This window comes from Phyllobates terribilis, unplaced genomic scaffold (assembly GCF_046119375.1).
Source record: "Phyllobates terribilis strain yellow unplaced genomic scaffold, ASM4611937v1 Scaffold_1__5_contigs__length_1240528914, whole genome shotgun sequence".
NCBI classification, from domain to species: domain Eukaryota; kingdom Metazoa; phylum Chordata; class Amphibia; order Anura; family Dendrobatidae; genus Phyllobates; species Phyllobates terribilis.
The window spans coordinates 759,975,372-760,047,460 of NW_027362761.1; the positions used below are offsets into that span (position 1 = coordinate 759,975,372).

The following is a 72,089-nucleotide window of genomic DNA, read 5'->3' on the forward strand; positions in this document are numbered from 1 at the left end:
ATGTGTTCCCGTCTTCATGTGTAGGAGAATTAGCAAGCTGTGAAAGGCCGAAGGAGGAGGTTAGGGATAAAAGATGAGCGGCAGATGGGGAAAGAGAATCGCCAATTGGGATGTTAAAATCTCCCATGATTAGAGTGGGGATGTCACAGGATAGAAAATTAGGAAGCCAGGCAGCAAAGTGATCCAGGAACTGATGGGAGGGACCTGGAGGGCGATAGACAACCGCCACTCGCAGGGAGAAGGGCTGGTAGAGTCTGACTGTGTGGGCCTCAAAAGAAGGGAAGATAAGGGAGGGTACTGGTGGGATAACCTGAAAAGTACATTTTGTTGAAAGAAGCAGACCAACACCTCCACCTGATCTGTTGTCAGGTCTCGGGGTATGAGAGAAGTGTAAGCCACCATAGGAGAGAGCTGCAGCGGCGGTGGTGTCTGACTGCTAGATCCAGGTTTCGGTGAGAGCCAGAAGGTTGAGGGAATTAGAGAGGAAAAAGTCATGGATGTAAGAGAGTTTATTACATGCTGAGCGCGCATTCCAAAGGGCACAGTTGAATGAGACAGAAGATATGCAGGGAATATTAATGAGATTAGCAGGGTTTCTGAATGTAAAAGGGAAAGAGTTAGTGTTACTATTACTGGAGGGTCCTGGATTAGGGGAAATATCACCTGCGACTAAGAGAAGGAAGATACAGAGAGTGAGTAGATGGTTGAGTGATTTGTGAGAGCGTTTCCTGTATTGTATGGTGGGAATGAATGGATCTGTGTGGTATAACATTGTGAAGAGAGCATGACAGCTGTACATCGGAGAAGAGAGGAGAGAGGGATTAATATGGATGAATTGTGCCGAGTTTGTGGGAGAACAGTGAATGTGGATGATTGCAGCAGCCAGAACGTAAATGGCACAAATACAAATGGGGAATACTGTTTGCAAAACAGATGACCTGGAAGCAAGTTTGTTTAATTGTCTTGCATGTCTTACCTGTCTCCTGCCCTGTCCAACTGCCACATCTAACTGCTGTGGCACTTTGATAAACTATGGCACTTCGATAAAGTATGCATAAATGCTATATGCATAAATGCCCCCGCATAAATATATTGCCAGTTTATTCATCCAAAAGAGCCAGTTGGTGTACAATAAATTCAAGGAAATACCGATCCACCCTTGAGACTCTAAACTTGTTAGGAATTGCGAATTGCACTTTCCTATACAGATGTCACTGCCTTGTTTTTCTTTTTCCATTAGGACCCTATGGGGAACGTATGACACTGTTTGCTGCTAAGATATTGACTTAACATTACATCACATCTGCTGGATGCTGACCACAATAGGGAACCAGCAGACAATGTGACTGCTTCATCTACGCAGCTAAAGCAAGGGCAATGCCCTGTAGTTGTGTGGGCAGCAAAATTCTGCAATTCTAAAGAACTCTGAAATAGTATTATGTGACTTACATTTTTCAACACTCTAGCTACGTGTGTCACAGGGCATAGGAAGCCATACAGCCCAAGTCAACAATTGGACTGTGTGCTCCATAACAGAGGGGCTCAGAGTAGCCTTCAGTGGACCAGGTGTCGCCGGCCGAACCTACAGTATATTTCATCAGCTCCTGCTGCTAAACATATCGCTGGGGTCCAGTGTATCCTATGTGGACCCTAGCATAATCACCACGATATTCTTTCAGGTGCAGTTATCACAGTGATTATGGAAATGTTTACCACCAGCACTAATGTCCTGTGAGTTGCCATAATTCCCGGTGTTCCCAGTTTCAATACGGTCATGGCCAAAATCAGAGGTGTAGCTAGGGTATTGGTTCAGGGCGGAGGGGTCGGGGGGTAGGGGGCGGGCAAAACTTCTGAGTGGGCCCCTAACCAGGTAACCCTGATTACAACTATGGTGGCGCACCCAGATAGTGGATGTAGGAGAATCTCAGCAGATGACCGCTCTGTTACTAAAAATAATCTCTATACAAAGACCAGCACTGATATTACCGCCATATGGTGACATATATTAGATGCCAGTCCTGCAGAACATATAAGAGATCACAGCACAGTTATATATAGTAACTTACAGCTGACGTTCTTTCTGATTAAATTGTTCACTTTTGCCGTCTTTTCCATCTGACCCAGACCGACACGACAACTCCTCCATCCAGGACTCAGAGTCTCAGGTCTGCAGAGATCACAGCAAAGGCATATTTGACTCCTTACATTTCAGGCCCCGTCCACATCTAGTCCCAACCTGCACAAACACCTCATCCTGCTGATACCCCAATACTGAGCCTCTGTTGCCGTATGTGTCCCTATTACTTCACCTGCTGTGTGGTACTGTGCGCCCTCTAGATGGTAAAACAAACCTCATAGTAATGCCCTCTCTGCAAGTGCCCTAGAAAACAGTGCCCACATTTTGCCCCCTAGAAAGTAATCGTGCCCTCTGTGTGCCCCTTTGACAGTCATAATAACCTGAGTTCCCCTATAACGATAAGTGCCCACTTAACATTTAATAATGTCCTGAGTCTCCCCCCCATGTACAGCTCCCCTCTACAGAGTATGATGCTCTCCTATACACAGTATAAAGCCACCTCACTGTATAGTACCCCCGACACAGTATACTGACCCCTTAGTAGCCTCCAAACTGATGGCTCCAACACTGTATGATGGCCCCCACACTGCACAAAGACCCCACATTGCATGATGGCCCCCACACTGCACAAAGACCCCACATTGTATGATGGCCCCCACACTGCACAAAGACCCCACATTGTATGATGGCCCCCACACTGCACAAAGACCCCACATTTTATGATGGCCCCCACACTATCTCCCACACTGTATGACCCTAAATGTAATCCCCCACACTGTATAAATAGCCTACATATAGTATAATGCACCATAATCCTCAATATAGTATAATGCTCCCTCCCCATAGGCAGAGTCTGTAGTATAATGCCCCCCCCCCCATAGGCAGAGTCTGTAGTATAATGCCCCCCCCCCATAGGCAGAGTCTGTAGTATAAAGCCCCCCCCCCCCCCCCCCCCCAGCAAAAAATAAACACAATACTCACCTCTCCTCCTCGTTCCCTCCCTGCTCCGAGCACCTGCACATCTTCAGAACAGCGGGCCGGGCGCCAAGTAATGATGTCAGCTGAAGAGGGGACTGATAGGGGAGGGAGCGTCGTACACCCTCTCTCATCAGTTAACTTGCTGTGACGGGCAGGGGGACCCGGTGCTGGAACCGGGGGCCCCCCCTCTTGCTCAAGGGCCCCATAGCGGTCGCCAGGCAGTGCAGGGGCATAAAGTCTCCCTGCTCTGCCCAGGAGTGTAACTGTATCGGCCACTGCCCCCTCTGCCCCTCCCCGGTAGCTACGCTACTGGCCAAAATGAATGATCCACAACACTGGTGGACATACCATTGGTGCAACCTGTGCAGGTGGCCAGCGGCCCAAGAGGTAAGGGGACTGACTGCCGCATCCAAAACAAGTGGAATTGTGCATTATGATGAGCTATTGGACTGCAAAGTGCCCATATATTGTTCTTGCACAGGGACCATCTTCTGTCTGTGTCCCCTCTTGATCTACAAGACAATGTCATGCCCCCATGCTGATCATAGAATGGTCAGCAGTTCCTGAGGTACCCCCAAGTCCTTATCCCAAGTGTACTACATTATGAACCATCACTTGACCAGTACCTATACATCACTACCAGTTGTTACAATTCTCAGTCTTTGCCCCCACCTTGCAAGGCTTTCACATAATGCCCAGCACCTAGACCTCATAGATGCTGGTAGCACATTGCATAAAGTACATGTAGTGCATGATGACTGCTACAAACAGTTCTTGGTGATACTGCAAAAGACTGGACAGCTAAGCTTTGCATGTCCCTCCAGTGGTGGATACAGGGAAGCATGTAGGTTTGGTGGAAACAAGGGAGTAGTGCTGCCAATCAATTATCACGTTTAGGTTTTTTTTTTTTTTTTTTTTTTTAATACAAGCAGATAAACAGCTTGCAAGTTACAAAACTATGTTTAATTTACAGATTTTTAATTTTATTTCTCAAAGTATAACAGACTGTGGTGAATTTTTTTAGCCATTTAACTGGCCACATCATAGAGGAGTCTTTTTTTTTTAGTTATTTTTCTCCATTATTTCTGAGAAAATAACTTTGCAAGAAGTATAAGGATTAGGCCACGGCCCCACTAGTCAAGTGAAGCCCAAATACTCGTAGATGCCAGATTGGACCTTTAATGACTAGATCTGGGATCTCTTTTAAGCGCCGTAGTATTGCTGGAATCAGCATTAGGCCATGGCCCCACTATCAGTATTTGGTCAGTATTTTTTTTCATGAGTGGGAGCCAAAACCAGGAGTGGGTGATAAATGCGGAATTGGTGACTTGTTTCTATTATACCTTTTCTCTGATTGTTCCTCACCTGGTTTTGGCTCCCACTCCTGAGAAAAAATACTGACTGAATACTGATAGTGGGGCTGTGGCCTTAGACTGTAGAAGACTGGGGTAAAGTTAATTTTTGACCACATATGGGATACAGCCATGATCGGGAAAAGTAACAAATTTGTGAAAATGACAAATTTGGGGCTTAATCAATATTTTAGTGCAAAAAAATTAAAATCTTCATTCCACTTTGCATTAATTTCTGTGAAGCCCAGGAAGGGTTAACAAACTTCGTGAAAGCCGTTTTACATAACTTGGAGGTTTTTTTTTTAATGGTACCACTTTTGTTTTGTTTTATTTCACTTTATAGACTCCTCAAAGTCACTTCAACACTGAATAGGTCTGTAAAAAAAATGATTTGTCAATTTCGGTAAAAAAGAAATGTGTTAAACTTTAACCCTTCTAAACATCCTAACAAAATAAAAAATTTGACAAATGACGCTGACAAAGTAGAAATATGAGAAATGTCTATTAACTAGTTTGTGTGGTATGACTATCTGGTTTATGGGTGTAAACATTCAACAATCTAAAATTAATATCTGAACTTTTATGAAAATTTTTTATATTAAAAAAAAAAAAAAAAAAAAAAAAAAAAAAAAAAAAGCAAGACAATCAAAAATGACTTCTAAAACCTGCTACGGTACAATCTCAGAATCACTTGGACATGTTGAATCATTCTAGCATTATCACCACATAAAGGGTCACATCGGATTTAAAAAAATGGGGCTCTGTAATTAAGGTTTGGTTCCATCACTAAGGGGTTAAGTGAAGAGGCAATAAGATAAGTTTGTGAAATTTGTTTACAGAGCTGAAGAGTTAGGTAGTAGTTGATCTCATGTGAATTGTCATCTCTAGACTAATAATACAACTCTGCTATATTCATCATTAGGGACTATGCTGGAAGAACAATAAAAGAGCAATAGGGTCTTATCCGGTGGTGGAGGATAACGGCGCGAGGTGGTGCTCACCTGATGAGGTTGTGTGATCAGGGCTGCCACTAGGAATTTCGGGGCCCCATACTGCTAAAATTTTGGGGTCTCCCTTGAGACTCCGCCCAGCCTCCACCCCTCGAACCTTCCACAGTCAAAATAAGCCCTCACCCAACCCCAGATCACAAAAAATGGAGACGCTACAGGCCTCGGAAAATGGCGTTGTTTTTTTTGTTGTTTTTTTTTTAAACCAAACTTTGGATTTTTTTTCACCACTTAAATAAAAAAAAAAAAAAAAAAAAAGAGAACCTATACATGTTTGGTATCTCCGAACTCATAATGACCTGGAGAATAATAATTGCAGGTCAGCTTTAGCATTTAGTGAAAAAAAAAAAAAGATACAACTGTGAAATTGCACATTTTTTCCAGTACACGATATGGTAAAACCAATGGTGTCGTTCAAAAGTACAACTTGTCCTGCAAAAAGTAAGCCCTCACATGGCCATATTGACAGAAAAATAAAAAAGTTACGGCGCTGGGAAGAAGGAGAGCAAAAAACGAAAATGCAAAATGCTCCGGTCATGAAGGGGTTAAAAAAAAATCTATAAGTTCTAGAATATACGTACACCCCATAACATAACTCTGTGATAATGTAACAAAAAATATAGTAGTCAAGAGTAAAAATAGAAGGGGGGGCACCCTATTTGTCAACCATTCATGTTCCTACCTTCTGGTTGGCACCTTCTTGACACGCAATCGTCGGCTGTTCTTGGTTGTCCTTGTCCACAGGGCGTGGCACCCCCTCACAGGGTTTCACACCCCTCTCACAGGGCCAGCCAGGCACGCACCCCCCCTCAGGCCTCCCCGGGCCAGCCAGGCACGCACCCCCCCAGGCCTCACAGGGTCAGCCAGGCACGCACCCCCCCCCAGGCCTCACAGGGCCAGCCAGGCACGCACCCCTTCAGACCAAGCCAGGCACGCACCCCCTCTCTCAGACCTCACAGACCAAGCCAGGCACCCCCTCACCACACACTCTGCCTGCTGCCGCAGCTGCTGATGCGACCCGCCCGCCGTCCCTACTCCCGATCCCCAGTCCACTTGATGGATGCACCGCGGTCTGTGGTGGATGTGTTGTGTGCGCGTCACGTGACCGGCGGCATCCCTGCGTCAGGACCATGATGCACCCCGCGGCGGTTTAAAGGTATAGCGCATATTTCCGGCCGCCGGGTTGCATGTATTTATGATTTGAACTGTGCGCCCCTGAGGCCCGGTGAGCAGAAGCAGAGAGGGAGGGCCGGGGCCCTCTCTTTTTTGTTCTGGTCACCGGGCCCCATACAGTAGTATGGGCAGTAAGGGCGGCCCTGTGTGTGATACACAACGACTGTAGTAGCTCAAAAAGGTCAGCTGCTGCAAACCCAAGAGTGGAATCTGATGAAAATCAATATTGGAAATTAGTGGGTTAACTGCGCCACTGATACACGTTGTATGCAGGTTATCATCAATGTGTTTCGAAGTCATCCATATAGCTGTATCCATGAAACACTGGAGCGATCCGGCAGGACACAAACTGCTGGAGACCAATGGCAGCAGTGGTGATAGAAGAAGACAGCGGCAGGAAGGTATGAGAGTAGGGAACGTAGATTAGAAGCACGACTGTTTAAAGCAGCATCAATTTTTCTAGGTACACTTGCACAAAGTTTTGAAGGAACTGAGCAGAAAGGTTGTTTTAAACATATTTGAAGACTAACGATAGGTCTATGGATGTGGGCTTGTGCAAATCGTTAAGTCACTTCATGCAATCTCAGGCAGACTTGAAATGGATATCAGGGTTCTGTAGAATTCATATTATCACTTTCAAGTATTTGTTTTCATGTCACTTGTTATACATCATGGCAAAATTGCTCACATCAATGAGACAAAATTACTTATAAAGGCAAGATACCCCTCAGGTAAAGATTTCAAACCACATTAAGATTTCAATATGGGCTGTTCAAGCTTTTTTGAAGAAGCACAAAAAATGGGCAATGTGTTTGACAGTAGATGCAGTGGTCAGCCAAGGAAACTTAGTGCAGGCTGTGAAAGACATATCATGCTTACATCCCTTCGAAATCGAAAGAGATCCAGCAGTGCGATCAGCACAAAACTGGCAGCAACAAGTGGCATCCAACTACACCAGAAGTAGTCTTCCTGAAAGAAATTGCAGCCAAAAACCAAACTTTTGAAATGGAAACAAGTACCAGCGAATTAACTATGTATGAAAAAAACATTGGAACTGGGATGCAGAAAATGGCACAACTGCTCTGAACTGAGGAATTAAAATATGAAACATTTGACTGTAACAGAAGGCAGTTTGGTTGCTGAATGGCTGGAGAGCAGTACAATAATGAGTGTATGCAGCCAATAGTGAAGCATGGTGGAGATTCCTTGCAAGTTTGGGGCTCCATTTAAACAAACTGAGTTGGGAATTTGGTCAAAATGAATGGTGTCCTCAATGCTGAAAAATACAGGCAGATACTCATCCATCTTGCAATACCACCGGGGAGGATTCTGATTAACTCCCAAAAGACAAAACCCCCAAACAAAGCAATGTCATTAAGAATTCGTGTAAAGAACGACAAGGAGTCCTGGAATTGAAATGACCCCCCCCCTACACCATCAGACAGCCCTGATCTCATCATCAAGTCCATGTGTGATTATATGAAAAGATGGAAGATCTGTGGTTATTTTTCAAGATGTTTTGAACAGCATTCCTGCCGAGTTCCTTTAAAAACTGCGTGCAAGTGAACCTAGAAGAATTTATGCGGTTTTGAAGTCAACGGAAGTTGTTAAAGGGAACCTGTCACCAGAAAAAACACTATTAACTCGCAGATATGGAGTTAATCTGCAGGTTAATAGTGTTTTCTAACCAGCCCGGCGCCTACACTCAGCCGAACACTGCGGGGAGAAAATGTACTTCATTACCTACAGCAGCGTTCAGGTTTCAGTCACGTCTCAGAGTATACAGAGCGCCAGCTGTAGTCGTGCCACTGGTCCTGACCGGCAGCCAGCCCCAATGCAGAGCCAGTGTCAGTCAGTTTCGATGGTGCAGTTACAGCCGTTGCTCTGTATACTCAGAGCGGTGATTGAACCCCGAACACTGCTGGGGCGATAAAAGTTCATCTTCTCGCCACTGCGTTTGGCTAAGTGCAGGCGCTGGGTAGATTATTAATGCTATTAACCCCATATATGCAGGTTAATAGTGTTTTTTTTTTCTGGTGACAGATTCCCTTTAAGAAATGATTTTTTTTTATTCCACTGTGATAAACAATACTACTTTTCCCTCTGTATAAAAGGTGCCAATGTCACCAGGGAATCTTGAACAATAATAATGGTAGTCTGGAAGAACACTTATGGATCAGTACATTGAATCTGAAGTGGAATATCAAAATTGGTTCTGATTTTATGAACATAGAGGGAAAATAAAGTTTCAAATGCAGAAGGAAAATAGGAACCCATTTTAATAAACCAGACTCCTGCATGTTCATTGAGGTTTAAATTACTTTTACGGTCTTCGGTCCTGGTTATGATCATTATTATTATTTGAGGATTCTGTCATCTATATACAGATATGTCTGAGGTAACTGGTCTGGGCAGTGGCTTTAATTCAACTAAAGGGTATCAGAAAGAAGATTAAAGAAAAAAAAAAAGAAAGCTGTACAGAGTTACATACACATTAGACTTTAGTCGGCTGAACCCGCAGATATAAAAGGGTTCGGCCGGCTGACTGGTCGTCGGCAAAGATGTCAAAAGCGCATGTCTGATTTCTGAATGCTGATCCCAGCGTTCTCCCTGATAAGTCGCTGGCCGACGTGTCACTCAGTGGATTTCTCATACATACACAGGAGCACTAGACCGAACGAGCGCTCCTGTATAGGTTTAGTGTAGGCTACAATGGCTGTCAGCCAAACGATCGTCTGACAGCTATCTAGTGGGTATGGCCTGGAATAACCATGCATTTACCCAAGGGGACTATACACAAACAAAAAGCTTTCTTTCACCCTTTATAACAGTGCAGTAAAGCCCCCGTCTCACGTAGCGAGATCGCTGCTGTGTCACGGTTTTGGTGACTCACCAGCGACCTCACCAGCGATGTCGCTCTGTGTGACACTTTGCAGCGATCAGGCCCCTGCTGTGAGGTCGCTGATCGCTGCAAAGTGTCCTGGACCATTTTTTGGTCGTTGCCCTCCCGCTGGTCAGCACACATCGCTGTGTGTGACCAGTGGGAGCAGCGATCAGGCTGGTAACCATGATAAACATCGGGTTACTAGGGGCACACGCGCACCTAGTAACCCGCTGTTTATCATGGTTACGAGCCTGCTAAAGTGAGCGGCAACCTCCCGCTTACCATAGCAGAGTGGTAACCATGATAAACAGCGGGTTACTAGGAGCGCGTGTGCCCCTAGTAACCCGATGTTTACCATAGTTACCAGCCTGCTCCTGCTTCAGCAGGCTCGTAACCAGGAGCAGGACATCATGGAAAGATTCTTTCCACGATGTCGCTGCTCCCCTGATCGTTGGTGAGCCTGCCTGTTTGACAGCTCACCAGCGACCACATAGCGACGCAGCAACGATCCCTGACAGGTCGTATCGTTGTCGGGATCGTTGCAGCGTCGCCAAGTGTGACGGGGCCTTAAGTCACTACCACTCACATGTAAATAACACAAACAATTGTTTTTAGGAATCTTTTATTGACTATGTAAATGCACACAATCATTTATACAGTTGTGCTACAAGAAACCCAAATGACTTCAATCTCTGCTAATGCCAATAGTGTTTACCCTAACATGATTACATGGACAGCATTACAGACTGCACCAAAAATTTGCTTAGCACACAAGGCTACAAAGTATAATTACCTTTGGTTTGTTAAGAAAAAAAAAAAAAAGTATATATATTGCACTCAGTATAATTTACAAAGCAAAAAGAAGAGAAACATGCACAACTAAAAAAAAAATATACAATGGAACATCTGCATGCACAGAAATAAATATACTTACAAAAGTAGCTGCATAATGGATTCTACAACTAGAAAAATGAAATTTTGAGACAAAATGAAAGCACTGGCACAACAACACTTGAAAAAAAAAAAAAAAGAATGACAAAGGCAAAACCCCTGTCACCTCCCCACAACTATCGGAAGACATTCTGTGCACCAAGTTTTATGAATAACCGGATCCAAACTAGATGTAGACAGGATTCATACAAAGTTTTTACCAAGTGGATACTTTTTAAAATACAGTGGAATTCATTTATCAATAGAAAATGTAACCACCAAAAAAACAGATACAAATATCAAAAGAAATCTACGTACGATCACCAAAGATGGTACTTGAAAAGTTAGAATGGAACATTTAAGCCGCAAATGAGGCAAAATCTTCCTTGAAATTATTTTTTTAGTCCACCATCTGTAATTTAACCACACACCCCCCCTCACTTACAGAAAATACATATGCGGAAAAACACAAAAACAACTACACAAAAATAGCCGCCTCTAAATTGTAATACATATGATGCGCAGATTTGACTTCTGTACTTCTCATTGGATAAAGTCTGAACCAACAGAAAGCGGAGAATAGCCACAAACTATGATGGCAGCTGGCATCATTACAAACTAATCTATACCCAACACATTCATTTGTGCATGAAGCATATTTTATTACATTTGCGCTGTGGGAAGCACTTCCGAAACTTAAAAGTGCCGGTTTGAAGGAGTCATTGTCCTATACACAATTTCAGGTAGTACAGTGAAATATACAAAGAAAAAGCTTTTTACCTGAAATGGAAGAAGTGCCTGAAACATTATTAAGCAAAAGTGCGCAAACAGCTATCTACTGGGAAAAATTTTGTGACAAACAAAAAGCTATGCTAATGAGTGCTGTGTTCAGAAGTTTCGCTTAGATTGCCACCTCAGGAGTCTGCGTACCTTACCATATATACATTGTCTATGTGTTAAAGAGAAGCTGCCACATAATGCATGCTGCTCAAACCCACTGGCAAAATGAATCAGAAACGGCTTCTTCATTACCAACATATAGGACTTACTACAAAATGCTACGGCATTTCAGAGAAAAACAGTTGGAAGTTCAGCCAAGGACAAGGCGACTAGTCCAAGAGGCAGGCTCTTGTCAGCTTTTTCCCACCCGCTCAGCTAGACTTACACGTCACTACCTATACATTTAGGGAGAGACCCATCATTCTAGCAGAGTGGAAGGGAAAATAAACTGGTGGGGCACTAGCGTTTTGGACTAATCATCTCAACCCTGGCCACAATTTCGACCAACTTTTTCAGAGCAAAACATACAGGTTTGTAAAGCAGGAGCAGGTTTATGATTCATGCTGCCAGTGGTTGGCACAGCAAGAATTATTTGACAAGTTTCCTTTAACTTAGCTTTACAAATCTAGTCTTTTTTTATATATGTATTTATTTTTTCAATCTGCACCAGCTAAAACACTGAAATTGTTAAGGTTCCCAAAGTTTACACATGCAATGATTGTCTGAGCAAAAGAGTATTTAAAACCCCCCCACAAAGAATGTAAAAATACATAGCTGAAAAGTACTGTCTGCAGTGACTGCCCCCACTTGTAAATGTTAATGTCCAGGCATAATTTGCTAAAATGTGAAGGATGATGGGTAAACATTATAGACAAAAATTAAGGAGTTCGAAATAGTCTGAAATGAGGAGCTGCTCACCGCTTATCTACAAAAAACTACATTTATTGCTACACTGAAATATTAAAAATGTAATATTTCTCCAGTTCCTACAAGTAACATGAATTATTGGAGATGAAGATATACTATGAAGGATTTTAGACAGGAAGATCAGTATGAAGACTGACTTGCATTAATAAACTGTACAGAAAAGATGTAACAGAATATAACAAACAAATATACAGGTTATTTCAGGCAAAAAAAATTAGTATGTCTGTTTATGGCCTACATTATTTCTTAAAATGGTAACTGTACTTTCAACACTTTGCATAAATCGAATATAAGAAACTTTGTAATATATCTTAAAGGGAACCTGTCACGTCCTAGCTGCCCTCTACACTGCCCTCATAGCATTGCAATGTGCATCACTAACAAGCTGTTTTCATGGAAATAGGTGCAGCTATAATGATTTTATAACATTTAATATACTTAGATCCTACCTGCCTTTTCAGTCATAGGGCGTGCTTTTCATATTCAGTCATGGACGGGCGCAGCATTTACTCACAGCTGGTGCCGCCCATGTATTTGAATACTGCTCCCGGCAAGGGCTGATATTGTGAGGCGCATGCACACTTGTATATGCCCGGCCGCCTGCGCAGTGAGGTTATGCGATTACCAGCTTCACTGCGCATGCACGGGGAACATAGCACATCATCAGTCATAGCGCATGCGCAGTGAAGCTGTGTAGTTGCACTCTATTCCCTGCACATGCGCAGTGAGGTTGTGTGATTACCAGCTTCACTGCGCATGCACGGGGAACATAGCACATCATCAATCATAGCGCATGCACAGTGAAGCTGGTAATCACACAACCTCACTGCGCATGCGCAGGGAATAAAGTGCAACTACACAGCTTCACTGCGCATGCGCTATGACGCGCTATGTTCCCCACGCATGCACAGTGAAGCTGGTAATCACACAGCCTCACTGCGCAGGCGGCCGGACATATACAAGTGCGCCTGAAACCCACAATATCAGCGCTTGCCGGGAGCAATATTCAAATACATGGGCGGCACCAGCAGTGAGTAAATGCTGCGCTTGCCGGGTGCAGAATACAAATACATGGGCGGCACCAGCAGTGAGTAAATGCTGCGCTTGCCGGGTGCAGAATACAAATACATGGGCGGCGCCAGCAGTGAGTAAATGCTGCGCCCGGCCATGACTGAATAAGACAAGCACGCCCCTATGACTGAAAAGGCAGGTAGGATCTAAGTATATTAAATGTTATAAAATCATTATAGCGGCACCAATTTCCATGAAAACAGCTTGTTAGTGATGCACATTGCATCACTAACAAGGCTATGGGGGCAGTCTAGGACATGACAGGTTCCCTTTAAATAAGAGAAATCAACTTCCTTCACCCACTTATCGGCTATTACTTCCCCATCCCCCTGAAAAAATAGCTCAACTCTTATCTCGCTCAGACAAGAATGACTGCAGGCTCACTGTGGTGAAATGTCACAATACCGATTATACTCTATGGAGAGGGGAGCAGAGTGAGGAAACAGGCAGAAGATACAGAGTCTTTTACCTAACATCACTGCTGTACATTGTCCTCCATTCTGCTGCTCTCTATGTGCTAAAATAAATGGAACGATGAGCTGGCACTCATCCCTGAGAGCTGAGCTGTGTATGGGAGATATAGCAGCTAGTCTTGTACCATCAGTTCAGAATGGACTGCAAATTAAAAGAAGGAGCTTGCAGAGGGGAAAACTGGTGAAATGCAGAATACCAGTCATATGATAGCCAGATATAGTGTTATTCATCATGTACTCATACTACATTACAGCTGATTCTGAAAAGTTACTTGAAAGTACAGCAACCTTTTAAATACTATATATGTATGCTACACATTCAAAAAGAAAAGCAGCCAATGCAAATCACTATTTGGGGTTTTATATTTATGGTGTGCAGATGTAAACTGGGTCTATTACTGTAATACACATGAACAAGTCAGATTGCTCAGTCAATATTTACAAAAACTATTTAAAAAATTAGCTTCTGCAGTGCCCCCTGTGGTTAAAGTGGAGAATGTTTTATATATAAAATGTAGGCACACAAAACACACACATATACATACAGCAGGACAGAGTAAACTCAACAATAAAAGGACTTTGGCCTCACTGAGCTAAACATGCAAGGACTAGTATATCTGTACAAACTGCATAGGTAAAATTAAACAGTAATGTGCAACATTATATACCCTTAAAGCATTGTAAAGAATATTTCTAAATTAAACTATGACAAATGCATTAACTTAAAGGGGGCTGTCTGGTTAAAACAAGTTATCATCTACCCACAGGATAACTTGATAGGTAGAGGCCTGACCACTGGGACCTGCACCGATTGGCAAAACGAGGAGCTTTTATCCCCACTGGAATGGTGCGGCAGTGAGCATGCTCGGACACTGCTCCATTCATTCTTTATGGGGCTTATTAGTGCTGTCCTCGGCATTTTCCAACAGCCCCATAGAGAATGAATAAAGCAGCGGTTGGGTGTCCACCCAGGAGAGCCATTTTGGACAAATGATAAAAATTCCCCAAACTGCCAATCGGTGAGGCTCCCAACGGTTGGATCAGGAAATTATCACCCATCTTTTAGATAACTTGTTTTACGTGGACAACTCCTTAAGTAAAGGTGAACCCTCAACAAGTTTATATAAAATTGACTGTTACAAACCCTTATATTCGATATTAGTAAATGCTAACAAATGCAGATTTTATGATGGATATGTAATAAATGTAGAAAAGTGCAAAAGGGGAAAAAACTAAAGCAATTTATATCTCCAGGCTGTTATGCCAAGTAGCCATAAAATGGCATGTTTATAGACTCCTGAACATCTGCTTTACATCTATCTAGAAGGAGTCCGTGCACATGGAAAATTCCTGCAATCATATTCTACATCAGTGCAGCATCATCTTAGTAGATCCTGACAATCAGCTCTAGCCAGCTAGGCCCAAGCCTGACTATTCAATGTGTCTATCCAAATACATTACCGCTAGTCCATGATTAGAATGCACTAGATTTAGCCATCTTTTTGGGAAATAATTACCCCAACAGGTTTGGGTGTTTTTCACATACAACATATCTTAAATTTAGCATAATTAGCATTAAATCTAATAATGAAAAAAGTAACATTTACTAAACATAAAACATTATTCTGAAATCATATACTACATTTATTCTACGTGCAATCAGCTGAAAAGTGACTGGGCTAGTGAAGAAATGTATGCGACAGCCATGTCAAGACACTGTCAGCAATCCACTCATTCAATACAGGCTTCAGACCTAAAACACATCAGCCCTGCAGAGGATATTAGTCAAGATGTAGCTTTAGGGTATGTTCACAGGGGACAGATTTGGAGAGGATTTTGTCATGGATTCTGTGCCAAAATATCACATGGTGAATAGAGTATATGCAACTCTGTTGACACACAACAGAACAACCTCTGCTGATTAGCTTAAAGAGATTATCCGGGAGTTTTTATTTTTCCACCATGTGCCTAATATATAACAGGGTTAATCATCATGAGAACCCCCAGCAATTCAAGCTATACGTCTGTGGCAGAAACCCAATGATCACCCTTAGATTTCCGCTGCAGACCTTTGTAGTAAAATAAGCATTCGCTTTGCAATATGTAAATCTGACCAGAGTAAACATAGCCTGGGAGTACGACTTGAAAAGGACTGCCTTTACCAGCTAGTGACTTACGCTGCATTTACACTGAAAAATTATTGTAAATGAGAGTTCTTAAAGGGAATCAGCAGCAAGTTTTTTTTCTATCTAATCTAACAGCAGCATGAGGTAGGGACAGAGACCCTGATTCCAGCGATATATCACTTAGTTTCCTGGGTGCAGCAGTTATGAGAGAGTCACAGTCAGTTTTCTCTGCTGCAGATCTAGCAGAGCTCAGTTGCTGAGCGGTGTATAACCCCATCTACATCACAGCTTTTGGTGTACATTGTATAGTAACAGAGCTGCTAAATCAGTGCTGGGGGTGTGGTTGGACTAGGAAGAGGCCAGCTGTCCTGCAGTGATCATCTCCTGCTAATAAAACACTGAATGTACTGAAACATCAAAACATAGTCCAGTAAGTGAAACATTGCTGGAATCAGGGTATCTGCTCCTACATTATGATAATCTCAGATTACATAGCAAAAACCTGCTGACAGATTCCCTTTAAGAACGTTGGTGTCATGATAAACTTTTAGTGTAAAAAGGCTGCTGATCACCCGATGAACAAGTAAAATGCTCTTTCATCGGTTGAAATGATCTTTTGTGCAGAGCAAAACATCGTGGCAGCCTATGCGGACTAATCGATGTAATACAGATATTTCAGTGCGCATCAAAACTCTACTAAACGATCTCCAATCGGTTTAGATCTGCGGTGTTTAGTTCCACTGGTCGGTCCGTATAACGTACCCTTACACAGCTGTCTAGCTCACAGTACTGCCAACTATCTCTTCAGCGTACAATCCAAGAAGTACCAAGACTCAGAGGGAAACTCCAGCACTGCTGGCATGCGCACTTCAGTAAGCACTTGCTCATGGATAAGAGAGTGGAAAGCAGATTCATTACCATATAAAAAAAGAACTATCCAAACATATGTGCTATCTATTCAACCTATGCAGCAGGACATTGGCCTTCTAGTCTCCAATTGAGGAATGTCATATAAAGCTACTTCAGGGTGACTGATGTTAACTTAGGATTCCTTGTCATGAAAAAGGCACAACTCATCTCAATGAAAATGGGACCAGTTATCTTATTAGTTTCCTTCTAACTTTTATGTAAAAAAAAAAAGAAAAAAAAAAAAAAGAAAATGCACCTAAAGGCCTGCACATAAAACATACGCTGGAATACGATATATAAAATGGTATATACCCTTACAAGCTTTTGTTTATAGCCCAGACGTATTTTCAGAAAGGCTGAAAAACACCCCCCACCCCTCCAAAAAAAGCAACATTATATCTTTCATTTTATGTAGCGAACAAAACTAGGAACTGAGCAAAACAATATTGTCCCTTCTTTCAATCTCAACTGCATGATTTAGGTTAGGAAAGTCCCACCCTCCATGATTCCAATGTATTTCTAGGAGTTTTATACTTGTAATAATATAGATATATACTGTACGTAGTGAAAAGCTAAGTTTGTAGTAACAGGTGTTATGCTGAACAGGACTGTTACATGGAATACTGACAAAAAATGAAAAATTAACTGGTACACGTCTTTTGCCACAATGGAATACCATGTCATTTTCAAGCTATCCAGCAGTACTCCGTTACGTTCAGGAAGAACCCCATCATTAAATATATAGTTTTATGCAACTTTCCATCTGGATTCTTTTTTTTCTACTTATTTTATAATCTATTTTGTGCTGCTTTCTCAAGGTAATAAACATTGACCAAATGACGTTTCAGATGCTTTGTATATTCTTCTGCTTTCTTGAATACGCGATCACAAAAAATACACACAAAACTTTCATTAGAGACACTGGTCGAGACAGAAGGCACTTCAAGAAGAGGCTGCGATTCTAGGGTCTCTTGAGGGGACTGTAAACCGTTTAGGCCAGAGTCATCACTCCTTTCTGAAATATTATCACTGATCTCACTGCCTTCATGGCTATGGATTCCCTCGTCCTCATCAGTGTCCAGAGGTTCATGACTAGTAGCCTCACATTGTGTATGCACAGTTTCTTTTGGATCACAATGGTTTATATCTTGTGTAATTTTTGGAGAGAGAACTTGTTCTGTGTCTCTTGGGGTTGTCTGCTCCAGTTCTTTGTGCTTTTCTAAACTACTAATTGATTCAGATTCATTGACATTTTCCGATTCCTCACTTACAGTTCCACTACAATGCAAGGCACTCATCTCATGGTTGCAGTCCACTTCAGGAATGGATTCAGAGTTTTGTGCAGCAGAAGCAATGTTTGAAGGCTGTAAATCAGGAGCACGTTGTGTCTCCACAGTGGATATATCAGTAACTGGGCATATTACAGGGTTGGGTTCAGGCTCAATTTTGTCAGCAACTTGGCTTATTATAGAGCTGGGTTCAAGCTCATTATCTTTGTCAGCAACTGGGCTTTTTGCAGAGTTTGGTACTAGCTCATTAGCTTTATCGGTAGCTGGGCTAATTACAGAGTTGGGGTCAAGCTCATGCTCAGTAGCTGGGCTAAATACAGAGTTGGGGTCAAGCTCATGCTCAGTAGCTGGGCTAAATACAGAGTTGGGGTCAAGCTCATGCTCAGTAGCTGGGCTAAATACAGAGTTGGGGTCAAGCTCATGCTCAGTAGCTGGGCTAATTACAGAGTTGGGGTCAAGCTCATGCTCAGTAGCTGGGCTAATTACAGAGTTGGGAACAAGCTCAATCTCAGTAACTGGGCTTATTACAGAGTTAGGAACAAGCTCATTCTCAGTAACTGGGCTTATTACAGAGTTGGGAACAAGCTCATTCTCAGTAGCTGGGCTAATTACAGAGTTGGGGTCAAGCTCATGCTCAGTAGCTGGGCTAATTACAGAGTTGGGGTCAAGCTCATGCTCAGTAACTGGGCTTATTACAGAGTTGGGATCAAGCTCATGCTCAATAACTGGGCTTATTACAGAGTTGGGATCAAGCTCATTCTCAGTAACTGGGCTTATTACAGAGCTGGCTTCAAGCTCATTCTCAGTAGCTGAGCTTATTACAGAGCTGGCTTCAAGCTCATTATCTTTATCAGTAACTGGGCTTATTACAGAGCTGGATTCAAGCTCATTCTCAGTAGCTGAGCTTATTACAGAGCTGGGTTCAAGCTCATTATCTTTATCAGTAACTGGGCTTATTACAGAGCTGGGTTCAAGCTCATTCTCAGTAGCTGAGCTTATTACAGAGCTGGGTTCAAGCTCATTAACATTCTCTAAGAGCAACTTATCGGACTCAGGTGTCCTTTCCAATGTAGATGAAGTAGATTCCATGTTGGGATCAGAAACAGCTCCTTCGCTAACTGTGCTTATTTTGGCTTTACTTTGTGTACCCAAGAAAGTCCCCTCTGATGCTTTTGTAATGGCTTTGGCTTCCACCTGTGTAGGCTCTGTAGAAGATTTAAGACCATTTTCAGCCAGTGGTACACTGTTGGTTTCATCAATAGTGTTCCTGATCTCAACAGGTTCAAAACCCTTTTGAGTTGTTGACTTACTAGATTTATTTTTTGAAGTAGCAGTTTTGTTTGATACAGTCATCTTCTTGTGTTTATTTTTTAATGGTTTCTTGTCGGAAGTTTTCTTCAAAGGCACTTTCTGTTTCTCAGATTTTCCACCTCGGATTGTTTTTTTGGAAACTTTGTGGGTATGCTTATTTTTCTGTACCAACCTCCTCTTCTTTACATTGCTGTTTTGTGCTTCGTTCATCTTAAGTGGCTTCTCAGATACCACACTTGACTTCCTTTTTGCACCTTTACCTTTATCGGGGTTTTTATCTTCTTCAGTCTTAGAAGTGGACTTGTGGCTTCGAGTGGTGATCTGCCCAACAGGAGGACTGGCAGCTCGCTTCACCTTTACACCTTTCTCCTTATCCACTTTAGGTTTCACATCAGATTTCTTTTCTGGAGGCTCACTTTTAACATCAGAGTTTTCCTTTTCTTCTTGTTTACTTGAATCAACATCTGAACCTGTGGCATCTCCTTTTTTTGTTCTCAGTTTGACTTTGGAAACATCCATGGTTATGTCAGCGCAGCCAGAGTGTCTGGATTTTATGTGATACTGCAAATTACACTTCTTCGACGCAGCATAATCACACACGGGACACATGAATTGTCTTGGATTAACATGTAGCTCAACATGTTTCTTGAAGTTGCTGCGGTCAGCAGTTTTGTAGTTACAGTGTGGACATGTCAAAGGTTTTGGTCCATTGTGGACTTGCCTGGCATGCCGTGTCACTTCGTGCTGATTTGATGCAACATAACTGCATTGCTCACATTTAAATGGCTTTTCACCTACATAAAGAAAAATAGTTTTTTTAAGTTGCATATAAAATAAGAAATTAAAACATATCGATGACACAAGCACATCAAATATTAAATGATATCACTTTAAGGTCAGCTCTACATGGGTGACTATGCACAAAGCTCTGAGGCTTTTCAACACAGATTTCTAGTCCGGTTAACCATTCTTGCACTGCCTTCCAACAGTCGTATCTGGGACAACTCAAAACAGCAAAGAGTTGTCTTCTTACCCGGGGAACAATAGACATTTCCAATGTTCCCAGAGAGATGCGACTACTTGTGCTATAAAAATCAAACTGAGCCAAACACGTATAGTGATAGCCTAAAGTTGAAAGAAAAAAAATATATAAGTAAAAGTAAATAAAAAGTACATCATGAACAAAACATGCAACATCAGATAGGAGTAAAAAAATCCATACCCAACTGTTCCAATGAAAGCATTGTTAAGAAAAAACAAAACAGATTTTCTGTTAAAGACAGTATGATGACAGCATTCATGACAGTTATAGAATCATTTCTGCGAGCCGTAAAAACGGCATTACATCTTTTTACAGAGCTACAGAAAAAAAAGCAACACAACAATGTATTTCAATTGCCAGGAGGTAAGAAAAAAGCAGGTAAATATTTCCATATGTCTTCATTCATTAATCAAAGGCTATGTGCCCACGATGCAGAAAATTTCTGCATCTCCCTGGCAGAAAAAACGCATGCAGATTGTATATGCGTTTTTTCCTGCGGAATACATGCGGATCCACATGCAGATTGACAAGCGCTTTCCAGGCGATTTTAGCATCACTTGGAAAGTGCTTGACAACTAGGTCACACTGTATAAATCCATGCAAACAGCATGGATTTATATAGTGTGACCGCAAAACAATGCTTAAAATAAAGCTATACTCACCCCCGAGGCCCCGGCGTGTGCAGCAGCGCTCGTTCCTGTCTGGTTCCCGGCTGCCGGCATATCGCGAGACACAGCGGTGAAGGGACTGCGGTCACATGACTGTGACGTCACCGAAGGTCCTTCAGCGCTGCCGGCATGCCGAGAGAAGCAGTTGGACAGGTGAGTATAAACTTTATTTTTTATTTTATTATTTTTTTTACAGGTACAATGGTACCCAGGTCTGGGTGAGAGTCTTCTCTCCTCCAGAACTGGGTACCATCCGCACATAGAGACGCATAGAAGCCGCTTGTACAAATGTACAGACGCGCATTCTATGCGTCTCAATGCAAGTCAATGGCGGCGCTTCCGCAAAATTAATGAACATGCTGCGGATTTATGAATGCAGCAGAAACGCTGTGGAAAAATCCGCAGCATGTGCATTGACATTGCGGAATGCCATTGGGGACCATGGGGTGCGGATTACCATGCGTTTTTGATGCGTTTCCGCTGCGGAAATTCCGCAGCATAAACGCATGAAAAACGCATCGTGTGCACGCAGCCTAAGGGTGCTTTCACATTGCGTTTACTTACACGTTTGTGAGTCCAGTCGGGGCTTGCGTCCGAATCCCCCGCCAAACTGGATTCGGACATATGTGCTGATGGGGGCCATAGACTATAATGGTGCCAGCAGAGGAAGCGTGCATTCTGACGTGCATCATTTGCGAGCATTTACGCTCTGCTGGCACCATTATAGTCTATGGCCCCCGTTGGCGCATACATCCGGGGGGAGGGGATAATTTGGACACAAGCCCCGACGGAACTCACAAACATGTAAATGTAATGTGAAAGCACCCTAATGTGTAGGTATGAAACCTGTCAAGATGTAGCTGTTCTTTTTTTTTTAACACACATTTACCTAAAGGCTAAACCAAAGATTAGGAATCAAACGATTCTAATTTTGATCTAGAATACAATATTTCACAAATTCTGCCAATATTTTTTTTAAAATGGAAACTATGAAGGCACTTTTATCATTGATACATAACTTATTGCGGTTCGGTTAATTACCTGTTCTTCACACCTCTGAGGTCTTGTCACAAAAGATATTATCACATTGGAACTTGTATTATAATTTACCCTATTACAGGATTTACTAAGTGAAGCAATTGTGCAGTGATAAATTTAGTAGTCAAAAGTAAAAACTGAAACTATGATATGGGTGGAATGCTTAACGGTGAAAATCTCATACAGTGATTGCAACAATTAACTGTCATAGACCTAATTGCAAAGGCAAATTTGGGAAAACACATTGGTGCCCGATGAAAAACAGGCGCTTCTCCAGTCCTGCATCGCCATCTTGTGACCGCAACTTCTGACTGTCCAAAAGTCAGAGGTAATGGTCACACCTCTCAATGTAAGCTTTTGTGTGTCTTGTTCTGGCTATCAGACTTACAGTACAGACCAAAAGTTTGGACACACCTTCTCAATTAAAGATTTTTCTGTATTTTCATGACTTTGAAAATTGTATATTCACACTGAAGGCATCAAAACTATGAATTAACACATGTGGAATTATATACTTAACAAAAAAGTGTGAAACAACTGAAAATATGTCTTATATTCTAGGTTCTTCAAAGTAGCCACCTTTTGCTTTGATGACTGCTTTGCACACTCTTGGCATTCTCTTGATGAGCTTCAAGAGGTAGTCACCGGAAATGGTCTTCACTTCACAGGTGTGCCCTGTCAGGTTTAATAAGTGGGATTTCTTGCCTTATAAATGGGGTTGGGACCATTAGTTGTGTTGTGCAGAAGTCAGGTGGATACACAGCTGATAGTCCTACTGAATAGACTGTTAGAATTTGTATTATGGCAAGAAAAAAGGAGCTAAGTAAAGAAAAACGAGTGGCCATCATTACTTTAAGAAATGAAGGTCAGTCAATGCGAAAAATTGGGCAAACTTTGAAAGTGTCCCCAAGTGCAGTTGCAAAAACCATCAAGCGCTACAAAGAAACTGGCTGACATAAGGACCGCCCAGGAAAGGAAGACCAAGAGTCACCTCCGCTTCTGAGGATAAGTTTATCCGAGTCACCAGCCTCAGAAATCGCAGGTTAACAGCAGCTCAGATTAGAGACCAGGCCAATGTCACACAGAGTTCTAGCAGCAGACACATCTCTTCAACAACTGTTAAGAGGAGACTTTGTGCAGCAGGCCTTCATGGTAAAATAGCTGCTAGGAAACCACTGCTAAGGACAGGCAACAAACAGAAGAGACTTGTTTGGGCTAAAGAACACAAGGAATGGACATTAGACCAGTGGAAATCTGTGCTTTGGTCTGAGGAGTCCAAATTTGAGATCTTTGGTTCCAACCACTGTGTCTTTGTGCGACGCCGAAAAGGTGAACGAATGGACTCTACATGCCTGGTTCCCACCGTGAAGCATGGAGGAGGAGGTGTGATGGTGTGGGGGTGCTTTGCTGGTGACACTGTTGGGGATTTATTCAAAATTGAAGGCATACTGAACCAGCATGGCTACCACAGCATCTTGCAGCAGCATGCTATTCCATCCAGTTTGCGTTTAGTTGGACCATCATTTATTTTTCAACAGGACAATGATCCCAAACACACCTCCAGGCTGTGTAAGGGCTATTTGACCAAGAAGGAGAGTGATGGGGTGCTACGCCAGATGACCGGGCCTCCACAGTCACCAGACCTGAACCCAATTGAGATGGTTTGGGGTGAGCTGAACCGCAGAGTGAAGGCTAAAGGGCCAACAAGTGCTAAGCATCTCTGGGAACTCCTTCAAGATTGTTGGAAGACCATTTCCGATGACTACCTCTTGAAGCTCATCAAGAGAATGCCAAGAGTGTGCAAAGTAGTCATCAAAGCAAAAGGTGGCTACTTTGAAGAACCTAGAATATAAGACATATTTTCAGTTGTTTCACACTTTTTTGTTAAGTATATAATTCCACATGTGTTAATTCATAGTTTTGATGCCTTCAGTGTGAATGTACAATTTTCAAAGTCATGAAAATACAGAAAAATCTTTAAATGAGAAGGTGTGTCCAAACTTTTGGTCTGTACTGTACATTGAGTTGTGTCTTCTGGACTGGCCAGAAAACTCTGGATAAATCTGGCAGGTCACAAACTACTAGGAAATGCCCGAGCGGCACTGATAAAAGACAAAGACGGCAGCTGGAAAGTAATAGACTAGGCGCAGAGAACCTAGATTAGTTGCACAATTCGAGCGCTGCAATAAATCCCTCTGTGCATGCTCATTGTGTAACAGCTAAGACTTAAGGCCCCGTCACACTTAGCGACGCTACAGCGATCCCGACTACGATACGACCTGTCAGGGATCGTTGCTGCGTCGCTATGTGGTCGCTGGTGAGCTGTCAAACAGGCAGGCTCACCAGGGATCAGGGGAGCAGCGACATCGTGGAAAGAATCTTTCAACGATGTCCTGCTCCTGGTTACCTGCCTGCTGAAGCAGGAGCAGGCTAGTAACCATGATAAACAGCGGGTTACTAGGGGCACACGCGCACTTAGTAACCCGCTGTTTATCAGGGTTACCACTCGGCTACGGTGAGCGGGAGGTTACCACTCACTTTAGCAGGCTCGTAACCATGATAAACAACGGGTTACTAGGTGCGCGTGTGCCCCTAGTAACCCAATGTTTATCATGGTTACCAGTCTGATCGCTGGTCACACACAGCGAGGTGTGCTGACCAGCGGGAGGGCAAAGACCAAAAAATGGTCCAGGACACTTTGCAGCGATCAGCGACCTCACAGCAGGGGCCTGATCGCTGCAAAGTGTCACACAGAGACATCGCTGGTGAGGTCACTGTTGCGTCACCAAAACCGTGACACAGCAGCGATCTCGCTATGTGAGACGGGGGCTTAAGTTATGAAGGTCAATCGTTCTGCAGCAGCCATAGGTTTCAAGGAACCAAACATGCCATTCTGGCTTACATTTGGAAACTGCTTATTCTTACTGTATTGAAAAGCATAGTTTTTAATACTATTCAATATGTAATACTCAATATATTGGGAGAGATTTATGAAGCCTAATTTATTAATTAACCACAATTCTGGCAGAATTTTCACTAAGAGACTATCTTGACAGGTTTGGACATTTTCTGTACCTTGTCTAACAAGGGGCATGACCTTGGAAAAAAGTGGGGTGTGACCCCAACATGCAACACTGCGTATCAAAAAAATAAGCGTGAACCACCACAATCAATCCAGACCATTTTAGGACTGTCTAGTCTAAGTTTGTACTGTCTAAGACAGGGGTCCTCAAACTTTTTAAACAGGGGGCCAGTTCACGGTCCCTCAGACCATTGGAGGGCCGGAATACAGTTTTTAAAAAAAACTATGAACAAATTACTATGCACACTGCACATATCTTATTTTGTAGTAAAAAAAACAATACAATACAGGAACAAATACAATATTTAAAATGAAGAACAAGTAAAGTTAAATCTACCGGTATTTCAATAGGTAGGTAACTGTACCCAATAGGCAGGTAAATGTCCCCAATAGGCAGCATCGGTCCTCAATAGGCAGGTAAATGTCCCCAATTGGCAGGCTGTTTCCCCCTTATAATGCCATATGCAGGCTGTTCCACCCCTTATAATGCCCCATGCAGGCTGTTCCCCCCCTTATAATGCCCCATGCAGCATGTCCCTTTCCCCCCCATATAATGCCCCATGCAGGATGTCACCCCCCATATAATGCCCCATGCAGCATGTCCCTTTCCCCCCCATATAATGCCCCATGCAGGATGTCACCCCCATATAATGCCCCATGCAGGATGTCACCCCCATATAATGCCCCATGCAGGATGTCACCCCCATATAATGCCCCATGCAGGATGTCACCCCTCCATATAATGCCCCATGCAGGATGTCACCCCTCCATATAATGCCCCATGCAGGATGTCACCCCCCCCCCCACATATAATGCCCCATGCAGGATGTCACCCCCCATATAATGCCCCATGCAGGATATCACTCCCCTGTCTTTATAATGCCCCATGCAGCATGTCACCCTCCCCATATAATGCCCCATGCAGCCTGTCACCCCCCCCATATAATGCCCCATGCAGGATATCACTCCCCCCCATATAATGCCCCATGCAGGATATCACTCCCCTGTCTTTATAATGCCCAATGCAGCATGTCACCCCCCCACATATAATGCCCCATGCAGCATGTCACCCCCCCATATAATGCCCCATGCAGGATATCACTCCCCTGTCTTTATAATGCCCCATGCAGCATGTCACCCCCCCCCATATAATGCCCCATGCAGCATGTCACCCCCCATATAATGCCCCATGTAGCATGTCACCCCCCCATATAATGCCACATGCAGCATGTCACCCCCCCATATCATGCCACATGCAGGATGTCACCCCCCATATCATGCCCCATGCAGGATGTCACCCCCCATATCATGCCCCATGCAGGATGTCACCCCCCATATCATGCCCCATGCAGGATGTCACCCCCCATATCATGCCCCATGCAGGATGTCACCCCCCATATCATGCCCCATGCAGGATGTCACCCCCCCATATTATACCCCTTGCAGGATGTCACCCCCCATATAATGCCCGATGCAGGATGTCACCCCCCCCACATATAATGCCCCATGCAGCATGTCACCCCCCATATAATGCCCCATGTAGCATGTCACCCCCCCATATAATGCCACATGCAGCATGTCACCCCCCCATATAATGCCACATGCAGGATGTCACCCCCCATATCATGCCCCATGCAGGATGTCACCCCCCCCATATTATACCCCTTGCAGATGTCACCCCCCCATATAATGACCTATGCCTCCATACATTAAAAAAAAAAATAAAAAAAATAAAAAATCCAATACTCACCTCACTTCTCACTTGCTGCCGCTGCTCTACTCTGGTCTGGACTCCAGCGTCGCGTCGTCGTCGTCCCGCTCTGCGCTGCCTGTGACGGCACTCGGGAGGGCGCGGTGTAAAGACGTCACCGCACCCTCTGACCTGAGACATCACAGGAAGCGCAGAGCTGGAAGACAGCGGATCTGCAGAGGCACGGGGAGAGGTAAGTATCCGCCTGCCGGGGCCCTGAGCAAGCGGGGGAGAAGGGCGGGCGCTGACACCGCTCCCCTCTCCTCCGCCCATAGCCCGGCGGGTCGGATAAAAGTCCTCCGCGGGCCGCATGTGGCCCGCGGGCCATAGTTTGAGGACTCCTGGTCTAAGAATTAGACTGTATTGATAAATATATCCTAGTGTGTTTTTGCATGCAATTTTCTTTTAAAGTACTAAAGAAAACATATCTTAACTGAATGTATTTACATCATATTTGGGACAATCATATTAATGGTGTTAAATGCAAGCAGCTATTGCTGGCTATGTCACAAATATTATATTCAAGCCTTATCTGTAACCAACCTGAGTGAGTCCGCATGTGTCTGGTCAAATGAGTTTTCTGTGAGCTTGAATAAGGACACATAAAACACTGATAAGGTCGTTCACCTAAAAATGAAGGATAGAGGATTCAGTGGCAGATTAAAATATTATATATTTAAGAAAAATAAATTTAAATCTCTAAAAATTCAAATGGCACAATGAACAGGATTATACATAAGAATTAAAAATTAAATAAGTCTGTGCCTTTAATAAGTTGCGTTTTCTGCAAATTAAAGCTTAGTGTAGAGGTTATCCTTAGGTGAAGGTGAAAGACCCTCGCAAATTTATATAGTACACGGGTTCTATAGAACGCCAGAAATTCTGGAAAAGATTGGCTGTAGATCAGATGCCAGGTGTCCCAAATGCTGCATGGATCAAGCTGATCTGATCCATTTGTTGTGGAACTGCCAAAACTTCACAGATATTGGACCTATTAGATAAGGTATTTTGCATTAAAATGTCCCAAGTTGTGTATACTTGGTTAAGGGGAGGAATTGACAAACACATTCGATAATACGGATATTGGGCGTTTATTGTAGACTGCTCGCAAACTGATTGCTCGTTACTGAATCCAACCTACACCACCTGTCATAAGAGAATTTATTGATAAAATTAACTCAGTTATAATATGTGAACAATAGATTGAGAGGTGTATATGGTAAATATGAAAAGCTGTGGTCACCATGGCTAAAATTTCCAGGACTTGCTTTAGCCAACATGTTGCTGGACAGATATATCTTTGTGCCGAATGGGTGATAGCCAATGAGCAGCCACGTAGCAATATGTAATATATTATGGCTTAATGTGAACATGGTCAGCCTATCTTCTACGGGTGCAAACCCTCTGTAATACCATTAAATAAATAAAATTTATAGCACCTAGAAATGAATGGTATAGGGAGGGTTGGGGACATTAATCATAATTATTTTCCATTTCTGTATATGCAATATAATTCCCTTTTTTGGTTTTGTCTTTTTTTCGAAAATCTATAAAAAAAAACAAACAAAAAAAAAACTTACAGTAAAATGAAAGTTCTAATAAACTAGGTAAGTATTTCTCACATTAAGGCCATGTGCCCACGATGCAGAAATGCTCCGGATTTTTTCCTGAGCGTTTCTGCATCTCCCTGGCAGAAAAAAAGCATGCGGATTGTACATGTGGATTGTACATGCGTTTTCCTGCCAGGCACATGCGGATGTGAAGCGCTCTTCACATGCATTTCCGCATGCGGGTTGTCAAGCGATTTTAGCATCACTTGGAAAGTGCTTGACTACTTGGTCACACTATATAAATCCATGCAGTAAAAACAAAAAAACAAACAAAAAAAAAAACATTATACTCACCTTCCGATGGCCCCCGGTCTCCTTATCCGGTGTCTTCAGCGGCTCGCAGTGCTCTTTCATGACGTCATTTAGTCATGTCACAGGTCACGCGACCGCCGACGTCTGCGGTCGCGTGACCTGTCACATGACTAAATGACGTCATGGAAGGTCCTTTTACACCACCGCGAGCAGCTGAAGAGCCAGCAGCGCCACCGGGAGCAGACAGGGGGCCATCAGAAGGTAAGTATATGTTTTTTTTATTTTATTCTTTTTTAACTACAGGTACTATGGTACCCGGGTCTGGAGGAGAGTCTCCTCTTCTCCAGACCCGAGTACCATCTGCGCATTGAATCGCATAACATCCGCATGCATACTTGTATGCATGCGGATGTTATGCGGTTCAATGATAGCCTATGGCGGCCGAAAGTCGCAATTCCGCAAAATTAATGGACATGCTGCGGATTTTTCCGCAATGATAATCCGCAGTGGAAATTTCCGCAGCATGTGCACAGCACATGTGGATTGTCATTGGGGACCATTGCAGACCTATTAACAAGCGTTTTTTAAGTGCTTCCGCTGCGGAAATTACACTGCGGAAATGCTTAAAAAACGCATAGTGGGCACGCAGCCTCATAGTCCTATACAAGGCTGCTGGGTTCAGGTCAGCAGACCCACAACCCGTGCATACATCACGATCTACTCTGAAACTGCGAAACACGGATATGTGAATCCAGCCTAACATCTCCATAAATCTTTCTAAAACCTTGTGTTTCCATTCTTCACCATTTAAAAGATTGTCACCTTCTAAAATTCAATACATTCTTTTAACATTCAAAGACAGAAAGTCTGTCCTTACAATGTGCTGCTCGTTAAAGGATAGTTCTTGTAGAACCAGGGATGAGACTCATGATATACTCCGGAACATATACTATTATTCATTCACTAATACCCCTCTTCGGGTTTTGTGACACACAAGCAGGTTGACGGACTTGTTCTGAAATGGAAGGGGGGGCATTTAAGTTCATTGTACACACTTTTGTTGCCAGCGGTTAAGACATTAATGGCTGTGGGTTGAGTTATTTAGAGGGCACACCAAATTTACACTGTTACACACAAGCTGTACACTGACTACTTTACATTGTATCAGAGTGTCATATCTTCAGTGTTGTCCCATGAAAAGATATAATAAAATATTTACAAAAATGTGAGGGGTGCACTCACTTTTGTGATACTGTATTTTGTCTGTAACAAGACTAGGCTATGTTCACATGTCCGTTTATCTTTTCCTTATGCGTGTTTTGTTTAGACCAGACAAACAGAACAGATAAGTTGAATGAGGACCCCGTGCATTCCTGTTTGAAATGGAAGCAGAGATGGTCCCGATTTATATAGCGTCCGTCATATTTTTGTTGGTCCGCTAGGTATCTGTTTTTGCACAATGGGGCACTATTGCTTCCGATTGAAATAGGACTGTACAGGATGTGAATTCTGTAGATCTGTTCTAAACCAAACAGACAAATGGAGAGGATAGACGGACATGTGAATAGAGCCTTATTTTTACTTTACATTGAACGTTCTCTATAGCTATTGTGGTCTCTTTTTGGTCAAAGTGAGCAGCTAAGAAACGTTTGATACGTTCATATTACCGTATACGAGAGAGCACCTATACTTTGTTAATTTTTTTCTTATTTTGCTGTATTTTTACGTCCATGTAAATATTTTTTCGTATTCACAGGCAGTTTTGCCATTGTGTGGCTTGTGGCTTTCTGAGTATATTCACAGATTACATTTTTTCACAAATTGTGGCACAAGCTTGTGGTTATTTACTCCAGTGAGCAAATCTTGTGCACTATTGGGGAATTTTGTGCTTACTTGGTTTGACCTCCCACCAGGTCCAAAGAAGAGCAGAATTCCAGAGAGTCCGAGGCCCCAAACAATGTTTCTTACATGGAAAGTTTAACTTTTATTCCATCTTTAAAATAGCACAGCAACAATAAAAAGACAAGACAATGCTACCATATTTGGCTCTTTTCAAGCCAGAATTTCAATACCTGTATTTTACCATTGTAATTCTCACTTTAAAAAGGCCAAATATGGCCAAAAGGTTGAATTATCTATTTATTGCTGCTATGCCAATATTAAAAGATGGAATAAAAGGTACATTTTTCCATACAAAAATCACTGTTTGGTGACTCAGACTCTCTGGAATTCTAAAGGGTTGTGGTTATATCATGTAAAAAACATGGACATGACTGCAACATGTGAATATATCCTTACTGCTCCATACATGCGTGGACACAGACAAAAGAGGGCCCCTGTGCTAGAACAGTATATGGGCCCTTTGCAGTCCAATAGCGTATCATAATGCACAATTCCACTTGTTTTGGATGTGGCAGTGGGTCCCCTTACTTCTTGGGACCCTGTGCGGCTGCACAGGTTGCACCAATGGTATAATAAATATACTGTCAAGAGAGGTCTGGTCCATAACAACAAGAAAATATCCTAAAAATGGTGAAGGATATTAACAGAGTATAAGATAGTTGGAGAACTTGCACAATGGATGTCCTGTATTTATATAAAACCCCTTTAAATGACAGGTTTACGCAACTTCTACATTTCAAAACATTACCTGTATGTGTTCTTATATGCTGAATATAGTTATTTTTGCGGTCAGAAAAATAAGAGCACTGTGAACACGTATAAACAATCCTTGGGAAATGATTTCGGAGGTGTTTCTTCCAGTGATATTCGCTAACTGTCGTATAGGTACATATGGTGCACTTGTAAACCCGCTCGTTGTCCGAAGCTTTATTGTGATGCTTCAAATGGGCCAAATAGTGATCAAGACGGTTGGTGTTATAGCCACATCTGTCACATCGGATAGGTCCTTTCGAAAAGTCCACTTCCTCAGGGGAACAAGAGCCTGAATCCTGCAAATTTTTGTTTGAGTCATGATCAATGAACCTCTTGGCGCTATGGTCCTTAATATGATGAACAAACTCTTCCTCAGATTCTGCCTTATACTGGCAAGGTCTGCACCTAAAAGGCTTGCTTTTTACACATTTTGTTTTGTCTTCAGTTCTGGAAGGAGGGGTCTCATTTTTCTTTTCTGGTTCCACTTCCAAACTAGTTCCTGGGCTGGTGGGTTGTTGGTCACATGGTTTCTCTTCCTGGACTCCAGAAGGTTCCTCATCCATGGTCTCAAGCAAATCAGACTCACCGGCTATGTTTGACTCTTCTAATTCCATTCTTTCCCCATCACTATCTGAATAGCTAGTATCATAAACAGTTGTCAATTCAGCCATTTGTCTGTCCTCGTCCATGGAATAATCACAGCAGCCATTATTAGCTTCTCCGGTCAGAGCAACGTTCGCTAGCATGATGAGCCGGGGAGCTGCCATCTCTGCTTTAGAAAGGTCATGTAAACCATACATGTCACCAATGCCAAAGTTGCCACTGTTACAAAATAAGTTGCTGCCACTAGGTTGGCTAACCATTTGTGTAGCCATGGCGAATACTAAAAAGGAAAAAGAAAACATATGAGAACAAAAGCCAAAGACACATTGCAAATTGGATAATAAGTCAAAAATACCCCTACAAGCAATATAGAGAAATTATAGAAAGAAACAAGTGTCAACAACATTGCAGTTATTTATATGCTTCCACATGAAATGGTTCATTACAGCAAGATTTTTCACTGCAGCATAAGCTCAGGTGAATACATCAAGTTGAAGGTCCTTTGGAATATAATCTATGTATCAAAAATTTACATACATTAACATTTTTTCTGTGGTCCATGTCCTCAAACTATGTACAAGAATCCACACTTGCACAGATCGATATTCAAGCTTTCAGGACAAGTACAAAGGCTGTGACCATAGACAATAAGGTCATGTGAGTTATCACACGGCGGAAGGTCCCAGAACAAGACGTTTGCACTGTACATTTAAATGGCATACCTCATGCCAACATATGTCAGTATAGCTTTTTCATTCCTCCAATGTAGGAAAGCATAGCCTGCTGCACTATTACTGGGGGTCCGACAACAGACTCCCTCACAATCATGAAAAGGTGGTCTGGAGCCCCAAGTTTGAATTGAATAATGGTCCAGCATGCACCCTGCCATCCAATTCATTGACTATGGGACTGACAGACTGCCAAGGGTTGGACTTAGGATCCCTCGTTCTCATGATCGGGGGTTGCACCAGTGGCTGGACTCCCAACAATTTATTATGTAGACAAAAGTGTCATTGTTCTTGGCATCACAGGGCCTGTTCACACAGGATGATATATTGCCAAAAAAACATGTTCATTTTTAAACAAACTTAAAAATCATTTCACCAGACAATTACTTGTTTGTTGGGCAAATGTCAGCCTTTTAAATACTGGCCGATAATCAACAAATGAGCATTGCTTCACACAGCACGTCACAATAGGGTGCATGATTAAAAAAGCATTGATCAAAAGAGAGGATTTCAAACAACAAAAAAAAGAAAATGGTAAGAGTCAAAATTTGCCATGTTTGTACACGAGAAAAGTGGTGTTAACGAGGTTATTCACTAGAACACTTATACTTGCCTCCGGCGCCATTCCAGCAATGTTGTCACTTCCTCTCCTAAGGATCGCATAACATTGTTAAGTCATGTGATCCCTGCGGCCAATCAGTGCTGACTTCACTCTCCTCACCTTTGGACAAATCACAGAGCTTTAGCTCTCTCATTTCCTCCAGAAATATGTGATTCATAAGAAAGCTGGCGAGAGTGAAGCCAGTGCCAATTGGCCGCAGGGATTGCGTAACATGACAATGTTACACAATCTAGGGAGAGACAGTGCCAACACCGCTGGAACTCCGCCGGCACCGCAGGCCAGTATCAGTGCTATTATTTTAAAAGGGGGAAACATGAGGATTGAGAAGGAGTTGTCCAAGTAGTGCACAACCTCTTTAATGCTTTTGATAAATTACCCCCTTTGCCTTAAAGACATTCCCTTCTTGATGTCCCCACATAGCCCTTGGTAACCTCCTTCTAGGGAAGACCCTTTATGGACAGAACTAAAGTGAACTTCCAGTTATGCATTGTATATTGAAGAGGGACCAAATTCCATTAGAAGAGAATAAAAGTTAAAGTGAACAGAACATAACCGTGTTTTACAGTAAATGATAAACCTATTGTTCATGATTGATAAACACTAGCCACTGATTAAAAAAGGGACAGCACAGAATGGCTGTTCAAACCAAGTCCCACTGCTCAATGCTTCACAGCGGGGCTAAACATTTACAGTTGAAACCAGAAGTTTACATACACTATATAAAAAGACACATATTCATGTTTTTCTCAATATCTGACATGAAATCAGAATAAACCTTTCTCGTTTTAGGTCAATTAGGATTACAATAATTTTTAATATTTGCCAAATGCCAGAATAATGAGAGAGAGAGAATGTTTTAAGGCATTTTTATTACTTACTGCAAAGTCAAAAGTTTACATACATTTCATTAGTATTTGGTACCATTGCCCTTAAACTGAATGACTTGGGTCAAACGTTTGGGATATCCTTCCACAAGCTTCTCACAATAGTTGGTCGGAATTTTGGCCCATTCCGCCTGACAAAACTGGTGTAACTGATCCAGGTTTGTAGGTCGCCTTGCTCGCACCTGCCTTTTCAGCTTTGCCCATAAATTTTCAATAGGATTGAAATCAGGGCTTTGTGATGGCCACTCCAAAACATTGACTTTGTTATCCTTAAGCCACTTTGTTATCATTTTGTCAGTATGCTTTGGGTCACTGTCCATTTGGAAGACCTATTTCCGCCCAAGCTTTAACTTTCTGGCTGATCTCTTGAGATATTGCTTCAGTATTGCCACATTATCTTCTTTTCTCATGATGCCATCTATTTTGTGAAGTGCACCAGTCCCTCCTGCAGCAAAACAACCCCACAACATGATGCTGCCACCCCCGTGTTTCACAGTTGGGATGGTGTTTTTAGGCTTCCAAGCTTCTACTTTTTTCCTCCAAATGTAACGATGGTCATTAAGCCCAAAACGTTTAAGTTTAGTTTCATCAGACCACAGGACATGCCTCCAAAAATTAAGGTTCCTGTGTGCATTTGCAAACATTAATCTGGCTTTTTTATGTTTCTTTTGAAGTAATAGCTTCTTCCTGGCAGAGTGGCCTTTCAGCCCATGTTGATACAGTACTCTCTTCACTGTGGATATTGACAAAGTCTTACCAGCTTCCATCATCATCTTAACAGGGTCTTTTGCTTTTGTCCTTGGGTTGATATGCACATCTCGGACCAAAGCACGTTCATCTCTGGGACCCAGAACCCATCTCCTTCCTGAGCGGTATGATGGCTGGACATCTTGTTTGTACTTGCGTATAATTGTTTGTACAGATGAACGAGGCACCTTCAGGTATCTTGAAATTGTACCCAAGGATGAGCCAGACTTGTGCAAGTCCACAATTTTCTTCCTGATATCTTGGCTGATTTCTTGAGACTTTCCCATGATGCTACACAAGCAATGTGTTTCAGGTGTACATTAAAATACATACACAGGTGTGTCTCTAAGGCTGCGTACCCACTATGCGTTTTTGCCGCGGAATTTCCGCAGCGAAAAAGCTTAAAAAAACGCTTGGTAATACGTACCCCATGGTCCCCAATGATAATCCGCATGTACTGTGCACATGCTGCGGGAATTTCCACTGCGGATTATCAATACGCAGCATGTCCATTAATTTTGCGGACACGCAGCGTAATTGCCGCCATTGACTTGCATTGAATCGCTTAATATCCGCATGACTACATGTGCACATGCGGATATTAAGCGGATGGTACCCGGGTCTGGAGTAGAGGAGACTCATCCAGTCCCGGGTACCATAGTAGTGGAAAAAAAAAGAATTTACAATAAAAAATAAACATTATACTCACCTTCTGATGTCCCCCGGTCTCGTGTACGATGCGTCCAGGCTCCCCGGCGGCTTGCGATGGTGTAAAAGGACCTTCCATGACGCTAATGTCGGCGGTCGCGTGACCTGTCACATGACTAAATGACGTCATGAAAAGTCCTTTTACACCACCGTGAGCCGTACAAGAGACCGGACGCACCGGAGAAAAGACCGGGGGCCATCAGAAGGGGAGTATAATTTTCTTTTTTAACATTTTTATTCTTTTTTTTAACTATTAACTTGGTCACACTATAGAAATCCATGCCGTTTGCATGGATTTATATAGTGTGACCAAGTTGTCAAGCACTTTTCCAAGTGATGCTAAAATCGCTTGGAAAAGCGCTTGATAACCCGCATGCAGAAATGCATGCAAAAACGTTTGACAAAAGCTTCTACCTGCGTCTTTCCTGCCAGGGAGAGGAGTGAAAAATTTGCAGCATTTCTGCATCGTGGGCACTTAGGTTTTTGGGCAACATCTGAGTAAGGCTATCAGAAGCTTCTAAACACATGACATCATCATATGGGCAGTCCAGAATTGTTTAAAGGCATAGTAATCTTACTTTTGACTTTGCAGTAAGTAATAAAAATGCCTTAAAACATTCTCTCTCTCATTCTGGCATTTGGCAAATATTAAAAATTATGGTAATCCTAATTGACCTAAAACGAGAAAGGTTTATTCTGATTTCATGTCAGATATTGACAAAAACATGCATATGTGTCTTTTTATACAGTGTATGGAAACCTCTGGTTTCAACTATAACTACACCTTCCCACCTGCTTGGTTTTGCTCAGTCTCTTCCCCCCCCCCTCTTTTTTGACTGACAGCTCTGGCTTCATAGAGCAAGAGAATGGTGGAGATAGATGGTAAACAAACAGATGAGAAGGTGTATATAAATGACCCCGCCATGAAGCACGGAGCGCCTGTACTTGGCTATAACTGTCATTCCGTGGTGACAGAGTCCTTTTAAACTGAACATGGTAATAATCCTGGAAACTCCCTTTTAGAACTAACAAAAACAGCAGCTCCCGAATATGAGGTAATCATTCAGAAGACTCAGCAGCTTCAGTATTTTAGACAGTCAATAGGGGGACAAGGGTGGGGGCGCCATAGAGAAAGCGCAGCGGGGTGTGGGCAGACGCCGTGGAGTTTACACGGGGCTGGGGGGGGGGGATGGGGAGCGCAGTGGTGTTTACAAAGGGGGGGGGGGGGGCAGACGCCGTGGAGTTTACACGGGGCTGGGGGGGGGGGGATGGGGAGCGCAGTGGTGTTTACAAAGGGGGGGGGGGGGGCAGACGCCGTGGAGTTTACACGGGGCTGGGGGGGGCCAGACGCCGTGGAGTTTACACGGGGCTGGGGGGGGCCAGACGCCGTGGAGTTTACACGGGGCTGGGGGGGGCCAGACGCCGTGGAGTTTACACGGGGCTGGGGGGGGCCAGACGCCGTGGAGTTTACACGGGGCTGGGGGGGGCAGACGCCGTGGAGTTTACACGGGACTGGGGGGGGGGCCGACGCCGTGGAGTTTACACGGGACTGGGGGGGGGGCCGACGCCGTGGAGATTACACGGGACTGAGGGGGGGCAGACGCCGTGGAGATTACACGGGACTGAGGGGGGGCAGACGCCGTGGAGAGTACACGGGACTGAGGGGGGGCAGACGCCGTGGAGAGTACACGGGACTGAGGGGGGGCAGACGCCGTGGAGAGTACACGGGACTGAGGGGGGGCAGACGCCGTGGAGAGTACACGGGACTGAGGGGGGGCAGACGCCGTGGAGAGTACACGGGACTGAGGGGGGGCAGACGCCGTGGAGAGTACACGGGACTGAGGGGGGGCAGACGCCGTGGAGAGTACACGGGACTGAGGGGGGGCAGACGCCGTGGAGAGTACACGGGACTGAGGGGGGGCAGACGCCGTGGAGAGTACACGGGACTGAGGGGGGGCAGACGCCGTGGAGAGTACACGGGACTGAGGGGGGGCAGACGCCGTGGAGAGTACACGGGACTGAGGGGGGGCAGACGCCGTGGAGAGTACACGGGACTGAGGGGGGGCAGACGCCGTGGAGAGTACACGGGACTGAGGGGGGGCAGACGCCGTGGAGAGTACACGGGACTGAGGGGGGGCAGACGCCGTGGAGAGTACACGGGACTGAGGGGGGGCAGACGCCGTGGAGAGTACACGGGACTGAGGGGGGGCAGACGCCGTGGAGAGTACACGGGACTGAGGGGGGGCAGACGCCGTGGAGAGTACACGGGACTGAGGGGGGGCAGACGCCGTGGAGAGTACACGGGACTGAGGGGGGGCAGACGCCGTGGAGAGTACACGGGACTGAGGGGGGGCAGACGCCGTGGAGAGTACACGGGACTGAGGGGGGGCAGACGCCGTGGAGAGTACACGGGACTGAGGGGGGGCAGACGCCGTGGAGAGTACACGGGACTGAGGGGGGGCAGACGCCGTGGAGAGTACACGGGACTGAGGGGGGGCAGACGCCGTGGAGAGTACACGGGACTGAGGGGGGGCAGACGCCGTGGAGAGTACACGGGACTGAGGGGGGGCAGACGCCGTGGAGAGTACACGGGACTGAGGGGGGGCAGACGCCGTGGAGAGTACACGGGACTGAGGGGGGGCAGACGCCGTGGAGAGTACACGGGACTGAGGGGGGGCAGACGCCGTGGAGAGTACACGGGACTGAGGGGGGGCAGACGCCGTGGAGAGTACACGGGACTGAGGGGGGGCAGACGCCGTGGAGAGTACACGGGACTGAGGGGGGGCAGACGCCGTGGAGAGTACACGGGACTGAGGGGGGGCAGACGCCGTGGAGAGTACACGGGACTGAGGGGGGGCAGACGCCGTGGAGAGTACACGGGACTGAGGGGGGGCAGACGCCGTGGAGAGTACACGGGACTGAGGGGGGGCAGACGCCGTGGAGAGTACACGGGACTGAGGGGGGGCAGACGCCGTGGAGAGTACACGGGACTGAGGGGGGGCAGACGCCGTGGAGAGTACACGGGACTGAGGGGGGGCAGACGCCGTGGAGAGTACACGGGACTGAGGGGGGGCAGACGCCGTGGAGAGTACACGGGACTGAGGGGGGGCAGACGCCGTGGAGAGTACACGGGACTGAGGGGGGGCAGACGCCGTGGAGAGTACACGGGACTGAGGGGGGGCAGACGCCGTGGAGAGTACACGGGACTGAGGGGGGGCAGACGCCGTGGAGAGTACACGGGACTGAGGGGGGGCAGACGCCGTGGAGAGTACACGGGACTGAGGGGGGGCAGACGCCGTGGAGAGTACACGGGACTGAGGGGGGGCAGACGCCGTGGAGAGTACACGGGACTGAGGGGGGGCAGACGCCGTGGAGAGTACACGGGACTGAGGGGGGGCAGACGCCGTGGAGAGTACACGGGACTGAGGGGGGGCAGACGCCGTGGAGAGTACACGGGACTGAGGGGGGGCAGACGCCGTGGAGAGTACACGGGACTGAGGGGGGGCAGACGCCGTGGAGAGTACACGGGACTGAGGGGGGGCAGACGCCGTGGAGAGTACACGGGACTGAGGGGGGGCAGACGCCGTGGAGAGTACACGGGACTGAGGGGGGGCAGACGCCGTGGAGAGTACACGGGACTGAGGGGGGGCAGACGCCGTGGAGAGTACACGGGACTGAGGGGGGGCAGACGCCGTGGAGAGTACACGGGACTGAGGGGGGGCAGACGCCGTGGAGAGTACACGGGACTGAGGGGGGGCAGACGCCGTGGAGAGTACACGGGACTGAGGGGGGGCAGACGCCGTGGAGAGTACACGGGACTGAGGGGGGGCAGACGCCGTGGAGAGTACACGGGACTGAGGGGGGGCAGACGCCGTGGAGAGTACACGGGACTGAGGGGGGGCAGACGCCGTGGAGAGTACACGGGACTGAGGGGGGGCAGACGCCGTGGAGAGTACACGGGACTGAGGGGGGGCAGACGCCGTGGAGAGTACACGGGACTGAGGGGGGGCAGACGCCGTGGAGAGTACACGGGACTGAGGGGGGGCAGACGCCGTGGAGAGTACACGGGACTGAGGGGGGGCAGACGCCGTGGAGAGTACACGGGACTGAGGGGGGGCAGACGCCGTGGAGAGTACACGGGACTGAGGGGGGGCAGACGCCGTGGAGAGTACACGGGACTGAGGGGGGGCAGACGCCGTGGAGAGTACACGGGACTGAGGGGGGGCAGACGCCGTGGAGAGTACACGGGACTGAGGGGGGGCAGACGCCGTGGAGAGTACACGGGACTGAGGGGGGGCAGACGCCGTGGAGAGTACACGGGACTGAGGGGGGGCAGACGCCGTGGAGAGTACACGGGACTGAGGGGGGGCAGACGCCGTGGAGAGTACACGGGACTGAGGGGGGGCAGACGCCGTGGAGAGTACACGGGACTGAGGGGGGGCAGACGCCGTGGAGAGTACACGGGACTGAGGGGGGGCAGACGCCGTGGAGAGTACACGGGACTGAGGGGGGGCAGACGCCGTGGAGAGTACACGGGACTGAGGGGGGGCAGACGCCGTGGAGAGTACACGGGACTGAGGGGGGGCAGACGCCGTGGAGAGTACACGGGACTGAGGGGGGGCAGACGCCGTGGAGAGTACACGGGACTGAGGGGGGGCAGACGCCGTGGAGAGTACACGGGACTGAGGGGGGGCAGACGCCGTGGAGAGTACACGGGACTGAGGGGGGCAGACGCCGTGGAGATTACACGGGACTGAGGGGGGCAGACGCCGTGGAGATTACACGGGACTGAGGGGGGCAGACGCCGTGGAGATTACACGGGACTGAGGGGGGCAGACGCCGTGGAGATTACACGGGACTGAGGGGGGCAGACGCCGTGGAGATTACACGGGACTGAGGGGGGCAGACGCCGTGGAGATTACACGGGACTGAGGGGGGCAGACGCCGTGGAGATTACACGGGACTGAGGGGGGCAGACGCCGTGGAGATTACACGGGACTGAGGGGGGCAGACGCCGTGGAGATTACACGGGACTGAGGGGGGCAGACGCCGTGGAGATTACACGGGACTGAGGGGGGCAGACGCCGTGGAGATTACACGGGACTGAGGGGGGCAGACGCCGTGGAGATTACACGGGACTGAGGGGGGCAGACGCCGTGGAGATTACACGGGACTGAGGGGGGCAGACGCCGTGGAGATTACACGGGACTGAGGGGGGCAGACGCCGTGGAGATTACACGGGACTGAGGGGGGCAGACGCCGTGGAGATTACACGGGACTGAGGGGGGCAGACGCCGTGGAGATTACACGGGACTGAGGGGGGCAGACGCCGTGGAGATTACACGGGACTGAGGGGGGCAGACGCCGTGGAGATTACACGGGACTGAGGGGGGCAGACGCCGTGGAGATTACACGGGACTGAGGGGGGCAGACGCCGTGGAGATTACACGGGACTGAGGGGGGCAGACGCCGTGGAGATTACACGGGACCAGACGCCGTGGAGATTACACGGGACTGAGGGGGGCAGACGCCGTGGAGATTACACGGGACTGAGGGGGGCAGACGCCGTGGAGATTACACGGGACTGAGGGGGGCAGACGCCGTGGAGATTACACGGGACTGAGGGGGGCAGACGCCGTGGAGATTACACGGGACTGAGGGGGGCAGACGCCGTGGAGATTACACGGGACTGAGGGGGGCAGACGCCGTGGAGATTACACGGGACTGAGGGGGGCAGACGCCGTGGAGATTACACGGGAGGAGGGGGGCAGACGCCGTGGAGATTACACGGGAGGAGGGGGGCAGACGCCGTGGAGATTACACGGGGAGGGGGGGGCAGACACTGTGCTGATTACACGGGGAGGGGGGGCAGACACTGTGCTGATTACACGGGGAGGGGGGGCAGACACTGTGCTGATTACACGGGGAGGGGGGGCAGACACTGTGCTGATTACACGGGGAGGGGGGGCAGACACTGTGCTGATTACACGGGGAGGGGGGGCAGACACTGTGCTGATTACACGGGGAGGGGGGGCAGACACTGTGCTGATTACACAGGGAGGGGGGGCAGACACTGTGCTGATTACACGGGGAGGGGGGGCAGACACTGATGATTCTGCAGCCATCATGTCGTCTCCTCTGTAGTCACTAAACTTCCCACACGCCCGTGATGGCTGACTTCTGGGGAGGCTGCTTTATGGCACGGACAGAGGAAGTGGCCATGTTTACAGCCCCGCACAATGTGCCCACAAGTTCGGAGGGGCGGGGATGGGACGCCATATTCCTAACTTTACAAACGCTCCAGCACCAGGAGGAGGAGGGAGCGGCAGGCGACATCCCGGGGCAGATCAGCACCACGGGCGAGGGCAGGAGACCCCCGGCCCGTTCTCGTCCCCTTACTATTAGGGTCCCCGGTAGATGCGGGCGGCCTCCCCACCCCCACCAGGGTCACACCCAGTGTGAGGCTGGGAGTCGGGGCCGAGATCAGCCCTGGACAGCGCCTTTCCCGGCGCTCTCCAGCAGCGGACAGCGACCATGGCACAGGCAGCAGTCAGGACCCGCACAGCTACGTGCAGCACGTCCACCCAGCGCGGGGCACAGGCAAACTTGGCCTAGACTCCGTAGCCGCGCTCACGAGTAAAAGTTTCCTGCGGTCGCCAAACATCGGCCACACGTTCCCGCCCTTGTTGTACGAGCACCGGGCACTCACCTCGCACTCAGAGCGGCGTCCAGCGGGGAGCGGACAGGGCCTACTGCTCGGCGCTTCTGGTACGGGAGCCTCCGCTCTCACATTCCTACACACGCCGCACTCACTCACACTCCCCCTCCCTTCTGTGCTACGGCGGTAGGGGGCGCGCACGTCTGCTGCCCTCCTCTGCGTGCGCGTACACACGGCGCCGCTACACCTGAGGGGCCCGAGCATTGCTGGACTGCAGCTTGTTGTGCGGCGGCTTTGTGGGCCCGTGTGTAACCATGCGGGGGCCACGGTTAGCAGTGGGAAACTGAGTGTGGAGTGCAGACCTCCGCCATTACAAAAGGCAGCAGGAGGGTCTGCTCTATGTTCGTCCAGTCTATGTATTGAGGATGGGGTCAGGTAAATGAATAGCTGCTTGCCCCCTCTAGGCAGACAACACCCCTGAGATCTCCTACCCACAAGCTATGTGCACATTGACCATCCACTACCTTTTCTTCCTTGCTCGCACGCTTTTTCTGGTAGATTGTGCATGTGTGCCCCCCAAAATCCACAGGTTAGGTCGACACTAAAAATCCTACACAAGCCAAAGTAGCTCACACATGAGTGTGGCCTCAGCCACGTACGTGCCCCCATGAGGGTCTTATATACCTTTTTAAAGGGAATGTATCATATGTGAATGTAGCTCCTACAAAGACGAGTCGAGCAATACCTTTACATGGCCAGTCCGCTCCTCCATTACCATTTAGATATGCAAATGAGGCTGAAGTGGTTATGGCAGGTGGAAGATCTTCCTAAGCCTCTGTCACTCTGACTTTATTCCCCACCCAACACCACCACTTTCTTTTGACTGATGACTTCTTTGCTTAAAGTCACAGCATAGAGGCTGTCAGTCAGGCAGGAGGGTGGGGAATAGAGCTGGAGTGACAGAGGCTTGGGAAGATCTTCCACTCTTCGAAAGCACTTCAACCTCATTTACATAGCCATACGCTGAATTTCTCAGTAACAGAAGAACAGATTGTCTAGGTAAAGGTATTGCTGGGCTTGTCTATGAAAGAGCTACATGCACATATAAATTATTTTGGGTTGAAATCCTGCTGACAGATTCCCTTTAAATTCCTCAGATGCCTCCACATAAATACAGTACTTACTGTTAATAGAGAAATGTACACAGAACGTTGTGGTGTGGGCAGGGTCAGAGTTCTTCTACATCTAAGAAGTCTGATTGTGTCACAACTAAGGCTATGTGCCCACGTTGCAGAAATGAAGCAGAAAATTTCTGCTTCATTTCCGCATGTCCTTTCCCGGAAAAACGCTTGCGGAATTTGGCAAGCGTTTTTCGCGCGTTTTAGAAGCGTTTGGGACATGCGGAATTGCCTTGCGTTTTTTATTGCATTGACAAGGCAATTCCGCATGCGTAAATGCAAAATTAATGGACATGCTGTGGATTTTTGAGCGCATCAAAAACGCTGCGGAAAAATCCGCAGCATGGGCATTGAAATTGCGGATTCTCATGGGGGACGGATTACCAAGCATTTCCCAAGCGTTTATGCTGTGGAAATTCCGCCCACGTAGGGTTTTACAAGCGTATATGCTGCACTTTCAATGCCCATGTTGCCGATTTTTCCGCAGCATTTATGCTGCGCTCAAAAATCCGCAGCATGTCCATTAATTTTGCGGCAAGCAGCGTAATCGCCGCAATTGACTTGCATTGAGACGCATATAATCTGTGTCAGTACATTTGTACTCACGGATTATATGCGTTTCTATGTGCGGATGGTACCCAAGTCTGGAGGAGAGAAGACTCTCATCCAGACCTGGGTACCATAGAAAACTGTAAAAAAAAGAATTTAAAATAAAAAATAAAGTTTATACTCACCTACCGATGTCTTCCCGGTGTTTTGTCTGCTCCGGAACGGAGGTCACATCGCGTGCGCAGTAAAGCTGGTAATCACACAGACTCAGTGCGCACGCGCCGGACCAGGGGACCGACGTGTGGAAATGTGCATGCACCCCTCAAACCTAGCGCTTGCCAGGAACAATATTCATATGTCATGGATGGTGCCAGCAGTGACTGAATGCTGCGTCCGCCCATGACTGAATGTGAGAATCACACCCCTATGACTGAATACAAGCCGGTAAGACAAAGTATATATAATGTTATAAAATCATTATACTACCACCGGTTTTCATGAAAACAGCTTGTTAGTGATGCATATTGCATCACTAACGCTGCTATGGGGGCAGTGTACATAGCAACTAGGACGTGACAGGTTCCCTTTAAGGATGTTGGACACTTAATGGAAACCTCTTTTAAATTTCTGTTGTTCCCTGAGTAAAATAAGAAAACCTCACCTCTCGCATCAGCGCTATTTCAACTGTGTTGGTGCCAGGTCTAACGCATGACATTGTTATGTCATGTGAGCGTTGCAGCCATTCACCGGCGCTAATGGGCTGCTTTGCTCCCATTTCTTTCAGACATAACTCAGTCTGAGGGAAGTGTGAGCGAAGCAGCCCTATAGGGTCGTTCATTGGCTGCAGTACTCAAGTGAAATAATGTCACGTGAGCACCAAGAGTCATGGAGCCAACATCACTGGAATGGCTCCAGTGTAGAAGGTGAGTATCAGGGTTTTTTATTTAATTGGGCGGACATGAGCATTTAAGCAGGGGTTGTCCAAATAGTAGACAACACTTACAATGTGCACAAACACCGTAGATCGCTGTTGACAAGCTCTCGTTTGGCACACAGCTATTTTGCCCAACAGGGATGCTCGACTTAGTTGTGTCTTCAGGTGCTGTCAGTTGGGAAAGGGAAGTAAGCTGCTGATAGACATCCTCAACTATGGCTTCAAGGCATCCTCAACTGTGGCTCATCTCTAAAGAGAGCAAAAAAATCAAATGAAGCCATCCCATCTGTCAGGGAAACAATGATAGGCCTGCATATACATTATTTATTTACTGTAATTTATTCACTTATATAGCACCATTAATTCCACGGCACTCTACAGACATTATCATCACTGTCCCCATTGGGGCTCACATTCTACATTCCCTATCAGTGTGTCTTTGGAGTGTGGGAGGAGACACGGGGAGAACATACAAACTCCTTGCAGATGTTGTCCTTGGTGGGATTTGAACCAAGGACCCCAGCACTGCAGTGCTAACCACTGAGCCACCGTGCTGCCCATTAAATGGCAAATCTGTTGTACCAATGATTCATTACACTGTTGTCGATAGTGTGAACAGAGGTTACAGATTAGGTGTTCTTTTATCTATTAGCACCGCAGGGAAGATGGCTACCTTTTATAATGATATGATACATATAATGATGTACAGAGAAATAATATATACAATCAGAAAATAAAAACATTAGAAAAAGTAATTTCCTGACCGTCCTAAAGCAGCGAACTAAAGGGTTAAGATACTTCATCTGCTCCAGTAGCAGAGACACATTTATTTAGCAATAAACAATGAACCAATTATATACTGCTTCCCATTTGACTATAAATACCCTCAAAGATGCTAGATAAATGAACACTGATGTACTGTATACTGGTTCTTCATGTCCAAACCTTTATACAGGGTGTTTGCCCTGTTCCTAAGGCTGCCTTACCTAACAATAGACTGAATATTAGGGGTATCCTTAATCCCTCAGTTTTTGTGATAATTCTATCCACCTCGTGGTTATAATATCACTGTCAAGTGGCAAGACTGTGGTGCTGCCACTGTCCCTCATTTACTGGACTGATCCAAGGAGGTTTAGGATAGTGCTATTCTAATTCCACACTGCATAATGGAAACCGGTGGCTTTATTGCGCTTCCCTGCAACACACAGGTGCTTAGTCCTTTATTTAAAGGTATACCAACATGGCTCCCATCTGTGCGTATGTATGAGCGCTCTCCCTTCTGCATATGCGCACTTTCATCCTAATGCTGGCTGCTCTGCATTGTGAGCATTCACAGGATTTTTTATTCCTGCAGAATAGAATGTTTAAGAGCTCCGCAGTTCAGTGGGGGCGCTGCGCTGTTCTAGATAGCCGAATCCTGCCAGTGCTAAGGTAGTTTACTCTCTGACACCACTTACAGTATGTGATGTCACTAGCCTGTCTCCTCTTATGTATTTACAGTATGTTTTTTTATGTATGGAGTCCTACACCTCCAGGGAAAAGAAGAGAAACATTAGGCATACTATTTGATTATGTGCACACGCTGATCTTTCCCAGGTAAAGCTGCTTCACAAAACTGCCGGAGGTCGTTTTCCTGAAGCGGCTTCACCAGTGATTTTGCTGTCATTCTTGAGGTGGCTCCACCATTGGCGTCTTTAACTTTATACTTTCAAGTATGGAGTGTGTGGCTTCCTAACGGAAAAAAAAGTGACATGAGACGGATAGTGTGCACAGCAATGTTGTTTGGACATTGATGTATATTATGTTCATTTTATGGCGCGCTTTGCATCCCTTTTTCAGGCGGATTCCGTGTGCACATACTCCATGTGCACATCCTTTAAGGTTGCCAGCAACTATTATCAGAACAATTGGAATACAACAATTGTGCTGCATACTTACCTTCTGAGGAAACACCATTCCAGGTTGAAGCAAGGTGTTTTTTGTCTTAGTTAAAGGAGAATTGTCTGAAACATTTCAGTCTCATCTAAAGCTCTATCTTCTAAAAGAAGGAAAGCTTTTTCTCCTCACCAGTCCTGTTCCTCATCTAATGTTTTTGTGTTTGAGATTAAATGCTCAAATGACTCCGCTGATGTTTCTGCTGCAGACTACTACCTCTTTTCCTAAATTCCTAAGCTCATTAAAGCTGTAAAAAGCATTCTTGAGACTGACAAGAGATAAGAGCCCCAAGCCAATTAAAGAACAATTGTACTATTTTCCTTCTTCATGGGGCTTGAATCCAGATGTGTTTTTTCAGGTCACCAAGAAAAATGAGCAGCCAAAATTTGGTCATGGCAACAGCAGAAAATACCAAACTCAAGACATTCTTCTCTGTAAAGAAGACGAATCGTGCATTTGACGTATACGGCCTCTTCTTCAATTGGAGAAAATTTTTTGTTTACATTTTTTTCCATCAATACCTCTAATTTCCCGAGTCCCAATGAAAATAAGAAACAAGCAGAAGCTTTTGCAATTTCACCTCACTGAGCCAAAAGGGCTTGTTTTCCCCTCTCATCGAGTATTTCAAACTGCAATTTTTAGAAACCAAGCAGGGAAAATATTCTCCAGAAAACTGTTTATCATCCCAACATCAACATGCTGCACCTCACAGCTTGGAAAATGAGTAGCAAGGCATCAGAAACAAAGCATTGTCTGAAGAGGTTGCTAAAACTTTGTTGGCTTCCAGAAGACATACAACTAAGGTTTTTTCTCATATTTGGAAGATTTTTTTGCAGTTGGTGCCATGATAATTGCTGGAGTCAATACGATATTTCCACCAATTGGCATTTTATCTAAGAAGGCTCCCAAAAAAGTCTCAAGCTCAATACATTGAAGGTTTACTTGATGACCATCAATGCTTGTTTTGGAGGGAAATATTGTAACAATGCCCTAATCTCCAGATTCTTCAGAGCAGTCATGAAGCCGCAGCCTACATATAGTCTAGTACCTTCATGGGATCTTTCCGTGGTCCTGAAACATATCTTTCACTCACCATTTGAACTGCTTCAGCATGCAGGTATTTAACTCTTCTCGTACAAGACATTCTTCTTAGTTGCGATTAATTCAGCATGAAAAGTTGGAGAGTTTCAATTACTTTCCGGACAAGAACCCTAAGATTCTTAACTTAATGGATAGTATTATGTACAAAGCTAGGGTTCCTGCAAAAAATACCTTCGATGTCCTATCTAAACGAGGACATTTCCTTACCTGCTATTCCATCATACCATAATACTCATCCTGAGTATGAAAGTATCCTAATGTATCCTAATGAAAAGGATAGGTATCCTAATGAAAGTTAAAAGAACTCTTCTCGAGTACCTAATACCAGCTCCTTTTGAAAATCGAAGGTGCTTTTTCTGCAGTTTCAAGGACGAAACAAGGGTAACAAAGCTAGTGAAGCCTCTCCCTTCGTTGGCTGAAAGAAGTCATTAGATACTGTTACTTACTAGAAGGTCTAGACTCGCCACTGAATGTGGGTGCCCATGTAACAAGATCTATGGCTACATCCTGGGTGGAAAAATGTCACATTCTTCAAGAGCAAATCTGAAAAGCAGCCATATGGTCTTCATTGTCTACGTTTGTAAAACATTACAGGCTCAACATTGCATCTTTGGCAAAAAAATACAAATGGGAGCTGCTAAACGTTAATCCTCCCTTTCTATTGCTTTCTAAGTCCCTTTCGTGAGCTGCCATAGAGTGATCTGGAAACTTGAAAGTTTAATTTCCTGGATTCCGTAGGTAGCACAATATTCCCATTATTCGCAGCTTGACTAAGTTCATCCAGTACAACCAAAAGTTCACAATTCACCGAAACAATTGTACTTCATAACAATTAAAATATAAACCTTTATTATTTACTTATTAAAATTTATAGTAAAAGACTAACAACATTATTGATAAAGAAGTTGAAGTGCCTTGCCCTATAACAACACTGTCTCATCCTACCTTGCTGCGAAGGTTGGCACCCTAAAACCTGCACAAGTGGCGCCCCCACTCACTGATGACTGACCCTTCTTACCCTATAGCACCTTATAGTGGCAAAAAAAAAAATCTGAGCTAGGCTGTGTGCCCACTATGCATTTTTTAAGCGTTTCCACAGCGGCAATTCCGCCGTAGAAACGCTTAAAAAACGCTTGGTAGAAAGTCTGCAATGTTCCCCAATGATAATCCGCATGTGCTGTGCACATGCTGCGGAAATTTCCGCTGCGGATTATCATTGCGGAAAAATCCGCAGCACTACCAATTATTTTGCGGAAGTGCTGCGTTTTTGCCGCCATTGACTTGCATTTAATCGCTTAATATCCGCATGACTACATGTGCACATGCGGATATTAAGCTATTCAATGTGTGGATGGTACCCGGGTCTGGAGAAGAGGAGACTCTCCTCCAGACCTGGGTACCATAGTTCCTGTAAAAAAAAAAAAAAAATTAAAATAAAAAATAAACATTGTACTTACTGTAACATACCTGGCGGCGTCCTTGCATGGTGGTCCATCTCCCACTGTGCAAGAGAGCGCACTTGATCTCCTGTCCAGAGTGTCTCTCTGGCTTCCCTCCATGCTGTCTGTTTGTGTCTGTCTCTGCTGCTTAAGGGCGGCGCCCGATCACTTCCTGCTTTTTGTACCTGCTGTGGGTCACACCCCTTGTGCGTCCTCAGCCTATTGCTGTCTGACACTTGGTATATAGCTCAGCAGCTCCCTTCTATCCCTGCCTGAGCATAGTGTTTCCTTCAGTGTGTGCTTGCATTCTGAAGGTGCCAGGTCCCGTCTTTGTTTCCTTGTCTGCCTTTCCTGGAGGCTGTATTTCCAGGCCTGTCTGTACTTAGTCCTGTATGTCTCCTGCTTTGCGGTATCAGCTCCCGTGTCTGAACTGTGTCCTGTATGTCTCCTGCTTTGCGGTATCAGCTCCCGTGTCTGAACTGAGTCCTGTATGTCTCCTGCTTTGCGGTATTAGTTCCCGTGTCTGAACTGAGTCCTTTCTGTGTATCTTGTCTGTCCTGTCTGAACACGCTCCTAGCCTGTTCCTCCCGCCTTCTAGGGGCCGATTACCTAGACCCGCTCCTGTATCTTGTCTGTCCTGTCTGAACACGCTCCTTGCCTGTTCGTCCCGCCTCTCTGGGGGCAGTATTCCCAGACCCGCTCCTGTATCCCGCTGCAGTGTCGGTCTCCTCCGTACACTCAGTTCCAGTCTGAACTCTCTCCTATCCTTTACCTGTTTTGCCTCTATGTCCGTTCCCTTCCTTTTTCTGCAGAGTCTGAACTCGTACCTAACTCCTGCCTGTTGTCTCTGTACTCCCGTTTGTGAGTTTGTGGTCCACTCGCTACTTCACTGCAAGTACCCTGTGGGTGTCTGGCTCTGTCTTTCCCTTCCTGTCTGTTCCGTGTGAACAGAGTCCTGTCCTGCCCTGCTTCTGCCCGCTGCTCTGGCAGTCCTGTCCTGCCCTGCTTCTGCCCGCTGCTCTGGCAGTCCTGTCCTGCCCTGCTTCTGCCCGCTGCTCTGGCAGTCCTGTCCTGTCCTGCCCTGCTTCTGCCCGCTGCTCCGGCAGTCCTGTCCTGCCCTGCTTCTGCCCGCTGCTCCGGCAGTCCTGTCCTGCCCTGCTCAGCCTTGTCTGCACTCTAGCTGTGCTTGCCTGTAACCCTCTGCCTGTATTGTTCCTGAGTCCCGGTGTGTACTGGGTCCTATCCCGCCTGTGTTCCTACCTGCTAGTGCCTCCCTGTCTGCACTCTAGCTGTGCTTGCCTTTACCCCCCTGCCTGCATACCCGCCTGCCTGCATACCAGTCGTGCCTGCCTATACCCACCAGTCTGTGTGCCAGCCTACCAGCCTGTTCCTGTATTCCCCTGTGTGGGTCAACAGCCGTGTCCGGGGTCTGTCCTGGAGTAGCACCTGGTCCCTCTGCTCGGTTCCTCCTTGGTGCACTGGCGTCGTATGCCGTCGTGCGACCCTGGTCGGATCGGGTGAATACTTAGTCACGCCCCTCCAGGCATTCACTCTCCGGCACGGTCCAGTGGAATCACTACAATCACACGCACACGCCGCTTAGCCCGGGCGTGTGCATAACACTTACCTTCTGATGGCCCCCGGTCTCCTGAGCGATGCGTCCTGGCTCCCCGGCAGCTCGCGATGGTCGCGTGACCTGTCACATGACTAAATGACATCATGGAAGGTCCTTTTAAACCATCGCGAGCTGCCGAAGAGCCAGGACACATTGCTAAGGAGACCGGGGGCCATCAGAAGGTGAGTATAATTTTTATTTTTTTACCATTCTTTTTAACTATTAACTTGGTCACACTATATAAATCCATGCCGGTTGCATGGATTTATATAGTGTGACCAAGTTGTCAAGCACTTTTCCAAGTGATGCTAAAATTGCTTGGGAAAGCGCTTGACAACCCGCATGATGAATTGCATGTGAAAAACGCGGGACATCCGCTTGTCCCTGGCAGAAAAACGCATGTAAAATCCGCATGTGTTTTTTCTGCCAGGGGAGATGCAGAAACGCTCAGGAAAAATCCGGAGCATTTCTGCATCCTGGGCACATAGCCTTAGGGCTCAGAGACAAGTAATTAGTTTGGTTACGTGTTATTATCAAAAGATATCCTTAAGAGTGCAAGGTATACAAAATATATAGTGAGGTAGGAAAAGATAGCAGCAGCAAATATCACTTGTGGACAACAGACATATCCATGGTTCTTTTTTCAAAAGTTGTCAAGGTTAAACCATTATTATTCTCTGTACATAACACAATCATTTTTTACATGAAAATTACCATGTTGTAACCCTTTTAACAACTGAACCATTGGTAATCTCTGTAATAAGCCAAAAACATCAATCATTTTTTTAAAACAAAATCACCATAATTAACCCATTTAACAAGTCAACGCGTTTCACCTTATCCAACGTTCATCAGGAGTACATCACAGTAAAAGATAATGCCTTACCAACACCAGGTCAGATTACCAATGCACTGTAGGATGCAGCAAGCCTCCATGATAAAGGCGGGGGCAGCACATGTGCAAGATACTGATGCAGACAGCCACTCACTATCCTACCAATTCATGGAGGGGGTGGCTTTGTAGTATCATACATGCACACCGTTGGAGTTTGCATAGGGCGCCAGACACACAGATCTGTGTGATGCACAGTTTCTGGCTTGCAGCCTATTGATGACGCCCATAATATTAGATCAGGCGGGCTGCCCAGCACTATATAGTACACCTCCACGTCAGTCCTGTGAATACTGTCACGGGTGTGTCAGGTGTAACAGACAGTCGCTCTGGATCTGTCCTGTTAATCCTTCCTTTAGGACCCAGCGGCGATCTCCCTGCTGCTAATTAACACACCCTTGTCTGGGTGTTAAACTCAGTTTGCTTTGCCAGTGATAATTCTATGTACCTTGGTGCAGGCTTGGGACACTAGCAGTCGGCTAGCTTCTTTGGTGCTCTTGGAGGACAGTTGGCGTTTGTTATGATCTGCAACAAAACTAAGGAAAGATAAGGAAAGTTGTCCCTACAGTAAGACTAAGCTGAATCCCTACGATGTAGCGGGCTGCCTGTTCCTTGTGAACAGACCCGCCTTCGTCCTCGGCTAGTCTGAACGGAGACCTATAGAATTAAGGGAGGGGTCCCTAAAAGAACTAAGGACTGGGACAAAAATGGGACACCTCCTAAACAGAAGTTGTTGCAGAGCAAAAAGGACAAACTGACAAAAAGTACTAACGGTCCCAGAGGACCAAGAACTGACAGAGATAGGCACCGAAGCACCTGGCTAGAGAGACAGTCAAAACAACACTGAAGTCCAGCAAAGCCAGAAGGGCGGAGCTGGAACATATAGGCAGCTGGTCACGTGACCGAAAAACACAAGATAGCAAAAACTAACAGGAGGGTTCTAACAGCGTTACTCCTGTGGTGTCTACTTAAGCTAAGTTTATCCCCTTTGTTTGTCTACCTTGTTATCTATAGTTTGTAGTGGGGCCTGACCAGTGCTCACCCCTCCCCCTCCCTATCTAGAGTCAAGCTCTAGGGATATACAGGGCTTAGGTTTCCTGCTTTGCGATAGGTGTGGAACCTATATGGGAACGGTAGGATAGGTAGGGTGATATTAGATCTGTCTAGGGGTCTCCACTCCCCCTTTCCCTAGTGTTTAGGCTACCTCCCCCTCTTCCCTTCGCGTTGCACTTAGTCTTTCCCACACATTGCGTGAAAAATACATGCATTAAACCCATATTGGTAGTGGACAGCCTAGCGAAATACAAACAATCATAGACAATATATGAAGGTAATGTTTTTGTCAAGGTCTGACACTGTAAGAGGGCATAAGGAATTAATACTCCTTAATCCACAGTGGTCCAATTTTTTTTACACATGGGGCATATATATATTCACAATATATATACAATACATTCATATTGTTTTAATCTTTGTATGCATATAAAAGGGCACATAAACTAATGTAGTCAATCAAACAGAATAACTTTCAAGATACACAAACCCTCCAATGAAGGATAATATTCACAATAAGGAAAAGTACCCACTAGGGCCGATACATAAGGCCAGGTCATATTGCGTCATCAAGCTTAGCGCAAAGGTAGCACTTAAATGTAACAACCAAAATGTAATTGTTCATTCAAATAGAGATAAACCTATTGCGCTACTCACACTTGCTAATAGCAAATAGGCTAAAAGACAGAAGAATATGGTGACAAACTGATAAAGAAAAGCAAAAGAATAATCAATATGTTAAAAACGGGGTTTACGGCGAACATATTAAACATAGGATTAATTCCTGCTTTTTGGCCTTTTTGATTCTCCGTACCGAGTGATGTCACACGCCTTTCCAGTACACGCTGTCCATTTTTGGTTTGGCATCCAGGTACACTACCGGCCGGAGCGCCCCTGGCTCTGCTAGAACCACCTCCTGTCTCCCGCTCGCTCCATTTGCAGCTTGCTCACGAGCAGGCTTGGACTCTATGGACTTCATCGAACATTCCCACAACCTGCGGCCACCTGCTGCCCATCACCCGCTGACAGCTCCGGATGGAGATTGCAGTAAGTAACCACTCATCTGACAGCTAGGCTGCACGAGTAACTATTCAACTATTTAATACAAATTTCTTTATGAGAAACCCTCTGAAATAGTGACCACTCTAGACTGCATCTCAACATTTTCTTAGTATCCAATTGGAGATTATTAAGGACTTTTTTGGACTCTTTACTGATGAATTACCATTATGAACTTTTATTATTAATTTTGCAAACTCTTAGTAATTCCATGAGGAATTAATCCTACATGGTCGCCTACCTCCTCTTAAATTCTCTCTTATTCTTACTGATATAATTTAGTGAACAAGAACATTGGAACAGAAAGACAACCCCGATTGTCTTACAATCGGCAAAATGTTTGCTTTTGTATATTATCCCTGTTTTTGCACTTTCAAAATGATCCCCCATCTTAATAATATTACATCCTCCACACTTGAAGGTACCAAGACTTCTATTATCTAGCTATGTACTACTTTTTTTAGGACGGATATATGTGCTATGCACCAGTTGGTCTTCGATGGATCTTCCTCTTCTAAATGAAATGGCGGGTGTGGCTATATCAGTATATCAGTATCAGCAGTGAGACTGTCCCAATGTTTTCCAAGTATCTCTCTAACCTCAATGGAACAGTCCTCAAAATTACCTATCACCCTTAGGAGAGCGTCCTCAGCGTGGTTCCCTTTTGGTCTAAGTAAGCCAGATCTGTTAGAAGATACCGCATTTTCAAAGGCCTCTCGGAGTATCTTTTTGGGATATCCCCTTTAAAGAAATCTATTTCTTAGTTGCCTGGATTGCGTATAAAAAGAGTCTGTTGAGTAGCAATTTCTCCTAATTCTCAGATATTGGCCTTTAGGGGTCCCCCTCGTGAGGGCAAAAGGATGATGACTGTCCCACCTAAGCAAGTTGTTTGTTGCAGTAGGTTTACAGAAAATTTTAGTTTGCAGTCGTCCACTGCCATTCTTTTCAATGTTTATGTCCTGAAAATTGATGGATAGAGGATCTATTTCAGATGTAAATTTCATACTGATCCTATTGATGTTCAGTTCTTGGACAAATCTATTAAAGGAGGCGGAGTCACCTATCCATAGTACCAGGACATCATTAATGTAGTGCCCCCAGAATTATATCTGGGGGCTCCACCAAGATGTTTCCTCCTCCCCAAAAACTACGATGTCCTCCCACCAGCCCAGGAGCAAATTGGCGTAAGTCAGGGCACATGGACTCCCCATCACCGTGATCCTGAGCTGGTATTAAAATTTGCTGTCAAAGATGAAGCAGTTGTGAGTTAATAAAATGTCGACACACAAATTCACTATGTGTAAGCAGGTGCACTCCTCTGGATCTGAGAAAGAATTCTGTTTCCCCATTTGTGAAAACTTCCACGTCAATGGAAGCCAATTGTACATTGTCGCTTACTGAGATATCCTCCAGTTTTCTGCCATAGGATGATCAGCAAACTTGAAAGTTTAATTTCCTGGATTCCGTAAGTAACACAATATTCTCACCCAAATAAATTTCTTTCATTGCTGAATGCGTTACCCCTCCCTGTGTTTTTGTAGGGTAGTTATAGTCATATGGGAAGGGGTATGTAATTGGTTAATTGTTATTGCTAATTAAATGTGTCTCCCCTATCTAAATAAATGAAGTATCTTAACCCTTTCCTGTGCTGTCTACAAACTTAAGGAAATTACAATTTCAGGTAAATTTTCCATTGTTTGGTAGAGATGTGCAAAAGGATTTGCAGTATTTTGTTCCAATATCCACTTTGGGACCCGGTGGCTTCCAGTCTAGGAAAGTGAGAACTATGCAGCGCCGAATCTTGACCAAGCATTTTTTTCATCCTTGCATTCAAAGAGCTATAATTTTAATTTCCCACCAAGTTAGCTACAGTGGTGGCCAAAAGTATTGGCACCCCTGCAATTCTGTCAGATAATACTCAGTTTCTTCCTGAAAATGATTGCAATCACAAATTCTTTGGTATTATTATCTTCATTTAATTTGTCTTCAATGAAAAACCACAAAAAGAATTGTCCTAAAGCCAAATTGGATACAATTCCACACCAAACCTAAAAAAGGGGGTGGACAAAAGTATTGGCACTGTTTGAAAAATCATGTGATGCTTCTCTAATTCGTGTAATTAACAGCACCTGTAACTTACCTGTGGCACCTAACAGGTGTTTGCAATAACTAAATCACACTTGCAGCCAGTTAACATGGATTAAAGTTGACTCAACCTCTGTCCCGTGTCCTTGTGTGTACCACATTGAGCATGGAGAAAAGAAAGAAGACCAAAGAACTGTCTGAGGACTTGAGAAACCAAATTGTGAGGAAGCATGAGCAATCTCAAGGCTACAAGTCCATCTCCAAAGACCTGAATGTTCCTGTGTCTTCCGTGCGCAGTGTCATTAAGAAGTTTAAAGCCCATGGCACTGTGGCTAACCTCCCTAGATGTGGACGGAAAAGAAAAATTGACGAGAGATTTCAACACAAGATTGTGCGGATGGTGGATAAAGAACCTCGACTAACATCCAAACAAGTTCAAGCTGCCCTGCAGTCCGAGGGTACAACAGTGGCAACCCGTACTATCCGTCGGCGTCTGAATGAAAAGGGACTGTATGGTAGGATACCCAGGAAGACCCCACTTCTTACCCCGAGACATAAAAAAGCCAGGATGGAGTTTGCCAAAACTTACCTGAGAAAGCCTACAACGTTTTGGAAGAATGTTCTCTGGTCAGATGAGACAAAAGTAGAGCTTTTTGGCAAAAAGCATCAACATAGAGTGTGCAGGAAAAAAAAAGAGGCATTCAAAGAAAAGAACACGGTCCCTACAGTCAAACATGGCGGAGGTTCCCTGATGTTTTGGGGTTGCTTTGCTGCCTCTGGCACTGGACTGCTTGACCGTGTGCATGGCATTATGAAGTCTGAAGACTACCAACAAATTTTGCAGCATAATGTAGGGCCCAGTGTGAGAAAGCTGGGTCTCCCTCAGAGGTCATGGGTCTTCCAGCAGGACAATGATCCAAAACACACTTCCAAAAGCACTATAAAATGGTTTGAGAGAAAGCACTGGAGACTTCTAAGGTGGCCAGCAATGAGTCCAGACCTGAATCCCATAGAACACCTGTGGAGAGATCTCAAAATGGCAGTTTGGAGAAGGCACCCTTCAAATATCAGGGATCTGGAGCAGTTTGCCAAAGAAGAATGGTCTACAATTCCAGCAGAGCATTGTAAGAAACTCATTGATGGTTACCGGAAGCGGTTGTTCGCAGTTATTTTGGCTAAAGGTTGTGCAACCAAGTATTAGGCTGAGGGTGCCAATACTTTTGTCTGGCCCATTTTTGGAGTTTTGTGTGAAATGATCAATGATTTGATTTTTGCTTCATTCACTTTTGTGTTTTTTCCTTGCAAGCAAATTAAATGAAGATAATAATACCAAAGAATTTGTGATTGCAATCATTTTCAGGAAGAAACTGAGTATTATCTGACAGAATTGCAGGGGTGCCAATACTTTTGGCCACCACTGTATGGGCAGTCAAGAATTGTTTAAAGGCATAGTAATCTTACTTTTGACTTTGCAAATGCCTTAAAACAACTGTATATCCTATGAGTGTGTATGCAGTCATATCAGACATGTTTATATTTTTTTTATTATTTTATTTTTTAGTTTGCTCAGTTTAAAACCTGTTGTAGTGGGGAAACAAAAAAATATTTTTTTGTGTGTTGTACCACCCAGGACTCATAACCTTTTTACATTTCCTTTAATGTGTATTAGGGCTTGTTTTTTTTTTTTTACAGTATGAGTTGTAGTTTCTGTTAGTGCTTTTTTTGGGTACATAGAATTTGTAGGCATAGTAGCGAAAATAAAAAGCAAATTCGCCATTTTTTTTTCATTCATGCAGCTTTAAATGATTATTACCCTTATTTATTATAAAGATGGCTGGAGCATAAATCAAGTAGTTTTTACCTTTTGTGTCATCCCTGCTTCCTTGTAGATTGTCAGCTGTAGCGAGCAGGGTCTCATTCCTCTAGTTTGTATTGGTGAACGATGTTTTACTATGTCTGATATTGTTTGTACATGTATCCTCTGAATTATAAACTGGTTCAGAATATTTTGGCCCTTTACATATAAAATTATTATCTGACATTAAATGGCCATTGTCGTTTTAGCACATTTTGCATAACTTAATAGTACAAGCAAATGTAAAAAAAAACCTTTTCATTATTTCTTATAGACATGTGCTTCTCTTTCCACTTATAAGTAGAGATGAGCGTTGTTCTACTCGAACTGTTCGCCAATCTCAAATTCGAGCTGTTTTGGGCGGTGTTCGAGCCGGTCGGCGAACACGAACAATTTGAGAAAAATTCGGCTGTTCGAGGTTATGTTCGATAACTGTTCGTGCACCAAAATCATAACTGGATTTTTTCTCAGTAATGATGAAAATTAATGTTAATACGCAGTTTGAGTGTACAGCGGGGTGGGGGGAGGGGCAGGGGATGGATCTCTGCAGGAACAATGAAGATCTCCATTTTTTTTTCTCTTTCCCGCATTTGCAGTGGGGAGGTGCAATCTGTCAGCCTATCAGCAGCGCACACACGGAGCGAAGTGCTTTTTTTCACACAAGCAAGGGCATGTGTGATTGGCAGTGTATGTCACATGTCCTTGCCCTATAAGACCAAGCCATTTTCCCCGTCGCCACCATTTTCTCACTGCTGCAGCTGCGTGTTAGACGGCACCGCTGTTGCTGTGTGCGCTATACCTTGTTAATTTCAAGCCAATTTTCGCACAAATCTACAGATAGCTTGGGAGTAGGGAATAGTTGTGATTGCAGTCCTTTTAAGGACTAGGTTACAGCATTTCCTACGACTTTTATCAGGCAGGTCTGTGCTCTTAAATAGATAGATTGTGGGAGTAAAGACTAATTGTAATTGGAGTCCTTTTCAGGACTAGGTTACATCAGTTCCTATCAGTTTTTGCCAGGCAGGTCTGTGCCAGTGCTGTGCAAGTTTTTTTCACAGCATTTGGCTGAATCTAGCAAAGCTAATCCTTTTTGGCCTATTGCAGAGTGTGTTAGTCAGTGGAGTAGCCTATCTGTGTTGCAAGATATACCACCTGTGCATAGAATACCAATTTTTTTACTGCACCTAGTGAAGTAAAATCTTTTGGGCATAGCATCATTCTATTAGTCCATCTATACTGACCTCCATCAGGTTGCAAATTGAATAAAAAAATTTTCTGCATCTAGCTCTGAAAAAATATTTGGGCTTCTAGCGGTGTGTGGGACTTGGTCTATTAGTCCATCTATACTGACCTCCATCAGGTTGCAAATTAAAAATAATTTTTTTCTGCATCTAGCTCTGAAAAAATATTTGGGCTTCTAGCAGTGTGTGGGACTTGGTCTATTAGTCCATCTATACTGACCTCCATCAGGTTGCAAATTAAAAATAATTTTTTTCTGCATCTAGCTCTGAAAAAATATTTGGGCTTCTAGCAGTGTGTGGGACTTGGTCTATTAGTCCATCTATACTGACCTCCATCAGGTTGCAAATTGAATAAAAAAAATTTCTGCATCTAGCTCTGAAAAAATATTTGGGCTTCTAGCGGTGTGTGGGACTTGGTCTATTAGTCCATCTATACTGACCTCCATCAGGTTGCAAATTAAAAATAATTTTTTTCTGCATCTAGCTCTGAAAAAATATTTGGGCTTCTAGCAGTGTGTGGGACTTGGTCTATTAGTCCATCTATACTGACCTCCATCAGGTTGCAAATTAAAAATAATTTTTTTCTGCATCTAGCTCTGAAAAAATATTTGGGCTTCTAGCAGTGTGTGGGACTTGGTCTATTAGTCCATCTATACTGACCTCCATCAGGTTGCAAATTAAAAATAATTTTTTTCTTCATTTATCTCTGAAAAAATATTTGGGCTTCTAGCAGCGTGTGGGACTTGTTCTATTAGTCCATCTATACTGACCTCCATCAGGTTGCAAATTAAAAATAATTTTTTTCTGCATCTAGCTCTGAAAAAATATTTGGGCTTCTAGCAGTGTGTGGGACTTGGTCTATTAGTCCATCTATACTGACCTCCATCAGGTTGCAAATTAAAAATAATTTTTTTCTGCATCTAGCTCTGAAAAAATATTTGGGCTTCTAGCGGTGTGTGGGACTTGGTCTATTAGTCCATCTATACTGACCTCCATCAGGTTGCAAATTAAAAATAATTTTTTTCTGCATCTAGCTCTGAAAAAATATTTGGGCTTCTAGCAGTGTGTGGGACTTGGTCTATTAGTCCATCTATACTGACCTCCATCAGGTTGCAAATTAAAAATAATTTTTTTCTGCATCTAGCTCTGAAAAAATATTTGGGCTTCTAGCAGTGTGTGGGACTTGGTCTATTAGTCCATCTATACTGACCTCCATCAGGTTGCAAATTAAAAATAATTTTTTTCTGCATCTAGCTCTGAAAAAATATTTGGGCTTCTAGCAGTGTGTGGGACTTGGTCTATTAGTCCATCTATACTGACCTCCATCAGGTTGCAAATTAAAAATAATTTTTTTCTTCATTTATCTCTGAAAAAATATTTGGGCTTCTAGCAGCGTGTGGGACTTGTTCTATTAGTCCATCTATACTGACCTCCATCAGGTTGCAAATTAAAAATAATTTTTTTCTGCATCTAGCCCAGCCAATAGTTTTGGCCTAATACCACAGTTTGGCCACTCAGCTCTGCTCGGTTACCATCCATTGTTTTTTTGTGCAAACAACTCCAGAGTTGTGAATTAGTTAACCACCAAAATGAGTGGAAAAAGGCCTGCTGCTGGTGGAAAGGGGAATAGGCGTGTTGGGAAGGGGAAAAAAGGTTGTGTCCGTGGGGTAGGTGCAGAAGAAAGACCATCTTCCAGCCAAACTAAAATGTCTACTTCTTTTAGCGGACAATGTGATAAGATCCCTTTCTTACGGCCACGCCAATCGCTACAAATTCCAGATGAGGCACAAAAACAGCAGGTGCTTCAACGGATATCAAGTGCTCCTTTAAGTGGGCTCTCCTCCACATCAACTTCAACATCACAAATACTCCAGTCCTCAAAGGTGTCACCCAAATCGCACTTGCTTCCTCACAGCTCCCAAATCTCCAGCTGCCCGTCTGAGTATGAGGTAGAACAGATGGTTGAGTCTGCAGAGCTGTTTACTCATACTATAGCCTGGGAATCAGAGGTCGACTCCAGCGCTTCTGTGAATCCAGACGAGGAAATGATCTGCACTGATGCCCAGAATCTTTATGAGTCGGATCCAGGACCAGACGCAGAAGGTTCTGACCATAATGTAGACCCTCATTCCCAAACTGTAACTCCTGTTGGTGGAGACAATGAGGAAGACGATGATAAGACTCAAATACCTGATTGGAGCGACAACTTTAGTTTTTTGTCAGGGCAGGAACAGGTTGGCTCTGAGGACGACGGGTGTGATAACGCACAGGGTGATGATGATGAGGTCGGAGATCCCACTTACTGTCAACCCACAGTCAGCCAAGAGATGAGGTCAGCAGAGGAGGTGGAGGAAGATGCTAGTGACGACGAGGTCAGGTTGCGCCTTCCTGGACAGAGACGTAGTACTGGAAGCACGTCAACAACTGCATCCTCAAACACAACTCTGCCTCTCACCACAAGTCGTGGTGGCTCTTCAGGTCGCATGGGTGCTAAGCCTTGCATAGCCTGGGCATTTTTTCAGATCGATAAAGATGACCCAACTCGTGTTATCTGTAACATTTGTCAGCAAAAGCTAAGTAGAGGCCAAAAAATACATAGTTTGAGTACTTCATGCATGAACCGGCACATGGACATGAAGCATAAGTTGCAGTGGGAAGCTCAGTGTGCTACAATGCGGCCTAGCAGGCCGGGCCAATCACCGTCTGCCATATCTTGTGCATCCGCGGCCTCTTCATCCTCTGTGACTGGGGGGACAGCAGTCACACCTGTTTTGGGGCGCAGACCTGCCACCTCTTTACCCGCAACAGCCAGCGTGATTGGCAGGTCATCATTTTCTTTGGAGGTGGTAACACCAGCTGGTGTTGAGCGCTGTCCGACATCGATAGCACCACCTTTGGATCAAGGCAACCTAACATGTCCGCCTGCATCTTCCTCACAGACCGGCAGTTTGCCGGGGACACCCTTATCAACCCCGTCTAAGCACAATAGCCAGCCCTCGGTCCCTCAGATGTGGACAAGTAAAAGACCATTTCCTCCTAGCCATGAGAAAGCTAAGAGGTTGAATTTCACCATCTGCAAGCTCTTGGCTACAGAAATGCTGCCTTTCCGCCTGGTGGACACAGAGGATTTTCGAGACCTTATGTCCGTCGCAGTGCCCCAGTACCAGATGCCCAGTCGGCACTACTTCTCAAAGAAAGGTGTGCCTGCGCTCCACCAGCATGTCGCACACAACATCACCGCTTCTTTGAGAAACTCTGTGTGTGACAGGGTGCATTTCACCACAGACACTTGGACGAGTAGGCATGGACAGGGGCGTTACATGTCGCTGACTGGGCACTGGGTAACTATGGTGACAGCAGGACAAGGGGCTGCTGTCCAAGTCTTGCCGTCCCCACGAGTTGTGCGTCAATCCTCTTTATGTCAAAGTTCCTCCACTGCTTCTGCCTCCTCAACCTCCTCTCGGTCTTCCACCTGCACCCAAAGCCTGTCTGGTCATGCCACAAGCTTTCTAACTGCGCAGAAGGGATCCTGCACACCTCCTTACTATGCTGGCAGTAGGGCTCAACGTCATCAGGCGGTTTTTACATTGAAATGTCTGGGAAATGTGAGTCACACAGCTGAGGAGTTGTGGTCAGCTCTGGAGAACCAATTTCATGAATGGTTGTCTCCACTGGACCTGAAACCAGGGAAGGCCGTGTGCGACAATGCTGCAAACCTGGGTGCGGCCCTTCGCCGGGGCAATGTCACACACGTGCCTTGTATGGCTCACGTGTTGAACCTGGTTGTCCAGCAATTTTTAGCCCACTATCCCAGACTAGATGGCCTTCTGCAGAGGGCACGGTCGCTGTGTGCTCACTTCCGCCGTTCGCATCCCGCAGCTCAGCGACTTACATCTCTACAGAAGTCGTTGGGCCTGCCACTTCACCGGCTAAAATGCGATGTGCCTACCCGGTGGAATTCAACTCTGCACATGTTGCAGCGACTGTGGCAGCACCGACAAGCCCTGGTGCAATACGTTCTGACGTATAGCCTGGGCCAACGAGATTCAGAGGTGGGGCAAATCACGCTGGAGGAGTGGTCTCAGATCAGGAACCTATGCACCCTTCTGCACAGTTTTGAAATGGCGACGAAGATGTTTAGTGCTGACGATGCCATTATCAGCATGACTATTCCGGTGATTTACATGCTGGAGCACATGTTAAACAGAATTCGGAGTCAGGTGGTGGCACAAGAGGAGGTGGAGGAAGTAGAGGAGGAGGAGTTGTATGCGGAAGGGCTAACATTTGCAAGGTCCAGACGGTCGGCAGCACCAAGGCGGCAGGCATGTGAGGGTGGGGGAGATGGTTTTACCAGGGCGCATGGTAGCAGCCAAACTAGTGAGGAAGGTGCAGGAGCCCAGGAAGAAGTGGAGGACGAACTGATGGAAGACTCATCAGATGAGGGAGACCTTGATCACATTTCTGTTGTGCGAGGTTGGGGGGAGAGGACAGAGGAAGGAAGCATGATTGTTACCTCGCCACCAACACAACAGGGACTTGGTGCTCCTGGATGCGCAACACACATGAGTGCCTTCTTGCTGCACTACCTGCAACATGACCCTCGAATTGTGAGAATTAGAAATAATCCTGACTACTGGGTTGCCACACTGTTAGATCCCCGGTACAAAAGTAAATTTGCAGAAATTATTCCTGCCATAGAAAGGGATGCACGCATGCAGGAGTATCAGCAGAGACTGTTGCAGAATCTTACATGTGCTTTTCCACAAAATACCAGTGGTGCACGTAGTGAATCTCACAGTTCCAACTTGCCAACCGTGGGACCGTCAAGTGTTCAGCACTCAAACCGTAACAGAACCACAGTATCTGCTGGTAACATCAATTTTGCGGAATCATTTCACCACTTTTTTAGCCCATCCTTTGCAAGGCCACAGGAAACAAGAAGTCTGACACATAGTCAACGCCTAGAGACGATGGTACAGGAGTATCTCCAAGTAAACATTGAAGCCACGACTGTGTCACTGGACCCTTGCTCTTTTTGGGCTTCCAATCTGGATAAATGGCCGGAGCTAGCCACTTACGCCTTGGAGATCTTGTCATGCCCCGCAGCCAGCGTTCTGTCTGAACGTGTGTTCAGCGCTGCTGGTGGTGTGCTGACAGATAAGCGCACGCGGCTCTCCACTGATAATGTAGACAGACTCACGTTCATAAAGATGAACAAATCATGGATCCGAAACGACTTTTCTACCCCTGTGTCATCCTGGGGAGAGTAAAAGCTTGATGATTGGTTAAAATCACCCTACCAACCGTTTTAAGCTTTCAAATTACTAATCATGTTTATCTGTATCTTGACTGGAAAATAATTTGGGCTTTGTAGCAGTGTGCAGCACTGATCCTATTAGGCCATCTATAATAAGCTTCACCAGATTTAAAATTAAAAATAATTTTTAGCTGCATCTAGCCCGGAAAATAATTTTGGGGCTCCGAGATGCGCAAGACACATAAGTGCCTTCTTGCTGCACTACCTGCAGCATGACCCTCATATTGTCAGAATTCGAAGTAATCATGACTACTGGGTTGCCACACTCTTAGATTCCCCCAAACTTTTCGATCAACCTTTTCATTTTAATAAAGACCAAAAAAATGGTCATTTTTGAAATTATAAGCATTAGCAGGTTGTTAGAAACTGAAATCAAACACTTTTCAACTCAAAACTTTATTCTAGGTGATGTTACATTTTCACATAGGACCCCTTGTTCGAAAGGAGCTTCTGAACTCTCTCGTCCATTGAATTTGTCAGGTTTTGGATGGTTTCTGCTTCAATTGTTTTGCATGAGGACAGCATACCCTCCCAGAGCTGTTGCTTAGATGTGAACTGCCTCCCGCCATCATAGACACTCCTTTTAATGATGCTCCAAAGGTTCTGAATGGGGTAGAGGTCAGGGGAGCATGGGGGTCACACCATAAGTTTGTCCCCTTTTATGCCCATATCAGCCAGAGATGCAGATGTTTTATGTGCAGCATGAGATGGTGCATTATCATGCAGAAAAATGATCTTGCTGTGAAATACACGGTTCTTCTTCTTGAACCATGGCAGGAAGTGCTGTTTGAGAAAATCCACATACATTATGGAGTTCATCTTTAGCGCCTTCAGGGATCCTAAAGGGGCCGACAATCTCTCTCCCCATGATTCCAGCCCAAAACATTACTCCACCTCCTCCTTGTTGGCGCTGTAGCCGTGTTTGCGTGGGGTGTCCATCAACCAGCCATCCTCCACTCCATTCATCTGGACCATCGAGCGCTGCACGGCACTCATCCGTGAACAAAACAGTTTTGAAATCAGTCTTCATGTAATGTTTGGCCCACTGGAGCCGTTTCTGCTTGTGTGAAGTGGATAGAGGAGGTCGACAGGATGGCATATGCACAGCTGCAAACCTCTGAAGGACCCTGCATCTTGTTGTTCGGGGGACGTTGGAGGCACAAGCAGCTTCAAAAACTTGTCTGCTGCTATGACAAGGCTTTTTTGCCGCTGCTGTTTCAACCTGACGTAATTGCCTGTAGGAAAGAGTCCTCAATTTGCCCTTATCAGCACGCACACGTGTGTACTGTGAATCAGCTACATACTTCTTGATTGCCAAGACACTTCATCCTGATCATCGCACAATGTTGATTGTAGTCATGCCTTGACCTAAACACTCCACAATTTGTTGCTTCTCAGCAGCCGACACATCCTTTTTCTTTCCCATTTTGGCAGAAAATGTAGGCTGCTTAATAATGTGAGAGAGCCTTCTTAAGTAGTCTTGCCTTTCATTGGACACACCTGCCAAACTAATTAGCACAGGTGTCTGCAATTGCTTACAGTGATATAAAGAGCCCTGACACACATCACCATCAATGAGTTTAACTGACAAACAAACAAATTCTTCCCTTATCACTCCTAAACACTTTTTGCATAATAATTTGGAACGCGGTGTACATGTGCTTTTCCACAAAACACCAGTGGTTCACGTAGTGAATCTTACAGTTCTAACTTGCCAACCGTGGTCTGTATGGAATTGTTCAATAAAGGGCCCAAAATTAAGATAACATAGATGGGAGAGGTCTCTATGAATAGGAATTCCTAAGTATTTGATACCCTGTGAGGGCCAGGCAAAGGGAAAGTTGGACTGGATGGAATCCTATATGGATTTAGGGAGGGAGACATCGAGGGCCTCAGACTTCGCTGCATTGATTTTAAAATTTTACCATGTAACAAAGTGATCTATTTCAGCCATAACAGCAGGGATGGATATATGTGATTGAGTGATATATACTAGGACATCATCAGCAAATAGAGAGCACTTGTACTCGGTGCCTCCCACCTCAATCCACCTAATATTGGGGTTATGGCGAATTGATGAGAGCAGGTGCTCCGTCACTAGGATGTATAAGAGAGGGGACAGAGGACATCCCTGCCTTGTCCCATTGGTGATTGTGAAAGGTGATGAAAATGTTCTGACGCACCCCCTGGGCCTTGGGACACCCGGAGCCGGACACTTTTTGGTGGATGCTGGTGGTTGTAGTCTTCGTGGCGGCGATCCGGTTCCATGGCTCAGGGCGGTCAAACCAGTGGCGGAACTATTTATGTGGTTTTGATGTTTAAATGTCCGACTACGCCACCCGTGGATTGCGGTCAGAGTGAACCGCCGCTACAGGGCAGACCGCTAAGGCTGGTGTTGTGGGTGCAGCAGAGCGTAGCATAACTCCCCACGGGAGGAGTATAGCCTCAGGGCAGTGTATGCGGAGGATGGGGGTGATGGTGCAGGGCAGCAGCAGTAACGACACGGAGTCAGTGATGCAGTTCAGGGCCTTTACTCACAGTTCTTATTATCCAGACCACGTCTGCAGGTAACGGCTGCCCACGTCGTACTGTGCTCACCAGGTGAGGGGCTCAGACAACTCCCAGATAACTTTGGAGCGCTTCACAGGACCCCCTTTGTGTGTCCTTTGTCTGGCCTTTCTTACCAACACTTCTGTCCGGCTGCCTCGGGCCTCCTCTTGGTAAACTTGGCGCCAGTTTCCCTGACCCTATGTGGTGCCTTCCTAGCGGGTGGAGCAAGGGGCTGCGCCACATAAAATGTCAGAGCCTCCGGTTTCTAGCTGAGGGTCGTTTCCTGCCTCCACTAGTTCGGGGACCGGTTTCCCCCTTTGGCCTGACCCCTCCACGCAGGTGGATTCGGGCGTGCGGTGGCGACTCGCCCGTCCGCACCCCTGGGATCCCTTCATTCCTCGTTCCTGGAGCCTTCTCCGCTCCTCTTCCTTCCTTCTCCCTCTTGCAGGCCTGGGCCTCTGTTACTAGGCCCGCCTCCGGAGCAGAGCTCATGCAGAGCCCCTGCTCCCTGCCACTTCTGCTCAGACTTCTCTGCACTGAACTAAGATGGTGCCCACCTTTTATACTCCCTTCTCAATGCACCCAGGAACTGCTTCCTCCCTGCTCCTGCACTGCAGGGTTCCCCTTCCTCAGTGTTCCCCCCCCCCACTCCAGCCAGGGACAGGGACTGTCGTGCCCATCTCAGGGGCATATTGGTCGCCCTGCCCCACGGCAATGTGGTGTAATGCATGCAGGTGTCGGGTCCTGATCCACACTCCATCCTTATCTGAGAGTGAGATATCACACCTCTGGGTGAGGTGCAATACGTCTGTAGCAACCGAGCCCTCGGTGCTACAGTTCCATTTATCTTCAGCCTAGGTGACGTATTGTGATACAGGGCCGTGATTTTGGCTATAAAAGGGTCCCCTAGACCCCTACCCCAAGCTTTTTAAGAGAATCATATATGGCGTGCCAGGAGACTCTATGGAATGCTTTCTCAGCATCCAACGAGAGTATCTACTTACAAATTTTTAACTGCATCTAGCCCAGGAAATACTTTGTGCCTAGTAGCAGTGTCTGCTAGTCAGCGGATTATCCCGGCTGTTAAGCAAGCTACACCACCTGTAGTTTGGACACTTAATTTTTTCAAAGGAAATGCTTCGGGACCACGGGATACTTGAAGAGCATCAGGAGGCACCCCAAGGCATAGGGGCTGGGACTGGCACTAGGATGCCTTGCGGTGGACAGCCGAGCTCGATCCTTATAAAAGCTTTTTAACTGCAGCAGCTTTAGTGGACGCTACTGGAGCTGGAATTACGCGGCTGCTGGCATGAGACTTGCCCTCCAATAGATCCTTGTAAATGGATTTAAAGTGTATTCATTCAAATTAGAGGGACAATTTAAATTAAAAAGCTTAGAGCTGCCTCCACCACAGGGGGGCTCTCTCGACCCACCAGCGGACAGGCACCAGTATTGGGAGAGGGGGGCTGGCCGTCAGGGTTCACCGCGGCTCTGGCACAAACCCGGCGACACGGAGGTGGCACGGGCAGGAGCGGACTGGCCGTCTCGGCTTCTCACTTTTTGGATTTTAGAAGGGCATGACATGCCTATATCTGTGTCTCCCCCTCCTTTTACTCCTCCACCTCTTTTCTTTTCGCATGACTATATGTACTTGTCACTTTTCCATGTGTTAGTTGTGTCTTCTGAGCAGTTTGTCAGCTTTTGGACACCTTTGAAGGTGTTTTCTATGTGTTTCTATGTGTTTTTGTTTGCCTGCCATTGGTTTTAACGGTGTTCGAAGGTGTTCGACGAACAGTTCGACGAACAGTTCGGCGAACACACGGGTGTTCGACGAACCGAACCGAACTCGAACACTACGGGGGTGGCTCAACACTACTTATAAGCCACTTTTCAATTCGTCTTTCCTCCTGAACTCATTTACTAAGTTAATCTTACTCAAAACAAGACAGACTGCCTGCTCTCTGAGGTCTCAAATTACAACTGTCTATTGTAGTCTATGGAGAGGAGGAGAATGAAAAGCATAGTAAAGGAGAGAGGCACCTCTGCTTTATAGTGTTTTATGTCACTTCAGTGAGCTAGAATCACAGCTACACTGCTCCTTACTGCTTCATTTCCTCCATGCTGCTGTTTGCGCTATAGAGAGACAGAACAGCAGGAATGATTCATTTCTTTCAGAATGGTGTATATGAGACATCATACAGAAACTAGGTTATGCCCACTAGCTCAGAGACAACTGAATATTAAAAAATATGAAAGGTTTATCAATCTTTACTTTGAAAATGATTTGTCCTGAGCCTCTTGGCAATATGTAAGATGTGGGTGACACATTAACTGTAGTCATTTTGGAGCTGGACTATTTCTGTCCCACTGATATAGGCACAAATTTCAATTTTTCTTTAGTACCACTTGCCACCAGACCGGTGACTACATTTACAACTACTCTCCCATTTTTATTCTAGAATTAACTGTTTAAACACAATGGCTTTGATTCATTAAGACTGGCATATGAAACGCCAGTTTTAATGAGGCAGCAAATTAATTAAAAAGCATCTTATCACTGGATTGCGCCTTGCCACTGATATTACTCCAGTAATTAATGACAGCACTTTTGCTGAATTTGATGGGTGGGCATAACCATGCCCTGTCCCATCTTTAGCTCCAACCATTTTGTCAGAGCATCCAGAAACGCATGAAAACGCTAAAAGTTAAAACATTTTGTGCAACTCCGCATTCCACAAAAATGTAGCTACTTTTCAAAGAACCTTACAACAGTTTGTGGCATAAATGCTTTGATGAATCGGGGCCAATTCCCTCAGTGTTAGGCTAGGTCAGTGTTTCCCAAACGGCAGTCCTCAGGGTCCCCAACAGATCATGTTTTCAGGATCTCCATAGTATTGAGCAGGCGTGAGAGCCTGTGGCAATTTCTGATGCCTTAATAATTTCATCACCTGTGCAGAAATAAGGAAATCCTGAAAACATGATCTGTTGGGGGCCTTGAGGACTGGATTTGGGAAACACTGGGCTAGGTCCACGCTGCTTTTATTAGTGCTTTGAAGGATTTTCTTGGAATTCTAGAAAATGGGATTCAGACAAACCCCTGAAGGAGCCATTCATTACAATGAGGCAAGGTTAGTCTTTTCACAATGGGACAAAAAGCATAGTTTACTTTTGTGCCTGCCTAAAAAGACATATGACTCGCCCAGGGGAATGGGGATGACTCGGTACCCGGGCCTTTAGCCTGGCCTTTAGGGATGTCGCGGTGGTCGGCTCCCGGGCCCGTACCCTGGGGTCTCTCCTTAAAAGGGGTTGTTGGTTGTTTATTTTATTAAAGAGTTTGTGACGCCACCTGTGGCTTCTGGTGAAGGGTCACCAGCGCTGCGCAGTCCACTGAGGCCGATGATAAGGCAGCTCGATGGTATAGCTCCCCACAGGTGGAGCTAGGCCTCAGGTCAGTGTATGACGGGGAATGCAGGACAGGCGAGACCGAGCCGGGTCAGAGCAAGAACAGGGACAGACACGATAGTCACTTCAGTACCTTTTACTGCTGGAAATTCAGGCACGTCCCGGAGCACTGTAGGGTGAAGGGTGCATGTCAGGATCCTCCCCAATGAGCGGGTTTTGGGCCTCCTGTTTCTTGCTTCTGCGTAGTAAGTTTCTGACCTGCCTGGAGCTAGGCCTAACTTTGTCTCTGTCCTACACTGGCTGACCTTGTGGTAGGGCCTTTCCTTGGAGTACACGCTCCTCAGCTTGCGGGGCCTATGTGTCTCCTGGCTCTGTTACGTATCAGCACTTTAGCGATCCTGGGACTTGTAGTTCCCCAGGGATTCCGGTTATATCTTACTGGGTCATAGAGATCCCGGTAAACTTCGGACCAGGTGTCCGGTAACTTCTTCGGGGTGAGCTAGTTAAGCTCCTCTGCCCCCTATGTACTAACTCTCCACTCGCCTTCGGCCTACTCGGGCCCTCACTAGGCTACTCACGCTAGCGGCAGCTTGCCGCGCTTCACCGATCTTATGGCACCGGCACACCTAAAGCTCACTACTCTGAGCTACAACTGAGTCTGGACTGTGCTCCACTGCAGACTGACCTTTTTCTGTGTCTCACTCTGCAGGAACTCTCTCAACAGGTTTGCTCTCTGTCAACTCCAGTCTAGACCAACTGCTGCCTGGCTCCACCTTCCCTATTTATCTATCCCTAACGGGCTCCCTCTGGTGGTCTGAGGTGGAAGGTGGAGATGTGTGAATGGTTATGGGGGCCTCTTGTGGAGGAATCCATCAATACACCCTTCTAAGATCTGTGATACCAAGCGCAGCTGGGCGTCACACATATACCATCTCAAAGGAGCTGAGTGAGTCAATTTGAGCCTAGTTTGTCTAATTGTAATGAAAAGTTCCATGATACAGTGGGGGAAATAAGTATTTGATCCCTTGCTGTTTTTGTAAGCTTGCCCACTGACAAAGACATGAACAGTCTATAATTTTAAGGGTAGGTTAATTTTAACATTGAGAGATAGAATATCCCCCCCAAAAAATCAAGAAAATCACATTGTATAAATTAGATACATTTTTTGCATTTTGCAGTTAGAAATAAGTATTTGATCCCTCTGGCAAACAACACTTAATACTTGGTGGCAAAACCCTTGTTGGCAAGCACAGCAGTCAGATGTTTTTTGTAGTTGATGATGAAGGTTGCGCACATGTCAGGAGGAATTTTGGTCCACTCCTCTTTGCAGATCATCTCTAAACCATTCAGATTTTGAGGCTGTCGCTTGACAACTCGGAGCTTCAACTTCCTCCATAAGTTTTCTATGGGATTAAGGTCTGGAGACTGGCTAGGCTACTCCATGCCCTTAATGTGCTTCTTTTTGAGCCACTCCTTTGTTGCCTTGGCTGTATATTTTGGGTCATTGTCTTGCTGGAAGACCCAGCCACGACCCATCTTCAATGCTCTTA

The 72,089-nt window shown here is 45.7% G+C and overlaps 1 protein-coding gene across 1 annotated transcript; it reads right to left on the bottom strand.

The window, feature by feature from the left end:
• Positions 1-17,298: 17,298 nt before the first annotated feature.
• Positions 17,299-42,546, bottom strand: REST (RE1 silencing transcription factor). Its single transcript, XM_073636928.1, has 4 exons — positions 42,386-42,546; positions 31,380-32,267; positions 27,411-27,494; positions 17,299-20,081 (listed from the first exon to the last, which is right to left on the bottom strand). Exons 2-4 carry the CDS (start codon positions 32,257-32,259, stop codon positions 17,476-17,478), a joined length of 3,570 nt encoding a protein of 1,189 aa, XP_073493029.1. The 5' UTR covers positions 32,260-32,267; positions 42,386-42,546; the 3' UTR covers positions 17,299-17,475.
• Positions 42,547-72,089: the final 29,543 nt, after the last annotated feature.

Bases quoted from the DNA above. Each gene is read 5' to 3' on its own strand.
- REST (XM_073636928.1), bottom strand. From the start codon at position 32,259: ATGGCTACACAAATGGTTAGCCAACCTAGTGGCAGCAACTTATTTTGT. The intron at 27,495-31,379 runs GTAATGTTTTGA...CTTCATTTTTAG, and splicing joins GCATATAAGAACACATACAG to GTGAACGACCTTATCAGTGT. The intron at 20,082-27,410 runs GTTGGTTACAGA...TTCTTTATGTAG, and splicing joins ACACATGCGGACTCACTCAG to GTGAAAAGCCATTTAAATGT.